This window comes from Scyliorhinus canicula, chromosome 26 (assembly GCF_902713615.1).
Source record: "Scyliorhinus canicula chromosome 26, sScyCan1.1, whole genome shotgun sequence".
Lineage (NCBI taxonomy): Eukaryota > Metazoa > Chordata > Chondrichthyes > Carcharhiniformes > Scyliorhinidae > Scyliorhinus > Scyliorhinus canicula.
The window spans coordinates 11,802,405-11,874,493 of NC_052171.1; the positions used below are offsets into that span (position 1 = coordinate 11,802,405).

The 72,089-nt window shown below is 50.0% G+C and overlaps 1 protein-coding gene across 1 annotated transcript; it reads left to right on the top strand.

Annotated features, from left to right (window-relative positions):
* Positions 1-10,005: 10,005 nt before the first annotated feature.
* Positions 10,006-48,070, top strand: ckap2l (cytoskeleton associated protein 2-like). The gene is made up of 9 exons (XM_038785506.1): positions 10,006-10,130; positions 14,524-14,596; positions 20,571-20,637; positions 23,044-24,278; positions 27,970-28,174; positions 33,535-33,693; positions 35,830-35,902; positions 43,545-43,677; positions 47,724-48,070. The coding sequence occupies exons 1-9, from the start codon at positions 10,085-10,087 to the stop codon at positions 47,941-47,943; spliced, it is 2,211 nt and encodes a 736-aa protein (XP_038641434.1). The 5' UTR covers positions 10,006-10,084; the 3' UTR covers positions 47,944-48,070.
* Positions 48,071-72,089: the final 24,019 nt, after the last annotated feature.

Here is a 72,089-nt window from a genome sequence, read left to right on the forward strand (position 1 = left end):
GAGAGGATGGTGTAGCCACCTGGGGTTGGCCACTTCCCGATTCCAAAATGGACGCCCGCAAAGAATGCAGGGAAAACTGGTCAGGCACAGGGAAACAAACAGGTGCAAGGTTTCCTGTGTATTAAGGCTTGCAAAAACCCAGACAGAACCGAAACCAGCGACCATCTACATATTAATGAGCAATCCCCAGGAACAATTAGATACATTGAAGCGATCGGGACCAAGACAGACTCCCCGGCGCCAGCGGGAGCCAGGACAAAGGAAGGCCAACGGACGCATATGGCCCGCCCAGCGATCAGGGAACAGCACCAGTATTGGAAAAATCGATCCAAGCGATTGGGACATGGTCCAATCAATTGGGACCAGGCCCGGGGTCCGCCCAAAAGGGTGCAAAGCCCCTGGGGGCTATAAAACAGAGCCCCCAAATTCAATTCGTCCTTCTTGGCAGGGTCTCTCAGCAGCTCGAAACAACTCTTGACCGTGACTCTCAACAAGGAGAGGCCTGCCCCGCAGCTGCACCAACCAAGTAAGTCTCCAGTCAACGCACGCTACGAGATAGGCGCTCCGAGCTACTATTCCATACCAGCTTGAAGCCTGCAGACTCAGAACCGGACAAACGCCATTGTTCCCCTGACTTGGTGGGGCCATTTCCAAAGCTAAGTATCGGCCTTTTAGTGTTAGAGATAGTCTAGTAAGTAGAGTTTTATGCATGAGTAGTGATTGACTGTGTGTATAATAAATGTGTTTTGGTTCGAAACTTACTAACTGGTGTATTGAGTTATTGATCAGCACTTGGCCTTGAACCTCGTGGTGGTATCAGACAGATACCTGGCGACTTTAGAGCAAAGGTTATTAAACAAAGCAATTAAGCAAAAGCACAATTAGCAACAATGGTGAAGTTGTGGAACTCGCTGCCCTATAGTGCGGTGGAGTCCGAGTCGTTAAATGGTTTCAATGAGGAGATAGATATATTTCTGATGGAAAAAGGGTTAAAGGGATATGGGGAAGAGGTGGGGAGGTGGATTTGAAACCAGGAAGAGATCAGCCCTGATCTGATTGAATGGTGGAGCAGGCTCGAGGGGCATAGAATCATAGAATTTCACAGTGCAGAAGGAGGCCATTCAGCCCATCGAGTCTGCACTGGCCCTTGAAAAGAGCACCCTACTTAAGCCCCATGCCTCCACCCTATCCCGGTGACCCAGTAACTCCACCTAACCATTTTTGACACTAAGGGTAATTTAGCACGGCCAATCCACCCAACAAACACGTCTTTCGGGACTTGTGGGAGGAAACCGGAGCACCTGGAGGAAACCCATGCAGACACGGGGGGAGAACGTGCAGACTCCGCACAGACAGTGACCCAAGCCGGGAATCGAACCTGGGACCCTGGAGCTGTGAAGCAACTGTGCTAACCACTGTGCTACCACGTTGCCCATATTACCGACTTCTGCTCCTAATTCCTATGATCCTATCTCTTAACTTTTCCCACATTCTGAGACAGTTCATTGACTTGAAAAGTTAGCGTTTTTTTTACCGAACGAGGGAGGGTTGGACGAGCTGGATTCCTCCTGTGCACATTGTAGTGTGCAGCGCCATCTGGTGCCCACAGCCTGACAGCACAAGAACGTTGGACAGAAAACTTTCTTACGTGACTCATTGAGAGGGGCCAGGATTCTCCGACCCGGAGCCGTCTTCCCCATTCTCCGGCGCCGATGTTCGGGCACCCGCGGGATCGCCGTTCGTGGGCCGAATCTCCGGGCCCCGATGGGCCGAGTGGCCGACGTGTTCAGCCGAGTCCCGCCGGCGTTGATTACTCACCTCCCACACGGCGGGACCTGGAAGGCGAGTGTGCGGGGGCCGTCCTGGAGGGGAGGGGGGGTCTGACCCCGGGGGGGGGGGGCTCCCCACGGTGGCCTTGCCCGCGATCGGGGCTTACCGATCGGCATGCGGGCTTGTCCTTTTGGGGCCTACTTTACTCCCCGCCGGGCCCGTGTAGGGTGCCGCCATATTGCCCGGGGGCCGGCGCTGAACCCCCTCCGCATGCGCAGAAATACGTCTGCCGTTCTGCGCATGCGCGAACTCGCGAGGGCCGTTCTGCTCCGGCTGGAGCTGTGGGGACCACTCCGGCGCCAACCTAGCCCCCAAGGAAGGCCGGAGTGGGTTGGCGCCGTTTTTCACGCCGACGTGGGGTCATAGCCCCGTTATTAGAGAATCCCGCCCAGAATGTGGGTGTTGCTTGGCTAGGTCAGAATTCATTGTCCAGCCCTGATTGGCCCTCGAGGAGGTGGTGGGTGAGCCGCCTTCTTGAGCCGCTGCAGTCCGTGTGGTGTAGGTACTCTCACTGTGCTGTTAGGGAGGGAGTTCCAGCATTGGAATCCCTACAGTGCAAGAGAAGGCCATTCAGCCATCGCGTCTGCAGCGACCCTCCGAAAGAGCCCCCAGCCTATCCCCACAAACCCCACCCAACCTTTTTGGACACTAAGGGGTAATTTATCACGGCCAATCCACCTAACCTGCACATCTTTGGACACTAAGGGCAATTTAGCATGGCCAATCCACCTAACCTGCCCATCTTTGGACTGTGGGCGGAAACCGGAGCACCCGGAGGAAACCCACGCAGACACGGGGAGAACGTGCAACAAGAGCCCCAATTCATATAAAAATCCCGGCCTGGGTGCAGGTCAGGGAGGAAGCGTGGAGTGGAGGAGTTTTCATATTGCAATAAACCTTCTTCGTTCATTTCTACCTATCGACGATATCCTGCAGATTCAAGATCCCCACAGACAGTCATCCAAGGCCGGCATTGAACCCGGGTCCTTGGCGCTGTGAAGCAGCAGTGCTAACCACTATACCACTGAGCCATGATGAAGAGTGTTTGTAACTTAAGGACAGCTGACCACTGCCGACTGAGAGCTGCTTCATTGGCTTCCATTGGCGTATTCAGTGGACATGTTCCAACCGTCAGCCATGTCTGACATCCCTGTGCACTCTGACCTTTAGACCGCCCCTATGAGAGCGTCAGTCTTTCCCGGGCAGCCTTGTGGAGGGTCTCTGGGGATGACATCACTGAACCCTGGTTGAATGGCAGAAAGGATGACTGGATTTTATTCCATGTCAGCAGAATAATCAAAATGGCGGAAGGTTACTCAAAATGGAGGAGAACGGATGTCTGGTAACCACACGGCCTTGCGTCTCTTGTTCTGTTATCTTGTAAAGATCGGCGATGAAATGTAAGCTGACCCCTGCAAGGGAGCATGGGAGCCCTGCGGTGCATGATGTGGATATGATTGGCTGGAGCAGCCATTTTGAATGAAGCAGTTTGAATGATGGGCAAAGGAACGAGACTCAGACCATGCAGAGAGGTGAGTGCATCTTCTCTGGGACCGATCTTGGAGCATGCGGATTCAGGAACCCCTGACCTGCAGTGAGTGAATGGTGGCCAGGGTGCCTATAAGGCATGACACCCTGACCTTCAACCCCATGAGGTAACGGCGGGGACAGCGACTTCCTGGTTTCCCGCTGATGCACTATCAATGACCACAGAAGCGAGGTTGTAATCCAACTTAAGGCTTTAATAGACCCTGGGCGCGATTCTCCGCCCCCCACACCGGATGGAAGAATAGCGGGAGGGCCTCCCGACATTTTTCACGCCCTCCCGCTATTCTCCCCCCCGCCCCCACGCCCGACCCACGCCACGAATCGCCACTCGCCGTTTTTTGCGGCTCGCCTGCTCGCTGCTGTCGTGAAACGGGCACCAGATCGGTGCCCACCGATCGCGGGCCGTGCGTCCGTAACGGACGCACTCTTTTCCCTCCGCTGCCCCGCAAGATCAAGCCGCCACATCTTGCAGGGTGGCTGAAAAGACGGCAACTGCGCATGCGCGGGTTGGAGTTGTCCAATCTGCGCATGCGCAGCCGACGTCATCGGCGCCGGCATGACGCTTGATGTGCGGCCTTGACGACCGTCATCAAGGCCGCGCCGCCGTGACGCACGGGGCCGCGCTCCTAGCCCCGCCCGGGGGGGGAGAATAGGCCCCGGAAGTGGGCGTGAAGGCTGCCGTGGGTCACGGCCTGTCCCACGGCAGCCTTTACGATTCTCCGCATTTGCGGAGAATCTGGCCACTAGATGTTTCCCCCAGCAGCTCAGGTACAGACAGGAAGCTGCAGGGGCTACACGGGCTCTTATACCCCGCCTTACTGGGCGGAGCTATCTTCCAGCCTTGACCAATAGGTAACATGCATTACCCACCAATGGACCAATAGGCAACGTGCCATATCCACCAATGGTGTCTCGGCATTATTAGGTACCGTAATACCTCTAGTCATACTACCACACCCGCCTCCCTCTCTCGCAATGAGATTCGCCATGCGATGCATGGATGGATATGGAATGAGTTGAACCGAAAATCGCACGTATTTACCTGAACCCAACCCTCAGGGAATCAGTCGCTGACCCGTGCCTACCACTGACTTCAGAGTGGAAAATTCCTATCAGGCAACACTGCGGCTCTAATGGTGCTGGAGGGTTGGGTCTTATTCGTCAGGTTGGTGTCATTTTGTACATGAATTATTGATTTCATTAATTATTTAATTGCTCTAAATTAATCAGTGTTTAGTCAGACTAATCTCTCTGTGAGGGATATCAAATGTTTCCGATAACTGGGTGTACAGCGGTGGTGGATTGTTTATTGAGATATTTGATATTCTGGTGGACCTCTTTTGCCAGTTGGGTCTCATTTACACGTTAAGTCTTGATTTAATTATTTAAGTCACCTGAATTGATTGAGTTTAAGAGCCGTGAGGTTATGCTGCAACTGTACAAGACCTTGGTTAGACCACATTTGGAGTATTGTGTGCAGTTCTGGCCAACTCATTATAGGAAGGATGTGGAAGCATTGGAAAGGGTGCAAAGGAGATTTACCAGGATGCTGCCTGGTTTGGAGAGTAGGTCTTATGAGGAAAGGTTGAGGGAGCTAGGGCTTTTCTCTTTGGAGCGGAGGAGGATGAGAGGTGACTTAATCGAGGTTTATAAGATGATGAGGGGGATAGATAGAGTGGACGTTCAGAGACTATTTCCTCGGGTGGATGTAGCTGTTACAAGGGGGCATAACTGTAAGATTCAGGGTGGGAGATATAGGAGGGATGTCCGAGGTAGGTTCTTTACTCAGTGGTTGGGGCGTGGAACGCACTCCCAGCTATGGTAGTGGAGTCAGACACTTTAGGAACTTTCAAGCGGTTATTGGATAGGCATATGGAGTGCACTAGAATGATTGGGAGTAGGTTGATTTGATCTTAGTTTCAGACTAGTTCGGCACAACATCGTGGGCCGAGGGGCCTGTACTGTGCTGTACAGTTCTATGTTCTATGTTCTAAATTAGTAAATGGAGTGAGACTGCAGCTCAAAGGGATTTGGGGGTCCTCGCGTTCAAATGGTGGCCGCACGGTAGCACAGTGGCTACCACTGTTGCTTCACAGCGCTAGGGTCGCAGGTTCGAAATCCCGGTTTGCGTCACTGTCTGCGCGGAGTCTGCGCGTTCTCCCCGTATCTGCGTGGGTTTCCTCCGGGTGCTCCGGTTTCCTCCCACAAGTCCCCGAAAGACTTGTGAGGTGAATTGGACATTGTGAATTCTCCCTCTGTGTACCCGAACAGGCGCCGGAGTGTGGCGACGAGGGGATTTTCACAGTAACTTCATTGCAGTGTTAATGTAAGCCTACTTGTGACAATAAAAAGATTATCATTATTAAGATTATTAAAAGGTTAGCATGCAAGTTCAGTAGGTAATTGGGAAGGCTGATACAATGTTGGCCTTTATTTCAACAGGGTGAACATGGGGTTGACGTATGAAGAGATTGAGTCGGCTCGGATTGTATTTGCTGGGGGGGGGGGCGGGGGGAGGGATCTCATAGAAACCTATCAAATTCTAACAGGACTGGACCAGGTAGATGCAGGAAGGGCGTTCCTGACGGTGGGTGTGTCCAGAACCAAGGGTTCACACAGTCTGAGGATGCGGGGTCGGCCATTTTGGACAGAGTTGAGGAGGAATTTCTTCACCCAGAGAATGGTCGGCCTGTGGAATTCGTCACCACAGGAAGTAGTTGAGGCCAAAGCATTATGGGTAGCCAGTCCTGTTTTTTGGCATGGCATTGAGAGAGACAGGTCTTTAATCAATAAGGCAATCGAGGGCTATGGGGAAAAGGCGGGAAAATGGAGTTGAAGATTATCCGATCAGATTAGTCATAGTCTCATTGCGTGACGGAGCAGACTCGATGGGCCGAATAGCTCATCACCATGCGAGATATCAAATATGTTTTGCCAGAAATGTATACAATGGTGCTTGACTGCTTTATGACATGTTTGGTGTTATTCACAGTAAAATTGGAAAGTATAGATCCCTGAAAGTTGCTACCCAGATTGAGAGGGTTGTTAAGAAGGCGTACGGTGTGTCAGCCTTTATTGGTAGAGGGATTGAGTTTCGGAGCCATGAGGTCATGTTGCAGCTGTACAAAGCTCTGGTGCGGCCGCATTTGGAGTATTGCGTACAGTTCTGGTCACCGCATTATAGGAAGGATGTGGAAGCATTGGAACGGGTGCAGAGGAGATTTACCAGGATGTTGCCTGGTATGGAGGGAAGATCTTACGAGAAAAGGCTGAGGGACTCGAGGCTGTTTTTGTTACAAAGAAGGTTAAGAGGTGACTTAATTGAGGCATACAAGATGATCAGAGGATTAGATAGGGTGGACAGTGAGAGCCTTTTTCCTCGGATGGTGATGTCCAGCACGAGGGGACATAGCTTTAAATTGAGGGGAGATAGATATAGGACAGATGTCAGAGGTAGGTTCTTTACTCAAAGAGTAGTAAGGGCGTGGAATGCCCTGCCTGCAACAGTAGTGGACTCGCCAACACTAAACGCGTTCAAATGGTCATTGGATAGGCATATGGACGATAAGGGAATAGTGTAGATGGGCTTTAGAGGGGTTTCACAGGTCGGCGCAACATCGAGGGCCGAAGGGCCTGTACTGCGCTGTAATGTTCTATGTTCTATTTGGTCGAATTTACAGTTTATTATTATCAAGAACAACAACATCTGACTTCATATAGCGGCCTTCATGTCGTTAACCAAGCCAAAGTGTTTCACAGGAATGTTACCATCAAATATTTCAACAGAATATAAGGGCAGACAAAGATACAACTGAAAAGACAACACCAGGTTAAAGTCCAACAAGTTTAATAATATAAATAATCGCTTATTGTCACAAGTAGGCTTCAATGAAGTTACTGTGAAAAGCCCCTCGTCGCCACATTCCGGCGCCTGTTCGGGGAGGCTGGTACGGGAATTGAACCCGCGCTGCTGGCCTTGTTCTGCTTCACAAGCCAGCTGTTTAACCCACTGTGCTAAACCAGTTTGTTTCAATCACTAGCTTTCGGAGCACTGCTCCTTCCTCGGGTGAATGAATCGGTAGGGTCCAGAAACATATATATAGACAAAGTCAATGATGCCAGATGATACTTTGAATGCGAGCATTTGCAGGTAATTAAGTCTTTACAGATCCAGAGATAGGGTAACCCCAGGTTAAAGAGGTGTGAATTGTCTCAAGCCAGGACAGTTGATAGGATTTCACAAGCCCAGGTGAGAAGGTGGGGGGGAGGGGGGGGGGTGTGAATGTAATGCGACATGAATCCAAGGTCCCGGTGGAGGCCGTACTCAAAAGGAGGAGTGGGAGAGGTTTACAGAGACCCTAGACAGTGGCAAGCACTGAGTGAAAGAGAGCAGAATTGGTTGATTTCTTGGAGAAATGATACTGGACTGGTTCCGGCAAAGGAGAGATGACTCAGAGAGTCGGGGAAGCTGGCATTTTTCTTCTCAGAGATTTGATGGAAGGACTGTCAGAGGATACAGCAGGATTTAGATCGTTTGGACACTTGGGCGGAGAGATGGCAAATAGAGTTTAATCCGGACAAATGTGAGGTAATGGATTTTGGAAGGTCTAATGCAGGTAGGGAATATACAGTGAATGGTAGAACCCGCAAGAGTATTGACAGTCAGAGAGATCTAGGTGTACAGGTCCACAGGTCACTGAAAGGGGCAATACAGATGGAGAAGGTAGTCAAGAAGGCATACGGCATGCTTACCTTCATTGGCCGGGGAATTAAGTATAAGAATTGGCAAGTCATGTTGCAGCTGTATAGAACCTTAGTTAGGCCACACTTGGGGTATAGTGTTCAATTTTGGTCGCCACACTACCAGAAGGATGTGGAGGCTTTAGAGCGTGGGTCCCAAAGGTCGACCAGCGTGGGTCCCAAAGGTCGGCCGGCGGGGGTCCCAAAGGTCGGCCGGCATGGGTCCCAAAGATCGGTCAGCGTGGGTCCCAAAGGTCGGCCAAGGAGCATCCCAAAGGTCGGCCGGCGTGGGTCCCAATGGTCGGCCGGCGTGGGTCCCAAAGGTCGGCCGGCGGGGGTCCCAAAGGTCGGCCGGCATGGGTCCCAAAGGTCGGCCGGCGGGGGTCCCAAAGGTCGGCCAAGGAGCATCCCAAAGGTCGGCCGGCGTGGGTCCCAAAGGTCGGCCGGCGTGCGTCCCAAAGGTCGGCTGGCGTGGGTCCCAAAGGTCGGCTGGCGTGGGTCCCAAAGGTCGGCCGGCGTGGGTCCCAAAGGTCGGCTGGCGTGGGTCCCAAAGGTCGGCCGGCGTGCGTCCCAAAGGTCGGCTGGCGTGGGTCCCAAAGGTCGGCCGGCGTGCGTCCCAAAGGTCGGCTGGCGTGGGTACGTGATCAATTGCCCTAGGGAAGGGGTGAGCGGCTGGGGTTAGGGCTGGGTAGGTGGGTGAGTGGACCTGGTTAGGGGGCTCTTTCGGAGGGTCGGTGCAGACTCGATGGGCCGAATGGCCTCCTTCAGCCCTGGAGGGATTCTGTCATTCTGATTCAATGTGGGACGGGGCAGGGTCACGGGAGAGAAGGGTGGGGCTAGAGGAGAGGGCGGGGCTAGGGGCAGGGCCACAGGAAGGGATGGGCCAGGGTAGAGAGGGGTGGGGCCAGAGGAGAGGGCAGGGCCAGGGAAAAGGGGGCGGAGCCACAGGAGGGGCTGGGGCCAGGGGAGAGGGCGGAGCTAGGGGGCGGGGCCACATGAGGGGGTGGGCCAGGGTAGAAAGGGGTGGGGCTAGATGAGAGGGCAGGGCCAGGGAAGAGGGGCGGAGCCACAGGAGGGGGTGGGGCCAGGGGAGAGGGCGGAGCTAGGGGCGGGGCCACATGAGGGGGTGGGCCAGGGTAGAAAGGGGTGGGGCTAGATGAGAGGGCAGGGCCAGGGAAGAGGGGCGGAGCCACAGGAGGGGGTGGGGCCAGGGGAGAGGGCGGGGAGAGGAGGGCTAATCCAGGAGCGGGTATGATCTGGGCAGGGGGTGGAGCCACGAGTGGGGGGGACCGTCAAGGAGTGGGGGGGGGGAGAAAAGAGGGGTGGAGCCAGGGGAAGGGGCGGGGCCAGGAGAGGGGCCAGAAGAGAGGGCGGGGCCAGGGGAGAAGGCAGAGCCAGGAGGGGCGGAGCCAGCGCGATGTAGGCAAGGGGCGGGGCCAGGGGAGAGGGTGGAGCCAGGGGAGCAGGAAGAGCCAAAAGAGGGGCGGAGCCAGTGGAGCGGCCAGGGCAGAGGGCGGGGCCAGGAGAGCGGGCCCCGATCTGGGCAGGGGCGGAGCCAGTGGAAGGGGCGGGACCAGGGCAGAGGGCGGGACCAGTAGAGCGGGCGCGATCTGGGCAGGGGGCGGAGCCAGGGGAGAAGGCGGGGCCAGGGCAGAGGGCGGGCGCGATCTGGGCAGGGGGCGGAGCCAGTGGAAGGGGCGGGACCAGGGCAGAGGGCGGGCCCAGTAGAGCGGGCGCGATCTGGGCAGGGGGCGGAGCCAGTGGATGGGGCGGGACCAGAGCAGAGGGCGGGCCCAGGAGAGCGGGCGCGATCTGGGCAGGGGGCGGAGCCAGGAGTAGTGGGGAGGAAAGCAGACGACAGCCGCCGCCGCTGGGATTGGCGCATTTTGAACGGCGTCATGGGGCGGCGGCCAATGGGGCGCGGCGGCGGTTGGGTTTGAAGGTGGCGGTTGGAACCGGGCGGCAAATGGCGGCCGAGCGGCGGAGCAGCCGCGTCCGGCTGGAGGAGTCAGGTAGGCGGCGTGGGAGGGCCGGGCAAGCCCGGGGGGGCCGGCTGAAGGAGACAGGAGGCGGCCGGGCAAGCCGGGCGAGGAGAGGCGGCTGCATCAGCTCCCTCTGACGGCCTGGTCTTCAGCAATATATAGTAACCCTACCACACCCTATACAGCAATATATAGAATATATATCAGTGTAAACAGTGACCCTGTCACACCCTATACAGCAATATATAGAATATATATCAGAGTAAACAGTAACCCTGTCACACCCTATACAGCAATATATAGAATATATATCAGTGTAAACAGTAACCCTGTCACACCCTATGCAGCAATATATAGAATATATATCCGTGTAAACAGTGGCTGTGTCACACCCTATACAGCAATATATAGAATATATATCCGTGTAAACAGTGGCTGTGTCACACCCTATACAGCAATATATAGAATATATATCAGTGTAAACAGTGACCCTGTCACATCCTATACAGCAATATATAGAATATATATCAGTGTAAACAGTAACCCTGTCACACCCCATACAGCAATATATAGAATATATATCAGTGTAAACAGTAACCCTGTCGCACCCTATACAGCAATATATAGAATATATATCCGTGTAAACAGTGGCTGTGTCACACCCTATACAGCAATATATAGAATATATATCCGTGTAAACAGTGGCTGTGTCACACCCTATACAGCAATATATAGAATATATATCCGTGTAAACAGTGGCTGTGTCACACCCTATACAGCAATATATAGAATATATATCAGTGTAAACAGTGACCCTGTCACATCCTATACAGCAATATATAGAATATATATCAGTGTAAACAGTAACCCTGTCACCCTATACAGCAATATATAGAATATATATCAGTGTAAACAGTAATCCTGTCACACCCTATACAGCAATATATAGAATATATATCAGTGTAAACAGTAACCGTGTCACACCCTATACAGCAATATAGAATATATATCAGTGTAAACAGTAATCCTGTCACACCCTATACAGCAATATATAGAATATATATCAGTGTAAACAGTAACCCTGTCACACCCTATACAGCAATATATAGAATATATATCAGTGTAAACAGTAACCCTGTCACACCCTATACAGCAATATATAGAATATATATCAGTGTAAACAGTAACCGTGTCACACCCTATACAGCAATATATAGAATATATATCAGTGTAAACAGTAATCCTGTCACACCCTATACAGCAATATATAGAATATATATCAGTGTAAACAGTAACCCTGTCACACCCTATACAGCAATATATAGAATATATATCAGTGTAAACAGTAACCCTGTCACACCCTATACAGCAATATATAGAATATATATCAGTGTAAACAGTAACCCTGTCACACCCTACACAGCAATATATAGAATATATATCAGTGTAACAGTAACCCTGCCACATCCTATACAGCAATATATAGAATATATATCAGTGTAACAGTAACCCTGCCACATCCTATACAGCAATATATAGAATATATATCAGTGTAACAGTAACCCTGTCACACCCCATACAGCAATATATAGAATATATATCAGTGTAACAGTAACCCTGTCACACCCTATACAGCAATATATAGAATATATATCAGTGTAAACAGTAACCCTGTCACACCCTATACAGCAATATATAGAATATATATCGGTGTAAACAGTGACCCTGCCACATCCTATACAGCAATATATAGAATATATATCAGTGTAAACAGTAACCCTGTCACACCCCATACAGCAATATATAGAATATATATCAGTGTAAACAGTAACCCTGTCACCCTATACAGCAATATATAGAATATATATCAGTGTAAACAGTAACCGTGTCACACCCTCTACAGCAATATATAGAATATATATCAGTGTAAACAGTAACCCTGTCACCCTATACAGCAATATATAGAATATATATCAGTGTAAACAGTAACCGTGTCACACCCTATACAGCAATATATAGAATATATATCAGTGTAAACAGTAATCCTGTCACACCCTATACAGCAATATATAGAATATATATCAGTGTAAACAGTGACCCTGTCACACCCTATACAGCAATATATAGAATATATATCAGTGTAAACAGTGACCCTGTCACACCCTATACAGCAATATATAGAATATATATCCGTGTATACAGTAACCCTGTCACACCCTATACAGCAATATATAGAATATATATCAGTGTAACAGTAACCCTGTCACACCCCATACAGCAATATATAGAATATATATCAGTGTAAACAGTAACCCTGTCACACCCTATACAGCAATATATAGAATATATATCAGTGTAAACAGTGACCCTGTCACACCCTATACAGCAATATATAGAATATATATCAGTGTAACAGTAACCCTGTCACACCCCATACAGCAATATATAGAATATATATCAGTGTAAACAGTAACCCTGTCACACCCTATACAGCAATATATAGAATATATATCAGTGTAAACAGTGACCCTGTCACACCCTATACAGCAATATATAGAATATATATCAGTGTAAACAGTAACCCTGTCACACCCTATACAGCAATATATAGAATATATATCAGTGTAAACAGTAACCCTGTCACACCCCATACAGCAATATATAAAATATATATCAGTGTAACAGTAACCCTGTCACACCCTATACAGCAATATATAGAATATATATCAGTGTAAACAGTAACTGTGTCACACCCTATACAGCAATATATAGAATATATATCAGTGTAAACAGTAACCCTGTCACACCCCATACAGCAATATATAGAATATATATCAGTGTAAACAGTAACCCTGCGACACTCTATGGAGCAATATATAGAATATATATCAGTGTAAACAGTAACCATGTCACACGCCATGAAATGAAATGAAAATCGCTTATTGTCACGAGTAGGCTTCAATTAAGTTACTGTGAAAGCCCCTAGTCGCCACATTCCAGCGCCTGTTCGGGGAGACTGGTACGGGAATCGAACCGTGCTGCTGGCCTGCCTTGGTCTGCTTTCAAAGCCAGCTATTTAGCCCAGTGTGACACAGTTACTGTTTACACTGATATATATTCTATATATTGCTGTATAGGGTGTGACATGGTTACTGTTTGCAATGATATATATTCTATATATTGCTGAGAGGGGCTATTTAGCGCACTGGGCTAAATCGCTGGCTTTGAAAGCAGACCAAGGCAGGCCAGCAGCACGGTTCGATTCCCGTAACTGCCTCCCCAAACAGGCGCAGGAATGTGGCGACTAGGGGCTTTTCACAGTAACTTCATTGATGCCTACTCGTGACAATAAGCGATTTTCATTTCATGGGGTGTGAAATGGTTACTGTTTACACTGATATATATTCTATATATTGCTCTCTTGGGTGTGGCAGGGTCACTGTTTACACTGATATATATTCTATATATTGCTGAATGGGGTGACACGGTTACTGTTTACACTGATATACTATATATTGCTGTATAGGATGTGACATGGTCACTGTTTACACTGATATATATTCTATATATTGCTGTATAGGGTGTGACCCTATACATCAATATATAGTATACCAGGATGCTGCCTGGACTGGAGGGCATGTCTTATAAAGAATGGTTGAGGGAGCTCGGGCTTTTTTCACCTGGAGCGAAGAAGGAAAGAGGTGATTTGATAGAAGTGTACAAGGTGATGAGAGGCATGGATAGAGTGGATAGCCAGAGACTTTTCCCCAGGGGGGAAATGGCTGTCACGAGGGGACATAATTTTATGGTGATTGTAGGAAGGTATAGGGGAGATGTCAGAGGTCGGTTCTTTACACAGAGAGTGGTGGGTGTGTGAAATGCACTGCCAGTGGAGGTGGTGGAGTCAGAGTCATTCGGGACATTTAAGCGACTCTTGGACAGGCACGTGGACAGCAGTAAATTGAAGTGGTGGAGGTTAGGTTGATCTTAGATTAGGATAAATGGTCGACACAACATTGTGGGCCGAAGGGTCTGTACTGTGCTGTACCGTTCGATGTTCTATTGGCCTTTCCTTAGCTGTGTGGGAAATTATGGTTGTGACTTTATCCTGGGATTATTGCCACCTCTCTTGAATGTGACGTGACACGAGAGAAAATGCAGCAAAGCGAACTCAATTTCTGCTGCAGTTTCCGAGCGATTGGAATATTTTGAAATGTTGCCCGCCTCCACTTTGAGGAGAGGGAATCTCCAATTCGGGTGCAACCAAAACGTTGCCGTCTTAGACGATTTGCAATTTTGTTTTCTGTGAACTAGTCTGTCACTTTAACAGTGTCTCCAACTTGTCAAGTAACCTACTGTTGAACGTGAGTTTGGTGCAGTTTTCAGATTAATTCCAATGCTTTGTCATTTGTCTCTGAAACAGAATTCCGAAGGCAGCAACTAGAAGCCTATCTCTCCAGAAAGGGAAAATTGAAGGTTCCAGGCCCCAATGCCAGGTGTGTTTCACATTAGGTATAACAGCAGGCCTGTTACAATTTCAGTGATGGACTGTCTGTGGCCGCATCTCTCTTTGAATGAATGCTGAGAGTACAAGAAGCGATTGAAGTTACTGCTGTTATGGCTTGTCTGCATCTTCAGTCTGTGCTCATTGCTACATTAAATCGTGTACTGCAATCTGTGGAAGGAATTGATCATTAGGATGATCACTTATTGGTTGGAGTATTCATAAAATTGCAGAATACAATAAAGGACACTTGGCCCATCGTGATCACACCAGCCCAGCCTAGTCCCACTTTCAAGCATTTGCTCAATAGTTTATTTATGTAGACCTACTTATTGCCCAAACGGTCTGTATCCGTCCATTCCTTGCCCGTTCATGTGTCTATCAAGAAACATCTTAAACGTTGCTATTGTGCCTGCCTCTACTACGTCCACTGGCAATGCGTTCCAGGCACCCACCACCCTCTGCGTGAAAAACTCTTCCCCTTCCATCATGCTCTGCTCTTAAACCTGTGCCCCCCTTGTAATCACGTCTTCCACACTAGTAAAAAGCTTCTGACTATCCATCCCGTCTATACTTCTTGTAATTTTGTAGACCTCAATCAGGTCTTCCCCTCAGCCTCCGTGTTTCTAAACTTTCCTAGTTTATTCAGCCTCTCCTAATAGCTAGCACCCTCCAGACCAGGCAATATACTGGTAAACCTTCTTTGCACTATCTCCAAAACATCCACATTCTTCTAGTAGTGTGTCGGCCCAGTAATGGTGTGTCTATATTTCCAATCTTGTCACTGGGTTTATTTTGTGTATTTATACTATGTTACATTGAACCCCAGGTTTATTTTAGCGTACTCTTAATTCACTTTAAACTGCCTCTATGTTTCCGTTCGCCCCTCTTGCACTGTACTAACTAGTCACTCCAAATCTATGGAGTCTACCTGGTCAGGTTCCGGCTGAACACACCTTGCAATCCCTTCGTGTAGAGATCAAGGAATTTAACCTGTATCTGTGCACTTGGGAACAGAAAAAACGAATTGCATTGACAAGTTGCTGTCTGTCTTTGGGCAGCTTCCTCGATTCTGTACCACATCCATCGATGTAGAAATCCTCTTTATAATCCTCTGACAAATCCTCAATTTTGAAGCATTTGTAGACTCCGGGACTGAATGCTAATCCAGCTCGTGGTGTTTCTTTTTGTGAAACAGATTTGTGGAAAGGGCTCTACAATTACCAGGCATTGTTTAAAATTCCCGCTTGACATAGCGTCAATATCCTTCGAAAATATCCTTAAACACAGCTTAGCCCAATTTAGGATAACACTTCTGATCATAAGTAAGATTGACATTCCCAGATCAAACCCCAAAACGGGGAAAACCTCAAACATGGCAAGGGAACTCGGTCACTTTATGGAGCAGATGGGAGCTGTGGACCCCTGGAGGTTTGCCCACCCGGGGGAGAAAGAATTCTCCTTCTTCTCCCCAGTACACAACGTGTTCACCAGAATTGACTTCTTTGTGGTGGGGAAAACGGTGCTTCCAGGGATAGACAAATTGGAATACTCCGCAATTGTGATATCAGACCACGCCCCACACTACATGGACGTGCGGCTGGAGACGGGAAGGGCCCAGCGCCCCACATGGAGGCTGGACGGTGCCTTACTAGCTGACAAGGCCTTCAGCGAAAGGATAGCGCGGGCCATAGCGGAGTACACGGAGAACAACCAAAACGGGGAGGTATCATCCTCCGCGTTCTGGGAAGTGCTTAAGGCCGTACTAAGAGGGGAAATCATTGCCTTCAAAGAGATAGGGAGGAAAGGGTGGCTGGGCAGAAGCTGGTCGACTCCATACTGGAGGTAGACCGTAAATACTCTGAGGCCCTGACCGTAGAGCTCCTGGCGGAGAGAAAAGAACTACAAAGGAACTTTGACCTGCTCTCCACCAGGAAAGCAGTGCACCAACTCCGCCAGGCGCGCGTGACCCTGTACGAACACGGAGACAAAGCCAGTCACCTGTTGGCACACCAGCTGAGAAAGTAGGCAGCCACCAGAGAAATTGCGCAAATCAGGGGTACCAGAGGCATGTTGGAAACAGAACCAGAGAGGATTAACAAAACCTTCAAGGCCTTCTACCAAGAGCTGTACACCTCAGAGCCCCCAACGGGGAAGGCTGGGATGAACCGGTTCCTTGATGGACTGGACGTACCAGTCGTGGGAGAGGGCAGGAAACGGGACCTGGAAGCACCACTAACACTGGGAGAGATCATGGACAGCATCAGCTCCATGCAGACGGGGAAGACGCCGGGACCGGACGGATTCCCGGCAGACTTCTACAAAAAAGTTGCGACAGTGCTGGCCCCGCACCTGCGGGAGATGTTCACAGACTCGCTAGCTAGGGGCACACTGCCGCCCATGTTAGCCCAGGCCTCAATCTCGCTGATACCTAAGAAAGACAAAGACCCAACGGAATGTGGGCCATACAGACCCATAGCTCTGCTGAACGCAGACGCCAAAATACTGGCCAACATCCTAGCCAAAAGGCTAGAAGACTGTGTACCTGAGGTGGTCACAGAGGACCAGACGGGCTTCGTCAAGGTAGACAGCTCACCTCGAACATCAGGCGCCTGCTGAACGTGATAATGACCCCCTCTGGGGAGAGAACACTGGGTGATCGTCTCCCTGGACGCAGAAAAGGCCTTCTACAGAGTCGAATGGAAATACCTCATAGAGGTACTGGAGCGGTTCGGGCTTGGAACAGGGTTCACCGCTTGGGTAAAGCTCCTATACAACGCTCCCATGGTGAGTGTACGGACCAACAATACCAACTCCCAATATTTCCAGCTGCACAGGGGCACCAGACAAGGATGCCCACTGTCTCCGCTGCTGTTCGCACTAGCAATTGAACCGCTAGCAATCGTGCTCAGGGCAGCAAAAAGTTGGAGGGGGATCCGAAGGGGAGGCAGAGAGCACAGAGTCTCAATATGCAGATGATCTGCTCCTCTACATCTCGGACCCACAAAGCAGCATGGACAGAATCATCGCGCTCCTGAAAGAGTTTGGAGCCTTCTCGGGCTACAAACTCAACATGAGCAAACGCAAGATCTTCCCAGTACAAAGGGGCTGCCGTTCAAACAAGCCCAACATAAATTCCGCTACCTGGGGATCCAAATAGCCCATGACTGGAAAGGGATCCACAAATGGAACCTCACCAGCCTGGCGGAGGAAGTAAAAAAGGACCTGCAAAGATGGAACACACTCCCACTCTCCCTCGCGGGGAGAGTCCAGACGATCAAAATGAACGTACTGCCCAGGTTCCTCTTCCTGTTTAGATCCATTCCGATCTACATCCCCAAGGCCTTTTTCAAAGCGCTGGACAAACATCATGGCGTTCGTATGGGGGGGTAACAATGCTAGGATCCCAAAGAAGGTCCTACAAAAAACAAAATCCAGGGGGGGGCTAGCTCTCCCGAATCTACAATTCTACCACTGGGCGGCAACAGCCGAGCGAGTAAGGGAATGGATCCAGGAACCAGAAGCCGAGTGGGTGCGTGCGGAGGAGGCCTCCTGCATGGGGACCTCCCTCCGGGCCCTCGCCACGGCAGCACTCCCATCCCCACCCAAAAAACACTCCAGCAGCCCAGTGGTGACAGCCACCCTCCAATCCTGGAACCAACTGCGGCAGCAATTTGGCCTGATCAAAATGTCGGACAAGGCTCCCATCTGCAACAACCATAGGTTCACACCAGCACTGACTGACGCCACCTTCAAAAGGTGGAGACAGGACGGGGGGACACTGACAATCAGGGACCTATACACGGACGACAGGATCGCAACACTGGATGAACTGACAGAGAAATTTCGGCTAGCTGGGGGGAACGAGCTGCGGTACCTCCAGCTCAAAAACTTCCTACGAAAGGAGACAAGGACGTACCCACAACCGCCACGCACTACTGGACGCAAGTATCCTAGAGAAAGGGAACTGTAGCGACTTGTATGACCGACTGGTAGAAAGGGACGACATCGTACTGGACGCAACAAGGAAATGGGAGGACGACCTGGGGATGGAGATAGGGTGGGGACTCTGGAGCGAAGCACTACATAGGGTCAACTCCACCTCCACGTGCGCAAGGCTCAGCCTGACGCAACTAAAAGTGGTACATAGAGCCCACTTAACAAGAAACCGTATGAGCAGGTTCTTCCCGGAGGTGGAGGACAGATGCGAACTGTGCCAAAGAGGCCCGGCCAACCACGCCCACATGTTCTGGTCTTGCCCCAGACTGGTGGAGTACTGGACAGCCTTCTTCGAGGCTATGTCCAAAGTGGTGGGGGTGAGGGTGGAGCCATGCCCGATAGTGGCGGTCTTCGGGGTTTCAGACCAGCCAGATCTATTCCTGGGGAGGAGGGCGGACGCCCTTGCCTTTGCCTCCCTGATCGCCCGCCGTAGAATCCTGTTTGGCTGGCGTTCAGCAGCACCGCCCAGAGCTGCAGACTGGCTGTCCGACCTCTTGGAATCTCTCCAAATGGAGAAAATCAAATTCGCCATCCGAGGGTCAGGCGACGGCTTCCACAGAACGTGGGATCCATTCATGCAATTGTTCCGGGACCTGTTTGTGGCCAACGTACAAGAAGAAGAATAGTCGGGTGGCCAAGAATCAGGGGAAAATGAATGGGTATCGGGGGAAGGTAGCCGGGGGGGGGCGCTACGGGTTCGTTATGGGGGTTTGATGGCTAGCTAAGGCCCAAAACCAAACTGTAAATAAATGCCAATAAACATGTGCCTCGGCCATATTGGGGAATGTAAAATATGTATGCCGGCTAAAGGGGGGAGGCCACAGTTAGTATTACGAAGATGTTTACCTGTAAATATATATTGTAATTTTTGCATGTTTTTTATTTTTTTTATTTGTTTGTTTATTTATTTTCTCTTCTCTCTCTCTAACAATTTGTGATTTGTTCAATATAAAACATGAAAACTGAATAAAAAACATTTATAAAAAAAAAAGATTGACATTCCCGAATTGGCTTTCTTTCCTCATTTTATAATAATTTGTATTAGTGTCACAAGTTGGCTTACATTAACGCTGCAATTAAGTTACTGTGAAATGCCCCACGTTGCCACATTCCGGCGCCTGTTCGGGTACACAGGGAGAATTCAGAATGTCCAAATCACCTAACAAGCATGTCTTTCGTGCCTTATGGGAGGAAACGGGAGTGAGAGTTTGGCTCAAGTTAGAATCAGAGCTTAATGGGAAATGGAATGAGAGTTTGGTCAAGTTAAAAATCAGAGCTTGATGGGAAATGGAATGTCAAGTTGTACAGCAATGTGAACGTGCCTTGTTGACTGAATTGTTCCTGTGAGAAGGCATTATCACGACCTTGACCGTCTGTGAGAATCTGAAGTGGGAATGCAACACAGCCGGGGGAAGATTCACTCCTTAGGATTTTTTGATAAAGAATTACTATGCTATGAAACTAACTGTATTACTAATGATGGGAAGAAAATAATTACATAAAGGAGGGGCGTAATGAGCTAATTGTATCACTAATGATTGAAAGTTTGATGGGTTTTATAAGAATATATAGTCAACTGTAACTAAGAGAAATTTGCTTTTTCACTTGCTGTAACTCAGTTACACTTGTGCTACAGCCCCGCGGTAAATAAACGGCTCTTTTAAGTTATCTGGTGTTCGACTGCTGATTACCTCTGGACTGCAAAAATTTAGTATTATCAGGAGCACCCGGAGGAAACCCACGCAGACACGGGGAGAATGTGCAAACTCCGCACAGCCAGTGACCCAGGCGGGAATCGAACACGGGTTGGTGCTGTGAAGCAACAGTGCCAACGACTGAGCTGCCGCGCCGCCCACTGTGTGTGTGTGTGTGTGCGTGTGTAATTGAAGTTGAGTTAACTAATTTGTAAACCTTGTGCCCTTTATTTTGAATCCGTTTGTGAGTGAAAAAATATTCTCTCTCTTCAGGTACTATTTAGGGGACAAGACCAATCGAAAAACACAGCCACCAACCGCTCCGTTCAAAGTTGGCGTGGTAAGTCTTCAGAATGTAATCCTCCACATCAAACTTATGGCAGAGATAAAAGATTGCCTTTGCATCAAGTTAGTAGCCTCCCTTCTGTGTAAGGAACGATACTGAGCGTTGGGACTATTCAATGATTAGCGGTGGGTAAATGTGCATTCTCTTCATTGTGAGAAAGATCTGCTTTCTGACCGTTTGCTCTGAATTTCTGTGCCAGATATGAATTGAGATCTCAACGCATGGTTTTGTTCTGTGGCTTTGCCTTCTCTGCCCATTGCAGGAGCTACCAAACTGTCAGGACAGTAAGAAGTCTTACAACACCAGGCTAAGGTCCAACAGGTTTGTTTGGAATGACTAGCTTTCGGAGCGTAGCTCCTCCACTCACCTGATGAATGAGCTGCGCTCCGAAAGCTAGTGACTCCAAACTAACCTGTTGGACTTTAACCTGGTGTTGTAAGACTTCTTACTGTGCTCACCCCAGTCCAACGCCAGCATCTCCACATCAAACTGTCAGGAGACATGGCTAGCTTAGTCAATCTTAAAAGTCCATGTGTCGTTTGTCGGAAAAGTGAGCATTCTCTGATTATTTTCCCTGGTTTCTACTTCTTATTGTGAATGTGGGGCACAGCAATTAGTCATTGAGTTAAACCCCTGGGGGGGGGGGGGGGTACTAAATGTAAATCCAGCTCCGATTAATGGGCAGTGACTCTTTTCTCAGGTTTTAATCAAACTCCCCCCAGAAAGTGCATCTGAACAAGTCATGAATCATAGAATTTACAGTGCAGAAGGAGGCCATTCGGCCCATCGAATCTGCACCGGCTCTAGGAAAGAGCACCCTACCCAAGGTCCACACCTTCACCCTATCCCCATAACTCAGTAACCCCACCCAACACTGAGGGCAATTTTGGACACTAAGGACAATTGATCATGGCCAGTCCACCTAACCTGCACATCTTTGGACTGTGGGAGGAAACCGGAGCACCCGGAAGAAACCCACGCAGACACGGGGAGAACGTGCAGACTCCGCACAGACAGTAACCCAAGCCTGGAATTGAACCTGGGACCCTGGAGCTGTGAAGCAATTGTGCTAACCACAATGCTACTTTGCTGCCCACTGAAGTCCTTGACATCAACAAACCTGCGGATTGAGATAGCGACCTTGGCGGTACTTGGCCAAGTTAAAACGGACAGGATCGGGGTAGTGTATTGAGATGGATAGAAAACTGACTGGCAGACAGGAAACAACGAGTAGAATAAATGTTTTATTTTCCAAATGGTAGGCAGTGACGAGTTAGACATGGCAGGGATCGGTGCTGGGGATCTCAGCTATTCAAGATATATATTAATGATTTAGATGAGGGAATTAAATGTAATAGCTCATTCAGACCACTATGCTACCGTGCTGTGTCTTTATTTCTCTGTTATTTTTCTCTTTTTGTGTCTTTCCTCTCCCCATCCTCTCGTCACGGCCACTTCAGTGTTTTTGCCCAACTGCTCGAATACAATTCAGTGGCTCAATTCAGTTTTATAATGCTCCAGTGAGGTACCTTGGGATGTTATTGCATTGAAAATGCTGTATCAATGCAGCAGTATTGTTCATGGTTTTTTTTTTAAAAGGACCGACATGAGGAAAACTGTAATTGACCTCAGAATGGAGGGGTGATGGATGGATTTTGAGAAGTGCTTTTGTTTTTAGAATAAAAAGTTTAAGTGGGGAATTTGAGTGCAGAACCTCTAAGGGTGGGGGGGGGGGGGGGGGAAGAGAGAAGGGGAGAGAGAGAGGGAGAGAGAGACTGCTGGAGCAGGTGGATTGGTGCTTGTCCGTGGAGGGATTCGCCAGTTCTGGTTTTAAATTGAACCTTGTTGCTCAAGCGATCTAGCAAGGACCGGAGTGAGGGAGAGCTGAGCTTACTGTGGGGAATGTACTGCAGATTGTCAAAATGTTGCTCACCAGCCTGGGTGGCGTGAGGAGAGAAAACGGGGTTGGAGCGATGAAGACTAAAGCTGACAGAGAGGCATTCGAGCCGATCTTAGGAAAGAGGGCAGGAGAAAGGTTTTGGATCTGCACGGATGTCAAAGTAGTGAACTATCTTGAGTGAATGTAGACAGTGTCTGTGAAAGCACAGGAGGATGTCATGTCAGAATAGTATCACGGTGACATGGAGGCATGTCTACGGAGAGATGCTTGGGCATTCTGTACGTGATGAGGAGGGAAAGGGGTTGAACAATCTCGAGGCATTAAAATATCTGGGAGATGGGCATTGGAAAAGATGCAAATGTTCCCCCCTCCCTTTTTCTATTAATTAATCAGAGCAATGAAGGTTAACCAAGTCTAATTCAAGGATAAGCTTTTGGCAATGAAATATCAACTTTACTCACTGAATCAATTTGTTTGAGCTTTTTTGAATTGTGTTTCAGGGAGGAGCGCTGAAAAGTGGTGGTCCCACAAAGCCGACCAAACTCCGATACACCAACCACTCCAGACCTGCGAACCATGTCACATCACTGGCTGTCACATCACTGGCTGCCAGCTCCAAGACTCAGCCCAACACTGAAACCTCCAAAGCCAAGGAAACTCTCTCCAAAACTGCTCCCGCGTTTCCCCAAGCAAAGGTCACGGCCCACACAAACACACCCACCCTATTCCCGGCTGTCTCGACGACAGGAGAAAATGAACCTCCTGCGCGGGCCGCTCATTCAGACCAATATGAAGGCAATTTAAACCCTGCCACGTTAGCATGTGCTGCAAATCTCCGTAAATCAGACTATCCAGAGCAGAGCAAGCAAACTGTGGATATGGCTCCAAATAGAGGACACTCTGTCAGTACAGCTTTAATCAAACCCTTTACAAATCAGGCAATTAAAACGCAAGACGGCAGATCAAAGAACACTGTTCCAGATAATCGGTTAAGGGCTATTGGTACAGGCAGAACAGCCAAAATGGGCCCTGGTGCAGCTAAATTGACAGGTATGGCAAAGCCAACTTCCAGTGTAGCTAAACCTGCCGGCACTGCCAAGGTGGCACACGGTGCTGGTAAACCTGTTGGCACTGCCAAGGTGGCACACGGTGCTGGTAAACCTGTTGGCACTGCCAAGGTGTCACACGGTGCTGGTAAACTTGTCAGCACTGCCAAGATGGCACACGGTGCTGGTAAACATGTTGGCACTGCCAAGGTGGCACACGGTGCTGGTAATAAACCTGTCAGCACTGCCAAGACGGCTCACGGTGCTGGTAAACCTGTCAGCACTGCAAAGGCGGCTTACGGTGCTGGTAAACCTGTCAGCACTGCCAAGGTGGCTCACGGTACTGGTAAACCCGTCGGAGTAAACCCGAAACAGTCCACAAACGGTGACATGGATCAGAACGATGGAGACAAGAGATTGAACTACTCGACCCAACGGCTGGCAAGTGACAAAACCAAGCCTGGTACTGGCTTACAGCCTCCGATTGCAATCCAGTCCACTGGAAAGAAGCCAGTGACAATCTGGCAACCCTTCACAAGATCTACTCAAAGAATACATGAGTGCTTGGTTTCCCGGAACACAAAGGGAAGTAAAGGAGGGGTACCGACCCCATCGGCACTCAGCACTGCCAAATGTCAGCGAGGCGAAAGCACTGTGCACCCGACAGGAAAAGGACAAGGTGAAAGGAGGTAAGAGCTTTTAACTGCCAAAAAGGGCTTTGATTCTATTTCAACCTGCAGCTTTGCTGCTTGCACTCAAATGGTCTCTCTCTCGCTCTCTCAAGAATGTGTTTACGAAAGGAGTTTTCTATCCACCTGACATGCCGAGGGGGGGGGGGAAGTGAGATCTGTGCTTGAATTTGTACCCCCTGCTTTGTCCGGGTCTCAATCACTTTGGCTGTGGCACAGAGGATTAGTGCATTCCTAGGCTGGGTGGCAAGTCTTGTCCTCTGTGCCTTTCTCCCCTTTATGAATGTCAGACAGGGCAATCAGCCAAGCTCCTAGAAGACGGAGCTTTATATTCCTACTCCGTGTGAACATCAATGTAGAATGAAAATCTCAGTGCTGCACAGGCTCCTAGTTAGTTTTTTAAATTGTTAGTTATTTTATGAATCATTCGAGGGATGTGGGTTTCGTTGGCTCGTCCAGCATTTGTTTTTGCCTAACTGCCCCTTGAGAAGGTGGTGGGTGAGCCGCCGCTGTTAGGGAGGGTGTTCAGGGGTTTTGACCCAGCGACAGTGAAGGAACAGCCGATATATTCCCAAGTCGGGGCGGTGAGTGACTTGGAGGGGAACCTCCAGGTGGTGGAGTTCTCGGGTATCTGCTGCCCTTGTCCTTCTAGATGGTAGAGGTTGTGGGTTTGGAAGGTGCTGCCTAAGGAGCCTTGGTGAGTTGCTGCAGTGCATCTTGTAGATGGTACACACGGCTGCCACTGTGCGTCGGTGGGGGAGGGAGTGAATGTTTGTCGCTGGGGTGCCGATCAAGCGGGGCTGCTTTGTCCTGGATGGTGTGGAGCTTCTCGAGTGTTGCTGGGAGCTGCACTCATCCAGGCAAGTGGAGAGTATTCCCTCACACTCCTGACTTGTGCCTTGTAGATGGTGGACAGACTTTGGGGGGAGTCAGGAGGTGAGTTACTCTCCGCAGGATTCCCAGCCTCTGACCTGCCCTGGTAGCCACAGTATTTATATGGCTGGGTCCAGTTCAGTTTCTGATCAATGGTAACTCCCAGGATGTTGAGAGATCATCATGCCATTGAATGTTAGGGGGAGATGGTCGTTACCTGCCACTGGTCTGGCATGAATGTTACTTGTCAGCCCCAAACCTGGATATTGTCCAGGTCTTGCTGCATTTGGACATGGACTGCTTCATTATCTGAGGAGTCGTGAATGGTGCTGAACATTGTGCAGTCATCAGCGAACATCTCCACTTCTGACCTTATGATGGAGGGAAGGTCATTGAAGCAGCTGATTAGGGAGAGAAGTAGGAGGAAAAAGAAAGGGGAAAAAAGTTGAAAAGACCCTCCCTTCTCTCAAGTATAAATAATACAATCAGCAGCAATCGTAGGACAGATATGGTTACACATAACATAATTCGGGTCAGTTATACAAAAGCAGAGAGCTGTAATTCCTCAAAATAATCTAGGAAAGGTCGGCAAGCTGTATAAAATCAATCCTAAAATGTGCTTTCTTTTCTCAAGTTCAGCATTCTGAATATGTTTACCGTTTCAATTAGTACAAGAGAGCGAGGCGGACTGCTTACAATTTATTAGAGTAATGCGTCTAGCCAATACTGTTGATCAGGGGAGTGCAGCATTTTCGTAGGAGGATGGCCATTTAGTTCCACTCCCAAGAGTGCTGTAATTGTAGAAGCATTTAACGTTCTCCTAAAACTCAGTCATGTTAAAACAAAAAATATCAAAATGACACCACTTTGGGACATGACCAAGGCACGACGGTACAGTGGTTAGCACTGCTGCCTCACAGCGTCAGCAACCCGGGTTCGATTCCCAGCTTGGGTCACTGTCTGTGCGGAGTCTGCACGTCCTCTGCGTGGGTTTCCTCCGGGTGCTCCGGTTTCCTCCCACAGTCCAAAGATGTGCAGGTTAGGCGGATTGGCTGATACAAGAAAAATGACCCTTAGTGTCCAGGGATGTACAGCTTAGGTGGGGTTACGGGGGTAGGGGAGGGGAGTGAGCCTAGGGTCAGTGCAGACTAGATGGGCCGAATGGCTGCCTGCTGCACTATAGACATTCCCATGATTCTGTTCTACGATACGAGCCTGAGAGGCTGGGCAATATGGCATCTGGATAAATCTTAGATATTTTAACTTTGGCTCAGTGGATATGGTATAAGAGTTTAAATTGTAACTGGCCATATCTTGCACAACTAGATGGGGAATGTACGCAAGAAGAACACGCAGTTATCTTACAAGACTGAATCATTATTCCTGTAGAATTTTCAAGATAGAAAGCGAAGGTGAAAAGATTAGAGAATATAATTTGAAAATGAACTCCCTAATGAAAGGTTTTAGTTCGATATAATATCAACGAACAACAAAGAAAAGTACAGCACAGTAACAGGCCCTTCGGCCCTCCAAGCCCATGCCAACCATGCTGCCCGTCTAAACTAAAATCTTCTACACTTCCTGGGTCCGTATCCCTCTATTCCCATCCTTTTCATGTATTTGTCAAGATGCCCCTTAAACGTCACTATCGTCCCTGCTTCCACCACCTCCTCCGGCAGCGAGTTCCAGGCACCCACTACCCTCTGTGTAAAAAAACAAGCCTCGTACACCTACTCTAAACCTTTCCCCTCGCACCTTAAACCTATGCCTCCTAGTAATTGACCCCTCTACCCTGGGGAAAAGCCTCTGACTATCCACTCCATCTATGCCCCTCATAATTTTGTAGACCTCTATCAGGTCGCCCCTCAACCTCCGTCGTTCCGTGAGAACAAATCGAGTTTATTCAACCGCTCCTCATAGCTAATGCCCTCCATACCAGGCAACATCCTGGTAAATCTCTTCTGCACCTTCCCTAAAGCCTCCACATCCTTCTGGTAGTGTGGCGACCAGAATTGAACACAATACTCCAAGTGTGGCCTAACTAATGTTCTATACAGCTGCAACATGACTTGCCAATTCTTATACTCAGTGCCCTGGCCAATGAATGCAAGCATGCCGTATGCCTTCTTGACTACCTTCTCCACCTGTGTTGCCCCTTTCAGTGACCTGTGGACCTGTACACCTAGATCTCTCTGACTTTCAATACTCTTGAGGGTTCTACCATTCACTGTATATTCTCTACCTGCATTAGACCTTCCAAAATGCATTACCTCACATTTGTCCGGATTAAACTCCATCTGCCATCTCTCCGCCCAAGTCTCCAAAAGATCTTAATCATGCTGTATCCTATGACAGTCCTCATTGCTATCCGCAATTCCACCAACCTTTGTGTCGTCTGCAAACTTACTAATCAGACCAGTTACATTTTCCTCCAAAACATTTATATATACTACGAACAGCAAAGGTCCCAGCACTGATCCCTGCGGAACACCACTAGTCACAGCCCTCCAATGAGAAAAGCACCCTTCCATTGCTACTGTCTGCCTTCTATGACCTAGCCAGTTCTGTATCCATCTTGCCAGCTCACCCCTGATCCCGTGTGACTTCACCTTTTGTACCAGTCTGCCATGAGGGACCTTGTCAAAGGCTTTACTGAAGTCCATATAGACAACATCCACTGCCTGACCTGCATCAATCATCTTTGTGACCTCTTTGAAAAATACGTTAGTGAGACACGACCTCCCCTTCACTCAATTGGTGATCTTTTTGGCATGCACAATCACTGATTTGTAATTGTGCTCTTCCTACTCTGCTTCAGGAAACGCCTTGACGTATGGTTGGCTTCCAAGGGGAAGACCTACAAGCGGCCTCCCATGCCCACCCCTCTGCAGAGATCGGCGCAGTCCGTTAAAAAGAACTTGGAGCTTTCTTTCTGGGAGGCGATCGAGGAGGAGGAGGTGGAGAAGAGCCTGACCAGCCGGGTGAACCACATGCTGGACGACTGCATGAGATTCGTGGAGAAGGTACGGCAGAGCCGCTGAGAATGTCGGCAATCATTCTACACTACTTCATGCCCCAAGATCTCTGTCAATCTCTCTAGTGGCAGCAGCGTACCGTATTACAGGTTCACAACCATTTTGCTTCTGAGGCTCCACGCCCACAGTTCCTATGTTGTTAAAAAATCCACAGACCCCTTGTAGCAATTAATATGAAACTTGTTGGTGCTGGGCAGCAGGTCAGAGCCTGGGCTAAGGGCAGGGGCAGAGGGGAGATTGAGGCTCAGATAGGCTGTATATAAGGGAGGTAGATTGAAGCTTGGCCGCAATGCAGATTGAGGCGCAGGGGAAATTCACGGTCCGTCTGACATGTTAAATCTGCGAGCCAACCTGTGTCTCCACCTGAGAGGCGAAGCTCAGTTAGAGTAAGGCCTCATTTAACCTTACCCCTTTAAGGTTAATGGGGCCTGTAATCCCGCTGAGCGTTGCGCTATTAATTCTGATGTCAATTTCTGCGAGATCTGATTGGCGCCACTTTGCTGGGTCTGTCCTGCTGTGGGACATGGCATGTCTGCTGACGGTGTTGTCTGAAACATTATCTGCAGAGTACAGTTCCATCAGTATGACTGCAAGGCTAGTCTGGGTGACCTCTCGTCCAATTTTGGCACAAGTTCCCAGGTGCTCAGAAGGAGGGCTTGGCGGTGCTGACGGGGCTGGGTATGGCCGTGCTGACAGGGCTGTGTATGGCCGTGCTGACGGGGCTGGGTATGGCGGTGCTGACGGGGCTGGGTACGGAGTGCTGACGGGGCTGGGTATGGCCGTGCTGACGGGGCTGGGTACGGCCGTGCTGACGGGGCTGGGTATGGCCGTGCTGACGGGGCTGGGTACGGCCGTGCTGACGGGGCTGGGTATGGCCGTGCTGACGGGGCTGGGTATGGCCGTGCTGACGGGGCTGGGTACGGAGTGCTGACGGGGCTGGGTACGGCCGTGCTGACGGGGCTGGGTACGGCCGTGCTGACGGGGCTCGGTATGGCCGTGCTGACGGGGCTGGGTACGGCCGTGCTGACGGGGCTGGGTACGGCCGTGCTGACGGGGCTGGGTACGGCCGTGCTGACGGGGCTGGGTACGGCCGTGCTGACGGGCCTGGGTACGGCCGTGCTGACGGGGCTGGGTACGGCCGTGCTGACGGGGCTGGGTACAGCCGTGCTGACGGGGCTGGGTACGGCCGTGCTGACGGGGCTGGGTGCGGCCGTGCTGACGGGGCTGGGTACGGAGTGCTGACGGGGCTGGGTATGGCCGTGCTGACGGGGCTGGGTACGGCCGTGCTGACGGGGCTGGGTACGGCCGTGCTGACGGGGCTGGGTATGGCCGTGCTGACGGGGCTGGGTATGGCCGTGCTGACGGGGCTGGGTATGGCCGTGCTGACGGGGCTGGGTACGGAGTGCTGACGGAGCTGGGTACGGCCGTGCTGACGGGGCTGGGTACGGCCGTGCTGACGGGGCTGGGTACGGCCGTGCTGACGGGGCTGGGTACGGCCGTGCTGACGGGGCTGGGTACGGCCGTGCTGACGGGGCTGGGTCCGGCCGTGCTGACGGGGCTGGGTACGGCCGTGCTGACGGGGCTGGGTACGGAGTGCTGACGGGGCTGGGTACGGCCGTGCTGACGGGGCTGGGTCCGGCCGTGCTGACGGGGCTGGGTACGGAGTGCTGACGGGGCTGGGTACGGCCGTGCTGACGGGGCTGGGTACGGCCGTGCTGACGGGGCTGGGTACGGCCGTGCTGACGGGGCTGGGTACGGCCGTGCTGACGGGGCTGGGTATGGAGTGCTGATGGGGCTGGGTATGGCCGTGCTGACGGGGCTGGGTACGGAGTGCTGACGGGGCTGGGTATGGCCGTGCTGACGGGGCTGGGTACGGCCGTGCTGACGGGGCTGGGTACGGAGTGCTGACGGGGCTGGGTATTGCCGTGCTGACGGGGCTGGGTACGGCCGTGCTGACGGGGCTGGGTATGGCCGTGCTGACGGGGCTGGGTATGGCCGTGCTGACGGGGCTGGGTACGGAGTGCTGACAGGGCTGGGTATGGCCGTGCTGACGGGGCTGGGTATGGCCGTGCTGACGGGGCTGGGTACGGAGTGCTGACGGGGCTGGGTACGGCCGTGCTGACGGGGCTGGGTACGGAGTGCTGACGGGGCTGGGTACGGCCGTGCTGACGGGGCTGGGTACGGCCGTGCTGACGGGGCTGGGTACGGCCGTGCTGACGGGGCTGGGTACGGCCGTGCTGACGGGGCTGGGTACGGCCGTGCTGACGGGGCTGGGTACGGCCGTGCTGACGGGGCTGGGTATGACGGGGCTGGGTACGGAGTGCTGACGGGGCTGGGTACGGAGTGCTGACGGGGCTGGGTATGGCCGTGCTGACTGGGCTGGGTATGGCCGTGCTGACGGGGCTGGGTACGGAGTGCTGACGGGGCTGGGTACGGCCGTGCTGACGGGGCTGGGTACGGAGTGCTGACGGGGCTGGGTACGGCCGTGCTGACGGGGCTGGGTATGGCCGTGCTGACTGGGCTGGGTATGGCCGTGCTGACGGGGCTGGGTACGGAGTGCTGACGGGGCTGGGTACGGCCGTGCTGACGGGGCTGGGTCCGGCCGTGCTGACGGGGCTGGGTCCGGCCGTGCTGACGGGGCTGGGTCCGGCCGTGCTGACGGGGCTGGGTATGGCCGTGCTGACGGGGCTGGGTATGGCCGTGCTGACGGGGCTGGGTATGGCTGTGCTGACGGGGCTGGGTCCGGCCGTGCTGACGGGGCTGGGTACGGCCGTGCTGACGGGGCTGGGTACGGCCGTGCTGACGGGGCTGGGTATTGCCGTGCTGACGGGGCTGGGTACGGCCGTGCTGACGGGGCTGGGTACGGCCGTGCTGACGGGGCTGGGTACGGCCGTGCTGACGGGGCTGGGTACGGCCGTGCTGACGGGGCTGGGTACGGCCGTGCTGACGGGGCTGGGTACGGCCGTGCTGACGGGGCTGGGTACGGAGTGCTGACGGGGCTGGGTACGGCCGTGCTGACGGGGCTGGGTATGGCCGTGCTGACGGGGCTGGGTACGGCCGTGCTGACGGGGCTGGGTATGGAGTGCTGACGGGGCTGGGTACGGCCGTGCTGACGGGGCTGGGTATGGAGTGCTGACGGGGCTGGGTATGGCCGTGCTGACGGGGCTGGGTACGGCCGTGCTGACGGGGCTGGGTATGGAGTGCTGACGGGGCTGGGTACGGCCGTGCTGACGGGGCTGGGTATGGAGTGCTGACGGGGCTGGGTACGGCCGTGCTGACGGGGCTGGGTATGGAGTGCTGACGGGGCTGGGTATGGAGTGCTGACGGGGCTGGGTACGGCCGTGCTGACGGGGCTGGGTACGGAGTGCTGACGGGGCTGGGTACGGCCGTGCTGACGGGGCTGGGTATGGAGTGCTGACGGGGCTGGGTATGGCCGTGCTGACGGGGCTGGGTACGGCCGTGCTGACGGGGCTGGGTACGGCCGTGCTGACGGGGCTGGGTACGGCCGTGCTGACGGGGCTGGGTACGGCCGTGCTGACGGGGCTGGGTACGGCCGTGCTGACTGGGCTGGGTACGGCCGTGCTGGCGGGGCTGGGTACGGCCGTGCTGACGGGGCTGGGTATGGCCGTGCTGACGGGGCTGGGTATGGCCGTGCTGACGGGGCTGGGTACGGCCGTGCTGACTGGGCTGGGTACGGCCGTGCTGACGGGGCTGTGTACGGCCGTGCTGACGGGGCTGGGTACGGAGTGCTGACGGGGCTGGGTATGGCCGTGCTGACGGGGCTGGGTACGGCCGTGCTGACGGGGCTGGGTATGGAGTGCTGACGGGGCTGGGTACGGCCGTGCTGACGGGGCTGGGTACGGCCGTGCTGACGGGGCTGGGTACGGCCGTGCTGACGGGGCTGGGTATGGCCGTGCTGACGGGGCTGGGTACGGCCGTGCTGACGTGGCTGGGTACGGCCATGCTGACGGGGCTGGGTACGGCCATGCTGACGGGGCTGGGTACGGCCGTGCTGACGGGGCTGGGTACAGCCGTGCTGACGGGGCTGGGTATGGAGTGCTGACGGGGCTGGGTACGGCCGTGCTGACGGGGCTGGGTTCGGCCGTGCTGACGGGGCTGGGTTCGGCCGTGCTGACCCAGCGACAGTGAAGGAACGGCCGATATATTTCCAAGTCGGGGCGGTGAGTGGCTTGGAGGGGAACCTCCTGGTGGTGGGGTTCCCAGGTATCTGCTGCCCTTGTCCTTCTAGATAGTAGAGGTCGTGGGTTTGGAAGATGCTGCCTCAGGAGCCTTGGTGAGTTGCTGCAGTGCATCTTGGAGATGGTACACACGGCTGCCACTGTGCGTCGGTGGTGGAGGGAGTGAATGTTTGTCGCTGGGGTGCCGATCAAGCGGGGCTGCTTTGTCCTGGATGGTGTGGAGCTTCTCGAGTGTTGCTGGGAGCTGCACTCATCCAGGCAAGTGGAGAGTATTCCCTCACACTCCTGACTTGTGCCTTGTAGATGGTGGACAGGTTTGGGGGGACCAGGAGGTGAGTTACTCGCTGTAGGATTAGTGGTTGAATGCAGCTCAGCAGCTTGTTCGGCCATTTCAGAGGGCACTTGAGAGTCAACCACATTGCTGTGGGTCTGGAGTCACATGTAGGCAGATTTCCTTCCCGAAAGGGCATTAGTGAACCAGATGGGTTTTTCCAACAACCAACAATGGTTTCATGGTCATCTTTAGACTTTTAATTCCAGATATTTTTATTGAATTTAAATTCCACCACCTGCCGTAGTGGGATTCGAACCCGGGTCCCCAGATCATTATCCTGGGTCGCTGGATGGCCAGTCCAGCGACAATACAACTACGTCACCGCCTCCCCCACTTGTGCATGTGAACTTTGGCTTTGTGCTCTCAATGAGGTAGAAGCTGTTGCTGAGTTAAGACACACCAGCAAACTGTGACCATTAACTCGCCGGGGAGTGCTGGAAACACTCAGCAAGCCAGCTAGAGTCTGTGGAGAGGGAAAACGAGAGCCAGAACGCTATAGCTTTCATCGCTACCATTAGTTTTCCTCTCTCCACAGATGGTGCCAGACCTGCTGAGTATTTCCAGCATTTTCTGGTCATTTCAAATTTCCACCATTTGTGGCAGTTCGTTTTTGTCCTTTCCCGATTAAACCCAGTGTTCTCCCAACGTTTAAACGTGGTTGTATTCAGCAGCTGGAAATTGGTTGGAGGGCAGATGTTCAACGGGCCGTCTACTGCTTGTTCCCCACGGATGACGGGTCTGTCCGTTTGCGGTCGTCCTTCCCTCGCATTGTGTTCAGCCGGGAACGTTTCATCCTTCGCTTTGTGTCCCCTCAGGGTGCCCCTCCTGAGCAGCTGGCTGCAGCGCTGCAGAATATCCCGGAAGGTGAGAGGTTTGCCAAGTACTGGATCATCCGAGCTCGCCTGCTGGAATTAACTGGCCCCATGGAGGCTGTCATTGCTCTGTTTGAGCAGGCTGTTCACAGTGGTGCAGAAGTAAGTTACAAAGAAAACTCACAGTTCTTTAAATTTAGCTTTACCCATCCACCTGATCACCTAGAAATTCCTGTGGCCTCCATCTTGAAACGATTCGAACGGGTGGGGGACTAAAATTCAGTTAGCGGTCTGGTATTTTTGGCACTTTAGCGTCGTTAGCCCTCTGACTCCAACCCATAACCTCTGGGTTTTGTGTGCGTGTACAGGGAGGGGTCCCTGCCCCCATTTGATAACTTTCCCGTCTTCTGTTGTTAAGACTGTAGAAACACTAAAGGTAAGCCTTGCTCAATGAAATGTTTTTGGCCGCAATCTTGGTTAACGACTGATCTCATCCTAAAAAAAATACATTTGTATTTGTGGAATGTTGTTACACATTTCCATTATGATTAGTTACTAGATTATTTTGACTTGTTAAATTATATCATTCATTTTCTGTTTATTTAGAGTACCCAATTAATTTTTTTCCAATTAAGGGGCAATTTAGCGCGGCCAATCCACCTAACCTGCGCATCTTTGGGTTGTGGGGGTGAGACCCACGCAGACACGGGGAGAATGTGCAAACTCCGCACGGAGAGGGACCCAGGGCCAGGATCGAACCCGGGTCCTCGGCACCGTGATGCAGCAGTGCTAACCACTGCGCCACCGTGCTGCCCATATAGTTAGTTTGTGAATTTCCGCTTCTATCTTAGCCCTGTGAGACCTCATCTGATAAAAAAAAAAGTTTTAAAAGTGATTAGCGCTTTCCTTTTCCTGGTTAGCGTGTCGTGAGAATGCTTTAATGCAATTGGCTGCTTGGACAGCTTGACGGCATGACCACAGCTCAAGGCTTGGGAACCCCTATTAAAACTATGGCACAGTGGAGAGGATTCGAGATCTCACCACAGCAGTCACCAAGCCTCTCAGCCTGTCTCCCTGCTTGGCTTCTGACTGCAAAGACTGGCCCATTAGACTGTGAGCACTGTTCACATGCAGTTTAATGTTCCTTAAGAAGAACAATACAGCACAGGAACGGGCCCTCCAAGCCTGCTTGGTTGGGAAATGCCACCCTGTTCTTTCACAAATGGAGCAGGCAGCTTTTCACTTGAAGCAGCAAGTTCCATTTTAATAATTTAAGGCTGCAAATAATTTTCTTCGGCCACACAGACATACCTGGTCAGATCCGGTCTGATCCACTCAACACCCCAACACCATCAATCAAGATTATATATTTTTGCCCAAACAGATCCGAGTGTGTAAGCCAATGTGATCAAACCTAAATATGGTGATGTGCGCACCACACTACTGCACAGATTTGAAGATCTCTGGTTTAATTCAGTCTGTAAACCGGCCAGTCTCAGTCGAGATGATCTCATGGGTTCAAAAGTTATCCTCAGTATCCTAGTGGAAAGTGAGCCAGGGCTCTTGATTCTCTAACGGCTGTGTAAGGCCAACCACGTGTCGGAGAGAATTTTGGTAACCGTGCTAATGGAACTGAAGCTCAGAAAGAGGTATCGCCTTCGGGAAAGGTGGCAGAGAAAAATACCTTGGTTTGCCTGAATATCTCCGTGGAATCCCTACAGTGCAGAAGGGGGGCCATTTGGCCCATTGAGTCTGCACTGCCCCTCCCAAAGAGAACCTATCCCCGTAACCTTGCGCACCTTTAGACTGTGGGAGGAAACCGGAGCACCCAGAGGAAACCCACGCAGACAGGGGAAGAACGTCTAAACTCCACACAATCACTCCAGGTTGGAATCAAACCCGAGCCGTAGCATTGCGAGGCAGCAGAGCTAACCACTGTGCCACCTGTTTGTCTGCTCTCGATCTCAATCTGTGCAGTGCAGGTTTTAAATTGGGGATCAGAAAGAGAATTGAGATGAATATACATTGTAAACTTTCATTGATGTAGTTCCACACGGCCGCCCTGTGTAGCCACTTAACAATTTCTTGTGATGTGTTGTACTGGGTGACGATATTATGAGGCAAATTTTCAATGTCTTGGGCCCGCAGTGGCGATGCAGAAAATCTGCTCCTGCATGTTGTGTAGAAAAAGCTGAATCGCTTCAGCGATGGCCAATGCCAATTCTTGTTTTATTGTCAAAATGCACAAGCCCTCGTGTACTTGTGGGTGCAATAACAAACTCTGGCTACCTTTTTCAGCCCGTTGAAGAGCTGCGATATGCACTTGTAGAAGCCATCATGAGGAATGCCAGCTCTCAACCCGCCTCCGCAGGTAAATTCACAGAGATGAACTGGAGCGTTGTTCAGCTGAGCTCCTTCGAGGTGAAACAATTAATCTCCGTTTGTAATACCTGCACCCTCAGAGAAAACTGTGCCCGTGATGGAGATGGCTCCGCTGAGGAGGAGGGTGGCTAGAGCCATTGCCACAGCTGGCTCAATGCGAAGGGGAGAAAAAGCAATCGTGATTGGAGGAGTTATACAGGCGGGGGAACAGTCCGGTGTTTCTGTGCCCACAGACGCGAGTGTCGGATGGCACATTGCCTCCCTGGCGTCAAGGCCCAGGATGCCACTTGAGCCCTTACAAAGCATTGAGGGAGGGGACTGCTGGTGAACAGGACTGTGATCCATACTTGTGCCAATACCATCCCAAATGTGTTTGTACATGCAGGTCTTCGAGACCTCCGCCAGAAATCGGAGGGTCATGCAGATGGGTGGCATGGGTTAGCATTGCTGCCACACAGCGCCAGGGACCAGGGTCCAATTCTGGCCCTGGGTGACTGTCTGTCGCACGGTCTCCCCGTGTCTGCGTGGGTTTCCTCCGGATTCCTCCCACAGTCCAATGATGTGCAGGTTGGGCAAGGTTACAGGGATAGGGTGGGGGAGTGGGCCCATGTAGGGTGCTCTTTTAGAGGGTTGGTGCAGACACAATGGGCACTGTAGGCATTGTATGGATCATTCTATGGTACAGGTAGCTGGAGCACGATGCTTGGGGCCTGCTAGAATTGAAAGGCAGTGAAAATGAGGGCAACAATATCGACAAAGTTCAGTGATTAATGGTATATATACTTCAATGCAAGGAGCCTATGGAGCTGAGGGCACAGGGAGAGAGAGATGGATGGTTGGAAGTATGTAATGTATTACTAAAACATGGCTTAAGGGCGGGCTCAATATTACAGCTTACAGGGCTTTCAAGCAGGATAGAATGGGGATAAAAAGGGACGGAGTCAGCAATATTGGTCAGAGAGAATCCCTCAGCTGTGAGGAATGCAGAAACGCAAAGCAGATCTTCAAACAAAGCAATAGAGGTGAACTGCGGAATTAAAATGGGGCACTTACACTGCTGGGACAAACTCTGAATACGGGAAGGTGCAGTAAATATGTAGTCAAGTTGTTGGGAATTACAGAAACACCAAGGCAGTAATAGAGGGGATTTCAACCCCTCCAATAACTGGGATAAAAATCAGAATCCAGGAATATGGGTGTACAATTCTTAACAAGTATTGAGGAGAACTGTTTTGAACCCGTAGAAAGACCAGTCCAACAACTGAAGGGGCAGTTCTGAACTTTGTTTTAGGGAATGAAGTTGGGCAGTGGAAAAGGGGAGCATTGTGGTGATGGTGATCATAATTCAATTTGATTTGGGGCCACTGTGGAAAATATGGTCCGTGTGTCAAAGTTTCAAATTGGGATAAACCTAGTTTTACTGAGCTGATGTGATTTGGAACAAGTGGGTTTGAAACAACTACTTTGACAGAAAATCAGGGTGGGGTCAGCAGAAGATATTACAGGGGTTCAGAACAAATCTATTCATGGAAAGAATAACGGTGGGACTCTGACATCCACGCGGAGTTAGATTGAAAGAGTAACTGATCGGCTAAGGCAAAAGAAAACGTGTCTTGACTTTGAAATATCGCGGCCATTTCTCTGCTGTTGCTGCCTCAAACTTTGCAACTCGCTTTCTAACAGCACTGTGGGTGTGCCTACACCAGCAGTTCAAGAAAGCAGCTCAGCGCCACCTTCTGAAGGGGCAATTAGGGATGGGCATTGAATGCCAGTGACGCCAACATCCCTGGAATTAAATTTTTTTTTTAAAGATGCAAAGAGCTCAACACCACAAAGGCGAGGGGCGCGATTCTCCGACCCATCGCCGGGTGGGAGAATCGCGGAGTGCCGGGCGAATCACGCCACGCCGCCCTGGCACCCCCACGCGATTCTCCCACCCCCACCAAAACTGTGTGTCGCGTTTTGAGACAGGCCGCCTGGAGAATCGCCGCTCCAGTCGAGCGGCGATTCTCCGGCCTGGATGGGCCGAGCGGCCTGCCGAATCTGACCGGTTCACGCTGGCGCCAACCGCACCTGGTCACTGCCGGCGTGAACATCGCGCGACCGCTGCGTGTGGGGCCTGTGGGGGGCGGAGGGACCAAGCACCAGGGACGTGCTCAGGAGGGGTCTGGCCCGCGATCGGTGCCCACCTATCGTCGGGCCAGCGTCTCTGAAAGACGCACTCTTTTCCCTCCGCCACCCCGCAAGATCAATCCGCCATGTCTTGCGGGGCAGCGGAGGGGAAGAAGACAACCGCGCATGCGCGGGTTGGCGCCGACCAACCTGCGCATGCACGGGTGACGTCATTTAGGCGCCGCTGGCCACGTCATTCAGGCCGCGCCGCTTTGATGCAAGCATCAAGGCCCGGCGCGCGAGATTAACGCGCCGCCGCTCCTCGTCCCCTGGGGGTGGGAGAATAGGGGGCGAGGAGCAGCCTCTGACACCGGAGTGAAACACTCCGGGTTTCACTCCGGCGTCGGCACTTTGCCTCCCTTTGGGAGAATTTCGGTCAGAATCCCAGAAAGTGCTGGATGATTCAAAAGGCAAATCGGGGAAATAAAGAGAGGGGTTGAGAAAATATTGGCAAGTAAAATCAGGGGAACCCCGAAAAAGATCCCAAGGAGCACGAGGATAAATAAGTAACGAGAGAGGCTGATTCGAGACAGAATAGTCAGTGAAGTTCAGAGGTGGAAGACATGGGGGTAGTTCTTGATAAGTGTAGGAGGGTGATGATGTAGACATTGTAGTTATGGAGGGGGTGCACACAGTGGGACGGGAAATATTAAGGTGTTCACGTCATTTGGAAAGTTGAGAGGTCACCAGGCTCCAGATGAAATCTACCCCAGGGTGTTGAGCGAGTTAGTGGGAGTAAATGGTAGGAGCTCGAATCATCCTTTCCCAATTCCCTCCAAGAGGATTTGTAACACTGCACCATTGTCTAAAAAGGAATATAGTTTTTACAGGTCGCCCTAACCTCCACAGATGGAAAATTAAACAAATTGGACAAGTATTCAGTCATTTGTTCATCAAGGACAGTCCGTCGGGATTTGTACAGCAAGGTCATGTCCCAATGATTCAGTTCGTGTTGTCAGGGTAGTTAAGTTAATATTATCTACATGCTTTTGAGCAAGGCTTTTGACGGAGGTCCAACGTGATGACACTGGCTCGCCTCAATACTGGGAAGCATAGAGACATACATATCTGCAGATCCATGAAGATAGCCAGAGAGGTAGAGAGACAATGTGGTTAAGAAGGCATTGGGGTACCCTCCTTCATTAACCAAGGCACAGAATTTCAACGCAAGGAAGTGATGTACAAAACACGAGGCCACAAATCAGCATTGCAAGGAAGGATTTAGTCGCATACGAGAGATTGACGACATTTCTTTTGTCTGTGGAAAGATTGGATAGGTGGGGGTTGTCTTGGGACAGATGACGCTGAGGGGAGATTTAATTGAGTGGGTTGAGAGAGTGGGTAGGGAGGCCCTATTACCATTATGGAGGCCAATAACCAGGAGCCACATTAATATAGAATTGGAGGGAAGTTTTTTTCAAAGAGTGTCATTATTCAAAACGTTTTTCAATTATAACAAATGGTTAAACAAGTGTACGCAATTTTAAAAGTATCTTCGCCGCCGCCCCCCCCCCCCCCAAACACTTGCTGGCAACAGCCAGCCAGCCCCTTAAAGAAAGTCATGAACGGCCCCACCTTGACTAAAACCCCTCCTTAGATCCCCTTATGTCGTACTTTATCTTTTCCAAAATGCAGGAATTCTGACAAATCCCCCAACCATGCTGAAGCCTGAGGCAACGCCGATGCCCTTCCATCTGAGCAAGACTCGCCTCTGGGCTATCAGAGAGGCGAAGGCCAAGACATCCACCTTCTCGCCCTCCTGCAGCCCCAGCAAGTCCGACACTCCGAAGGACACCACCATTGGCCACGACTTCGCTCTAACTCCCCAAATCTCCAACATTGTTTTGCAGTAAACCCAGAACTTAACCAACTTAGGGCAGGACCAAAGCATCTGAGTGGTTCGCTGGGCCCCTCGAGCAACACTCCCATCTGTCTTCTACACCTGGGAAGTAGCCGCCCGTACTGATATCCTCCCTGTCCCTATCTCATCAACAGACAGCACCGGTAACCAAGGAAACAAAGGGAATTCCTTTCATACAAGTTCCGTACCTGCAAATACCTACAAACCTTCCCTCCTGGGAGTTGGAACTTCTTCAACAACTCCTCCAGTCCCGCAAACCAACCCTCCACGAAGAAGTCCCTAAACCTCTTGGCCCCCCTCCCTTTCCCAGATCCAAATATCAAATCCATCCCAGCTGGTATGAACCTGTTTTTCCCACAGATGGCGCCAGTTGCGACACAAACCCTAAAGTGGTGTCTGAATTGATTCCATATTCTCAGAGAGACTATTACCATTGGGCTTGAGACGAATCTGGCCTGAGAACGAAAGAGGAGCAGTAACAAGTGCCCTCAAACTCAACATATACAAGAAGCCTCCTCCATCCAAGCCTGGGTCCTTAACCCACCCCCACACTTTCTCAATGTTTGCCACTCGGTAATGAAATGAAAATCGCTTATTGTCACGAGTAGGCTTCAAATGAAGTTACTGCGACCCCTAGTCGCCACATTCCGGCACCTGTTCGGGGAGGCTGTTACTGGAATCGAACCGTGCTGCTGGCCTGCTTGATCTGCTTTCAAAGCCAGCAATTTAGCGTTGTGCTAAACAGCCCCTATGCTACATCATAGAACATTACAGCGCAGTACAGGCCCTTCGGCCCTCGATGTTGCGCCGTCCTGTGAAACCCCTCTAAAGTCCCTCTACATTATTCCCTTATCGTCCATATGCCTATCCAATGACCATTTGAATGCGTTTAGTGTTGGCGAGTCCACTACTGTTGCAGGCAGGTCATTCCACGCCCTTACAACTCTCTGAGTAAAGAACCTACCTCTGACATCTCTCCTATATCTATCTCCCCTCAATTTAAAGCTATGTCCCCTCGTGCTGGACATCACCATCCGAGGAAAAAGGCTCGCTGTCCACCCTATCTAATCCTCTGATCTGAAAGAAAGCCTTTAGAACCCAAGGGATCTTACCCTCCCAAACAAAAGTCGAAATTAACTTGTTGACCCTACTAAAAAAAGATTTTTGGGGAAAAAGTCTGGGAGACATTGAAACACAAAGAAGGATGTTCATCTTCACCATCTGAACTTTTCTAACCAAAGACAACAGAGGCTATTGCACCTCTTCCAGACCGCCTTCACCATCTGTACCAGCCTGGCCAGGTTCAACTTCTCTAGCGAAGGCCGGTCATGAGCCGCCCGCATTCTCAGGTACCTAACACTAGTCCTGGCCAGACGAAAATGGTAGACTCCCCAGATCATCTCCCTTCCAGGGAGGGTTCACTGGTAAACCTCACTCTTGACAATGTTCAATCTATATCCTGAGAAGGCAGTAAACTTTCTAAGCACTTCAACTATCTTCCCCACGTTAGAGAGAGAATCCGCGATATACAGCAATAAATGGTCAGCATGCAGGGACACCCTATGCTTCCCCTCTATACCCTTTCACCCAGCTGACGACCCAAGTGCAATGGGCACAGCTCAATTGCCAGAGCGAATAGTGGACATCCCTGCCCTTGTACCCCTATACAACCGAAAGTACCACAAACTCAATGCATTGGTATGAACGCTCGCAGTGGGGCCCTGTTCAAAAGCTTAACACACACAATGAATTTAGGCCCACATCTAAACTGCCCCAATCTCAAAAAGGTACCTCCACTCCACCCGGTCGAATGCTTTGTGCGTGTCCATGGCAATGATTATCTCTGGATTGACCCCTGCCAAACGCAGCAGCACCAGACTCCGAAATTTCCTAATGTTGGCTGCCAACGGCCGGTCCTTAACAAAACCCGCCTGATCCTCCGAAATTACCCCCAGTAGGCACCCTTCCAAACAGGTTGCAGCACCTTAGCCATGTCGCAACTGTTTCTAAAATTCCACAGGTAGTCTGTCTGGGCCCAGTGCCTTCTCTGACTGCATTGAACCAATACACACAATTCACTCAGCCCCAATGGCACCTCCAGCTCCTGCCTTACCCTTCCCTCATACAAAATACTGTGGAATATCTCAAATACAACCAAAATGCTGGGAATATTCAATTGCATTTAGTTTGTTCATGAGAAGCCAGTGTTTATTGCCCGTCCCTAATTACCTGTCCGATGTTTCAGACCCACAACCTTGGTTGGAACTGCAGCCTGACATCTCTGAGTTAGTTAGTTGGCTGTGTGGCAGGGGAATTCTGACGGGCAAGCATCTCCATCCGGGAGCTTCCCGGCTCCGCTTCCTGATTGCTGTCTGTGCATTTTGTTGAAAAGTACCTGTGTTGAGGTGAGGACTGCTTCAGGCTGGCTTTGCGCACCTTCCTCTTGTGAAATAGCACGTCCCTTATCGTGCAGTTGAAGTCTGAATAATGGGCGTCAGTCCAACAGTTCTGGGACAGAAGCAGACGTTGCTTGTGAACATAGACACTCCAGACAAAATACTACTGTTTCCCAAAGAGAATCATCTCTTGTTTGGGGGTCAGTCTTGTGTCTCCTGTTGTAGTTGAATGTTTGATACTGTACCTATGTGGAGGTTACAGTGAGGAAACTGCTAGTGGAATTCAGTGCCTTGTCCTGGGCGTCGCTCTCGGAGAAGCGGCACTGAACCGGGTTTAGAGAAGCCTATTTTCTTCTATGTAAAGCTGTAAGGAAGGATCTGACTAAACTGAGCCATGCAGACAGTGTACAATAAAATATTTACTGGCAGGGAGATAGAGTCCTGCAGAAAAAGCTTCTTCCTCATGCCGCCTTTGCTTTTTGGAAAATCTGCTTCTGTCGGTTTCTGTCCCGATCCCTCCCTATCTCGAACAGTTCTATCCAATCACCTCCCAGCCTGTTCTTGAAGGAGAACAATCCCAGCTTCTCCAATCTATTCATGCACCTGAAGTTCCTTTCTGGGCGGTGGCACAGCGGTTAGCACTGCTGCCTCACAGTTCCAGGGTCCCAGGTTCAATTCCAGCCTCTGGTGACTCTCTGTGCCGAGTCTGCAAGTTCTCCCCCCCACCGGGTCTATGTGGGTTTCCTCCCACAGTCCAAAGCTGTGCAGATGAGGTGGATTGGCCGTGATAAATTGCCCTTGGATGGGGCGGGGAAGTAGGTCTAGGTTGCAGTGCTCTTTTGAAGAGTTGGTGCAGACCTGATGGGCCGAATGGCCTCCTTCTGCACTGTGGGATTCTATAGTTCACCTGAATCTTTTCTGCACCCTCCCCGATGCCTTCACATCCTTCCCAGAATTGGACAAAGCACTTTGTAAAAGTTCAGCATAGTTTCCTTTCCAAATCTATGACGAGTTATGAAGCTCAGTAATCCATTTGTTTTATTAAGCACTTTTCCAACCCAGCCTTCCCACCGTTGACCCTTAACAATATCTATGCGCCCTCTTTCAAATTGTACCTTTCAGTTTATACTGCTTGGCCTCACTTTTGCTGCCAAATTTTGATTGGCTTTTCCTCAACTTTGACTCCTCTTGTTCTGTGATAGAAACTGAAGATAATGAGACTGAAGATTGTGGCGAATTAGCCATTGCCACACCACATTCAACAGCAATGAAAACAAATGGGCATGATTCATCTGTCATCAAATACAGAGTTACCGCAACATCTCAAGTGCTCAGGTAAGGGATTGGATCCGTTTTGCTTTTAATTGAGTGGGGGTGTCAAACAATAATTACATTTAAATCTGCTGGAGTTCCTCGCAAGAGGGTGACGCACAAAGATTCCTTTAATTGATGGCAGGTTTCATCGTCTATTCTCTGATCGCAACAACCATCCATTATTAGAAGGCCAGGCAGCGAGAGTCTAGACTGGGTCCTGCTGACGAGTTGGGAATCTCTAACTCCCCGGGGAATGAGACATGGATTGAGGAAGCGAGAGTGGACAGTATTGTGGATCGCTGGGTGGGAAGGCCTTGGGTCTGTCCAGCTGACACACTGAGCCAGCTGCCTTTTGAAATGTATATGTTTCCTTCATGAAAGTATTCAGGCTTTTGAGTCAGCTGTTTCTTTTGTAATTCTGAACATAGTTCCCATTTCCGCCGCTGCTCCTTCACATTGTGATGGCGCCACATGGCCAACAGCTAACCTGCAAAGCATGATGGGAAAAGTAGCCAACCGTACACAGCGCAATTGTTTCTGCAAGCAAGTGTGATAAGATGCACTCAACATGAAATCACTGCAGTTGCTAAGAATATTAGAAGAGAGCAAGGCCAACAGATTTGTTCTGTTTTTTGCAAGCCAGGTGGGGAATTATCTTATGAGTCCCACCCAGGAACTGGGGCACCAATTGTTGCCCTCCAACTGACGTGGCGGACACAGAAACTCTTGCTGTTTCCCCACCTGAATCTGTATTACTGTTTAAAACACTTGGTAAACACTGAACTGCTCTTTATTCTGCTCGTCGAAGTACTGATTACTTGTTACAATGAACCACCAGACTCGCGGTTTGGATTCCGATATTTCAAGTTGCAAGATGAGGTTGCCAATCTCCCTGAAGTTGGACTGGTCTCCTGTCGTGGTCCTGGGGCTGTCCTTGTACTCTGCATGGTCCCACGGGTGTCTCTGCTGACGTTGCTAACTTCTCCATTTTTATCCAGTTTCTTACAGACTCAAGAATGTTCTTTTGCCACGTACACTGCTGACCTGTTACCCGTTTTCCTCCAGCACATCTGTTGGCCTTGCTCTCTTTATATCTTTATTTTAGCATTCTTAGCACCTACAGTGATTTCATGTTGAGTACATCTGATCATCTTTGCAGAAACAATGGTGTGTTAGGTTGGCTACTTTTCCCATCATGCTTTGTAGAAGGTTACCAGTTGGCCATACGGCGACAAGAGGTTTATATTAAAGAATGCACAGAAAATTCTCAAATCAGCAGCTATCAAAGAAAAATTTCAGATGCTGATTGGCCAGTGTATTTGCGGCATTTGCTGCTCTCTCAATCCTTGCGTTTATTTATCTCCGACCTTAAGACTGCTGCCTCCCTCCTCCAGAACTCCCTCAACTCCATCAGCTCTTCCACTGCTGGAACTCTCATCCATGCCTTTGGTACTTCCCGACCTGTATATTTCAGTGCGACCTGGCTATTTCAGCGCTCTCCTCTGTAAACGTAAGCTTATTCCAACTCCAGCTTCCCCATTCCACCACTCCGGATGATGCCCTCTACTGATGGGAGCAGGGCAGTGCACTGTTTTCATCCTTCTCTGTTTTGTGCACGTGCCATCCACCTAGAAGCCTGTTTGAGCTTTCGCAATTCCACTGTAGGTCCAAGTGGTTGAGGGCTATGTCAACGTGATGGGGATCTGAATTGTGATGCCTGTGGGGCTCCAGTCAGTTCAATGTCCTGACTGCCCGATAAGCCCAACAGTAGAAATCAATGAATTTTGTTTGAGAAAGTGAGTTGTGTGCTGCCCTTTCTAATTTTCTCCCTTTGCTGATATACGTTTACCAACGGACTCCTGATATTCTTCAGAGGCATCATTGGCCGGAGACTTTCTTAAAAATAAATTTAGAGTACCCGATTCATTTTTTTCCAATTAAGGGCCAATTTAGCGCGGCCAATCCACCTAACCTGAACATCTTTGGGTTGTGGGGGCCAAACCCACGCAGACACGGGGAGAATGTGCAAACTCCACACGGACCGTGACCCAGAGCCGGAATCGAACCCGGGACCTCGGCGCCGTGAGAGAGCAGGGCTAACCCACTGCGCCACTGTTGGCTGGAGACTTGATTGATCGTACGCATGGCGCGCTCCATATGCCAACTGGATCTATCATTGGAGCAGGAAAATATGTTTGGTGGATACGGAGTTGAGTTTCCACCATTCACATTTACTCACTTTCAAGGAGACATTAGTTAGTATCAGGATGGGACCGTTGGCTTTTTAAAAATTCCCTGCTCCTGCAATCATTGAGAGCTGAGGCTAACGGCAGCTCTAACAAATATTCTTGGAGCACAGACCAAGCACTCGAGTGTAAGTGTGCAGTTTTGTGTTTCACTAGCTGTTTGGCAGCTTTTGCGATTGTATGGTGTCTCCTGTTACTGACTAACCTAAATGGGAAGTTCTGTGTAAAGAATAGCCGTACTTCAACCTGATCAGACGTGGCCCCTCAGGCTATTTTGACACTGGTGTAGCCTTGACTTGTTGGCCGAATCTTTCCTGCGCCAGAGCAACGTGTGTTCACAAAGCATTCCAGACACAATCTATTACTGCCCTGTTTCAGCTAATCGATTCAGCCAAATGGTCTTTCACAATGAGCAGCTGGGGCTTTCTCCCGCTGTCCTAAGCAGAACATAAACAGGAGGAGGCCATGGGGGCCTAATCCACAACTCAACAGGATCATGCCTGACCTGGCTGTGGCCTTAACTCCACTTTCCTGCCTGTCCTCCATAATCCTCGACTTCCTTGTCAATCACAAACCTGTCTAACTGGGCCGCAATGACCCACCGCCTCCACTGCATGTTGGGGATGACTAACAACCCTCTGAGAGAAGAAATTCCTCCTCATCTCCATCTTCAATGTAAGAATCCTTCAGCTGAACCCCCTACTTCCAGATTGCCCCCACAAAGGGAATCTTGGCATCCACCCTGCCAAACCCCTTCACAATCTGATCAATTTCTATAAGGGCGCCTCTCACTCGTCCAAATTCCAATCAGTGTGGGCCCAACCACCTCAACATCTCATAAAGTAACCCCGTCACCTCAGGAATCAGCCGAATAAGCTTCTGTGAACTGTTTCCAATGGAAATGTTTCCTCCCAGGAGTAAAGAGACCAAAACTGTACACCAGTGGTGAGCAGCCCGGGGGAGGGGGGGGATGTGCGGCCCATTTGGGCTCTGCGTGCGGCCCATTTGGGCTCTGCGTGCGGCCCATTTGGGCTCTGCGTGCGGCCCATTTGGGCTCTGCGTGCGGCCCAGGAGACTGTTGCCCACGTCTGGATTCCAAATTCCGCTGATCTCTGTCACCATGGATTTTTTTCTTCCCATATGACTGAAGTGATTTGCACGTAAAGGAAAGGGAAAGTGTGGTGTGTGCTGATTCCTCACAACGTTGACTGTGAGCTGTGCATTCCCTCTGTGTTTAATCTGGAAACCTTGTTTTACCGTTTGAAGTTGATAGTTCTATTGATATACAAAGAATTAAGCTTTTACTCTGCAACTAGTTATGAAATATTTGGCGGGTATTGAATGTTTTCTCTTGAGATCACCATCAAGCCCAATTTCCATCTTGTAACTCGCAGAGATGATGGGGGCCCACTGACTAATCTAAGTTTCCTATCACTGCTGTACACAGTATTCCAGATGAGGTCTTGCCAATACCTTGTGCAGCTATAGCAAGACTTCCCTACTTTTGCACTCTATCCCCTGTTGCAGTATTGAACCCGGCCAATATTTATCCCTCCAACCAACATCACGAACAAAGATGATCCAATGCTTGTTGAATCTTGCTGTGTACACGCTCCTGAGGTTGTGAAAGCCGCACGTTCTTGTATTTCTCCTCTAGATTGGATGGAGTGCTTTCTATCAGGCTCCATTCTGAATGGATGACCTGTTGGGCAGTTGGGGGGTGTCTCGCTCCTGATCTACATGGATTCCAGGCTTTCCTGCCGCCCCAGATTTGAGAGGTTAAAATGGTGGACCTTTTCAAACTAATATCTTTCTTCACAGAGGCAAGGGCACTGTGGACAGAATGCGGTCGGTTGGGAAACAAGATGTGAAGTTCCTCACCCCGGTCCGCCGCTCCGTCCGCATTGAGCACGTGTCTGCTTCGCACCCGGAGATCCTGAGAGAGCATGACTGCTGTGTGACCTCACTGAATGAGCTTCTCGCTGTGGAGGAAGCTGCAACCTACGTGTACAGAGAAAACCGGGCTCTGCTGAACGAATGAAATGTGGCTCCCTAACGCACTTATGTACCTACTTCAGGCATTGCCTGAGTTCTTCTGTAAATAACCTTGTTATAATGATTGAAATGTATTAACAGTGTACATAATAAACAATTTTAGTCGCTTATAATGTTAAAAATGATCTAAATCTCTGGGCATAAACATGTCTCCTTGGGGACGTCATAATCTGTTTTTCAGCATCATTCCGGTAAGTTGGCAGGACTTTTATTTATTGTTGGAGCTTGCGCTTCCTCCCACCACGTGTACTCACAGTTCCAACAGCCAAATCCCCCTCCCTCCCAATGGAGTAAAGGAGCGCATTGGTCAACGGACACAGACTAAACAGCCTGTGCGCGTTGATTCAGTCAAATGCGCAGTTTGTGCAGGCCTGCGTATGCATTGTCTGGTTTTACTGGTACAAGCAGTCAGACAACATCGAGGAAAGGTGGCAAACGGGCAGATTTAGGTGCTATCAGTAAACTACAGGGGAGATGGGGCCCAGTGATCAGCATTGCTGCCTCACAGCACCGGGGGCCACGTATTCCCCGTGTCTGCTTGGGTTTCTTCCAGTCCACAGATGAGCAGGTTGGGTGGATTGACCACAATACATTGTCCCTTAGTGTCCAGAACTATAGGTTAGGTGGGGTTACGGGGGTAAGGCGGCCGGGGGAGGGGGGGGGGGGGGGGGGGGGGAAGAGAGTGAGCCACGGTAGGGTGCGTATAGACTCGCTGGGCCAAATGGCACCATAGGAATTCTGTGGTTCTAAGATAAGAGAACTGGCACCACAAGTTCAGGAGCAAGAATGGAAGGTCTTTGCTCAAGATGATCTAGTTGGCCTCACCTGAGGTGTGAGCACAATCTCACTGGGACAGGGGAGGAGAATGGTGTGCGCTTGTCACGAAGCACGTCGAGTGTGAGGAGCTTCGGTTCGTGGGGGGGTGTAGTTGTTTTAGTGTGAGGCAACCGAGAATAAATAGTCCTGCCGTTGTGTAATAATTATTGAAGGCTCTTTATTAAAATAAAGACAAATGCACACCGGACCAATCTACTCGTGCGATTGAGATGTATGAATTGTTAAACAGTTTCGACAGAACATACTCCTTGTTACACTGTATATCTACACTACCTGGACACTAAGACTAACCCTGTTCCCCAAACAGCATCCAAATTGAATAACCAGCTACAGGTACCACAATACAGGGATGATACTCAAACCTGGGAACAGTCTCTTTCCTGGTCCAGCAAAGATATTTTAAAACTGCTGTTACGAAGATTCTCTGCACAGCCTTGACTTAGAACTTGTTTGCTGTAAACATAGCCTCAGGCCTGGTGACTGGAAAACTGGCCTGTCCACTTTCTGAGACTGCCTGATGGTAACTGCCTCTGGTTTTTCCTAGTCTCGGCAATTATACCTTTGTTGTTCTTTGATTATGCCTTCTGTGTATGCAGCTTTATGGATGGTACCTAACTTCCTTGAATACAAATGTGAGGTAATGCATTTTGGTCGGTCTAGCATAGAGGGGAAATACACCGTAGATGGATAACCTCCAGGAATACAGAAAGTCAGAGATCTGGGCGTGCAGAAGGTGGCAACACAAGTGGACAAGGTAGTCAAGAAAGCAGACGGGATGCTTGCTTTCGTTGGACAAGTCATCAAGTATAAAAACTGACAAATCATGCTGTAGTTGTATAGAATCTTGGTATGGCCACACTTGAGGCAGGTGGGGACCTCGGAGTGGAGTACGGACAGGTTAAAGTCCGCGAACACCTCTGCCAGCTGATACCAACCTTTGCCAAAACCCTCAGCCCTTTTTTTGTGCCGTATCCCTCTATACCCATCCTATCCATGTGTTTGTCGAGATGCCTTTTGAACGCCGTTAATGTATCTGTTTCCACAACCTCCCCTGGCAACACGTTCCAGGCACTCACCACCCTCTGTGTAAAAAAACCTGCCTCCCACATCTCCTCTAAACTTTGCCTCACGGACCTTAAACCTATGCCCCCTGGTGACTGACCCCTCCACCCTGGGAAAGAGTGCCTGCCCATCCACTCTATCCATGCCCCTCATAGTCTTGTAGGCCTCTATCAGGTCGCCCCTCAACCTTCGTCTTTCTAATGAAAACGGTCCGAGTCTATTCAGCCTCTCCGCATAGCTAACACCCTCCAGACCAGGCAACATCCTGGTAAACCTCCTCTGCACCCTCTCTAAAGCCTCCACATCCTTCTGGTAGTGTGGCGACCAGAATTGTGCGCGATATTCTCAAGTGCGGCCTTACCAAGGTCCGATACAACAGACCACGATAATTGGAATTATGGGAAAGTTGGCCAATAACTTTTACAGAGGAATGGGAGGATGGAGATGGGGCAGTAGTTTGGAGACGAGGGCGAGTTTTCGAGGAAGGTGATGAGTGACTCCACCCCAATACCTCCGGTGGCCCAACATTCATCCTACATAAGGAGCTAAGTTGGTGGATCTGTTGGGTTGCTATACTTACCTTACTCTCCCTGGATCAGCTTAACTAGCAGCGCTCACAGTATGGACTACCAAAAACAAAATGGCCGATTGAACTTGGGGTTGCCCATGTCGGGAATCATGGAGTCGATGCCTATTGGGCAATCAACCAAGAAGGGAATGAAGCAGACTGGAATATTACTGAAAGTATGGTAAATCTTAATGTCCAATTTATTCAGTCCATCATCCGTAGCCACTCTTACTAACCTTTGGGAAGTAACTAATGTCCTTCCTGATCTCAATCTGTCACGCAAATACTCCTACAAGGAGGAATTTGTCAGGGCTGGAAGACTGGGAACAGACGAAGCCTGTGTGGAATATAAGGAAAGTAGGAAGGAACTTAAGCAAGGAGTCAGGAGAGCTAGAAGGGGGTCACGAAAAGTCATTGGCAAATAGGGTTAAGGAAAATCCCAAGGCTTTTTACACGTCCATAAAAAGCAAGAGGGTAGCCAGGGAAAGTGTTGGCCCACTGAAGGACGGGGGAGGGAATCTATGTGTGGAGCCAGAGGAAATGGGTGAGGTACTAAATTAATACTTTGCATCAGTATTCCCCAAAGAGAAGGAATTGGTGGATGTTGAGTCTGGAGAAGGGTGTGTAGATAGCCTGTGTCACATTGAGACCCAAAAAGAAGAGGTATTGGGTGTCTTGAAAAATATTAAGGTGGATAAGTCCCCAGGGCCTGATGGGATCTACCCCAGAATACTGAAGGAGGCAAGAGAGGAAATTGCTGAGGCCTTGACAGAAATCTTTGGATCCTCACTGTCTTCAGGTGATGTCCCGGAGGACTGGAGAATAGCCAATGTTGTTCCTTTGTTTAAGAAGGGTAGCAAGGATAATCCAGGGAACTACAGGCCAGTGAGCCTTACGTCAGTGGTAGGGAAATTACTGGAGAGAATTCTTCGAGACAGGATCTACTCCCATTTGGAAGCAAATGGACGTATTAGAGAGAGGCAGCACGGATTTGTGAAGGGAAGGTGAGGTCGTGTCTCACTAGATAAGAGCTTTTTGAGGCGGTCACAAAGATAATTGATGCAGGTAGGGCAGTGGATGTTGTCTACATGGACTTCAGTAAGGCCTTTGACAAGGTCCCTCATGGTAGACTGGTACAAAAGGTGAAGTCACACGGGATCAGAGGTGAGCTGGCAAGGTGGATACAGAACTGGTTAGGTCATAGAAGGCAGAGAGTAGCAATGGAAGGGTGCTTTTCTGATTGAAGGGCTGTGACTAGTGGTATTCCGCAGGGATCAGTGCTGGGACCTTTGCTGTTCGTAGTACATATAAATGATTTGGAGGAAAATGTAACTGGACTGATTAGTAAGTTTGCAGACGACACAAAGGTTGGTGGAATTGCGGATAGCAATGAGGACTGTCATAGGATACAGCAGGATTTAGATCGTTTGGAGACTTGGGAAATGGCAGATGGAGTTTAATCCGGACAAACGTGAGGTATTGCATTTTGGAAGGTCTAATGCAGGTAGGGAATATACAGTGAATGGTAGAACCCTCAAGAGTATTGAAAGTCAGAGAGATCTAGGTGTACAGGTCCACAGGTCACTGAAAGGGGCAACGCAAGTGGAGAAGGTAGTCAAGAAGGCATACGGCATGCTTGCCTTCATTGGCCGGGGCATTGAGTATAAAAATTGGCAAGTCATGTTAACAGCTGTATAGAACCTTAGTTAGGCCACACTTGGGAGTATTGTGTTCAATTCTGGTTGCCACGTTACCAGAAGGATGTGGAGGCTTTGTAGAGGGTGCAGAAGAGATTTACCAGGATGTTGCCTGGTATGGAGGGCATTAGCTATGAGGAGAGGTTGAATAAACTCGGTTTGTTCTCACTGGAACGACGGAGGTTGAGGGGCGACCTGATAGAGGTCTACAAAATTATGAGGATGGATAGTCAGAGACTTTTCTCCAGGGTACAGGGGTCAATTACTAGGGGGCATAGGTTTAAGGTGCGAGGGGCAAGGTTTAGAGGAGATGTATGAGGCAAGTTTTCACACAGAGGGTAGTGGGTGCCTGGAACTCGCTGCCGGAGGAGGTGGTGGAAGCAGGGACGATAGTGACATTTAAGGGGCATCTTGACAAATACATGAATAGGATGGGAATAGAGGGATACGGACCCCGGAAGTGTAGAAGATTTTAGTTTAGATGGGCAGCATGGTCGGCGCAGGCTTGGAGGGCCGAAAGGCCTGTTCCTGTGCTGTACTTTTCTTTTGTTCCTTGTAATGTTATGATTAACAGCTGATTGATCCCTTTGACTTCATCAAACTCCAACTTGTACACCGTAGCTTATCTTGCTTCAACTTTCTCCATTGAAAGTTAGAATTCTAAATAATTAATAACAATCTTAATGTCGCAAATAGGCTGACATTAACGCTGCAATGAAGTTCCTGTGAAAAGCCCCTAGTCGCCACATTCCGCCGCCTGTTCGGGTACACAGAGGGAGAATTCAGAATGTCCAATTCACCTAACAGCACGTCTTTCAGGACTTGTGGCATAGTCAATCCACCGGGTGCTCCGGTTTCCTCCTAGAACTCCTGAAAGACGTGCTGTTGGGTGAATTGGACATTCTGAATTCTCCCTCAGTGTATCCGAACAGGCGCCGGAACGTGGCGACGAGGGACTTTTCACAGTAACTTCAGTTCCGTGTTAATGTCAGCCGACTTGTGACAATAAAGATTATTATTACAGAATTTTGAAAGATTGCCACCATAGTGCAATCGACAGTGCATAGCTATTTCGACCGCTACTTCTTACAACACTCTGGGAGCTTCTGGTCCAGGAGGATTCACCAGCTGTCAGTTCCATTAATTTCTCCAGTACTACTTTTTACTAATGAGAGGGGAAACATATGTAAATGGCAAAACTCTTAGGAATACAGAAAGTCAGAGAGATCTGGGCGTGCACTGTCCACAGATCTTTGAAGGTGGCAGCACAAGTGGACAAGGTAGCCAAGAAAGCAGACGGAATGCTTGCCTTCATTGGACGGGGCATCGAGTATAAAAACTGGCAAGTCGTGCTGCAGTTGGATAGAACCTTGGGAAGGCCGCACTTGGAATATTGCGCGCAATTCTGGTCGCCACGCTACCAGAAGGATGTGGAGGCTTTGGAGAGGGTGCAGAGGAGGTTTACCAGGATGTTGCCTGGTCTGGAGGGTGTTAGCTATGCGGAGAGGCTGAATAGACTCTGACTGTTTTCATTAGAAAGACGGAGGTTGAGGGGCGACCTGATAGAGGTCTACAAGATTATGAGGGGCATGGATAGAGTGGATGGGCAGGCACTCTTTCCCAGGGTGGAGGGGTCAGTCACCAGGGGGCATAGGTTTAAGGTCCGTGGGGCAAAGTTTAGAGGAGATGTGCGAGGCAGGTTTTTTACGCAGAGGGTGGTGAGTGCCTGGAACGCGTTGCCAGGGGAGGGTGTGGAAGCAGATACATTAACGGCGTTCAAAAGGCATCTTGACAAACCCATGGATAGGATGGGTATAGAGAGATACGGCACAAGGAAGGGCTGAGGGCTTTGGTCAAGGTTGGTATCATGACTGGTACAGGCTTGGAGGGCCGAAGGGCCTGTTCCTGTGCTGTACTGTTTGTTCTTTGTAATTCATTTCAGTTCCTGATTCCCACTCGTGCCTTGATTCTCTATTAAACCTGGGAGGTTTGATTGGCATCTACCTCCTTGACGACAGATGCAAAGTATCATTGGCTCTCTCTGCCCTTTCCCTATTCCCAATTATACATAATCCTCTTTGGTTGGTCCAACATTATTGCCTTGGCCTATTTTATTTTCTTACAAGTGCAGCACGGTAGCATGGTGGTTAGCATAAATGCTTCACAGCTCCAGGGTCCCAGGTTCGGTTCCCGGCTGGGTCACTGTCTGTGCGGAGTCTGCACGTCCTCCTCGTGTGTGCGTGGGTTTCCTCCGGGTGCTCCGGTTTCCTCCCACAGTCCAAAGATGTGCGGGTTAGGTGGATTGGGCGTGCTAAATTGCCCGTAGTGACCTTAAAAGTAAGGTTAAGGTGGGGGGTGGGGGGTGGGGGGTGGGGGGGGGGGGGGGGTTTGTTGGGTTACGGGTATAGGGTGGATACGTGGGTTTGAGTAGGGTGATCATTGCTCGGCACAACATCGAGGGCCGAAGGGCCTGTTCTGTGCTGTACTGTTCTATGTTCTAAGTCACTCAGAATAGTTGGTGCACTGCAAACCAGATGCTGTGACATAAACACGATGCTCTTTCGAGCGGTTGAGAAATGACTAGGAAAGAGCTTCCGAGTGCACCCTCCCACAGAGTTCATGGTCCAGCCTGGCCAAGTTAACTGAACTGGGATGCGAATACTTCGGTGGTTGCTTTTGACCGGCGCGGAAGTGATGGGCTGAAGGGCCATATCTGTGCTGCAGACCTCGATTCGATGAACCGTCACCTGAACAACCTAACGGGAGAACAACCTGCGTCTGCGGAGACTCGATATTCCCTTTCTGTGCCTGGATGAGTAGATAAAGCATCGGTTGAGCCCCACACCTAAAAGTTACCAGACGAGAAATTGGGAAATGCTTTTTCGTGGAACGAAAAGCATTCGCCGCTATCGTGAATCATAGTTCAAAATCTATGACTGACAACTTTTTTGCCATTTCCATGAAATGGTAGCATGCTATTAAAATGAATGTCTTTTTTTGCAATCACTCTGCCATTTCGTTTTTAAAGCTAAGGCACACAGCAACAAAGAACAGGATGTTCTCTCCAGTTGATACATGTTGGAGTGCCGCGACTCAGACAAAGTGATAACAAAACAAGAGGGAGGGAAAGAAAAGAGGGTCAACTCCGGAGTCAGCCCGCTAGAGATGAAGTGCTAAAGTTTGAAAGCCGCTTTGTGCGAAAGATTGGTTTCTTTGCTGAACCCAAAACCCCCAAAAAATTGGGAAATGGAGGGGTAGTTTACGAAGGGCAGCACGGTAGCACAATGGTTAGCACTGTTGCTTCACAGCTCCAGGGTCCCTGGCTCGATTCCCGGCTCGGGTCACTGTCTGCGCGGAGTCTCCTCGTGTCTGCGTGGGTTTCCTCCGGGTGCTCCGGTTTCCTCCCACAGGTCCCCGAAAGACGTGCTTGTTGGGAGAATTGGACATTCTGAATTCTCCCTCTGTGTACCCGAACAGGCGCCGGAGTGTGGCGACTAGGGGATTTTCACAGTATCTTCATTACAGCGTTAATGTCAGCCGACTTGTGACAATAAAGATTATTATTATATTATATAGGTCAGGAAAACAGTTGCTTTGGGTTTCCAATCTTTGAGCAATTAGGTGCTTACTGTTAATATGCTGAAGTATAAGATTGTTCTGTGTCGTGTTTCATTATCTTACTCCGATTTTTAAAAATAATTTAGAGTACCCAATTCTTTTCTTCCAATTAAGGGGCAATTTAGTGTGTTCAATCCACCTACCCTGCACATCTTTGGGTTGTGGGGGTGAAACCCACGCAGACACAGGGAGAACGTGCAAACTCCACACGGACAGTGACCCAGAGCCGGGATCGGACCTGGGGCCTCGGCGCCCTGAGGCAGCAGTGCTAACCACTGCGCCACCGTGCTGCCCCCATCTCTTTCTCCTACATTGATTAAAAACTTGGATTCTTGTTTAATGAAGGAGAATTTTGAGCACTTGCTTTTCGGAATCTCGCTGATGTGTGTGAGAGGGGTGTTCCAAGCTGAAACACTGGTTTCACGTGGCATATTGTTGTTTTGGAGTGAGAATCGTTTGCTCCATACCCACAGCTATGTGGTTGACCCTGAACAAGCGATACCCAGGAACAAATAAATAAAAGGGTTCATCAGGGGTCAAGAGTTCCCAACATCCGAACGTTTCTTAACAAGAGAAAGAACAGGCTCGCTTTCGATTATCATCAATTCATAGAATCCCTACAGTGCAGAGGGAGGCCATTCGACCCTTTGAGTCTGTACCGACCCTCTGAAAGAGCAGCCCATCCAGACACACGCCTCCACCCTATACCTGTAATCACACACAACCTAACCTTTTGGACACTAAGGGAGAATTGTTCACGTTCAAACCACCTAACTTGAAAATCTTTAGACTGCGGAAGGAAACCGGAGCACCGGATTATTATTTAAATGATAAAATATTAAAACATGCTGCTGTGCAGAGAGACCTGGGTGTGCTAGTGCATGAGTCGCAAAAAGTTGGTTTACAGGTGCAACAGGTGACTAAGAAGGCAAATGGAATTTTGTCCTAATTGTATGCGGTGTTAGTGAGGCCACATCTGGAGTATTGTGTTCAGTTTTGGTCTCCTTACTTGAGAAAGGACGTACTGGCGCTGGAGGGTGTGCAGAGGAGATTCACTAGGTTAATCCCAGACCTGAAGGTGTTGGATTACGAGGAGAGGTTGAGTAGACTGGGACTGTACTCGTTGGTATTTAGAAGGATGAGGGGGGGATCTTATAGGAACATATAAAATAATGAAGGGAATAGATAGGATAGATGCAGGCAGGTTGTTTCCACTGGTGGGTGACAGCAGAACTAGGGGGCATAGCCTCAAAATAAGGGGAAGTAGATTTAGGACTGAGTTTAGGAGGAACTTCTTCACCCAAAGGGTTGTGAATCTATGGAATTCCTTGCCCAGTGAAGCAGTTGAGGCTCCTTCATTAAATGTTTTTAAGATAAAGATAGATAGTTTTTTGAAGAATAAAGGGATTAAGGGTTATGGTGTTCGGGCCGGAAAGTGGAGCTGAGTCCACAAAAGATCAGCCATGATCTCATTGAATGGCGGAGCAGGCTCGAGGGGCCAGGTGGATTACTCCTGCTCCTAGTTCTTATGTTCTTATGAAACCCACGCAGACATGGGGAGAACGTGCAGACTCCGCACAGACAGTGACCCAAGCCGGGAATCGAACCCCGGGTCCCTGGCGCTGTGAGGCAGCAGTGCTAACCACTGTGCTACCGTGTGTCCCGCCAAATATCCCTGAGGGTTTTCCAGATAGACTGCATAAGGTTTTTTTGTAAAGTCAATAGAAACAGCCCCATTTGCACATTGTTCCAGCGTAACTGATCTCCCTCTGTCTGGTCAGACACATCGGGGTCCATGGAACTGGGGCTGGTTTAGCACTGGGCTAAACAGCTGGATAGTAATGCAGAACAAGGCAATGATGTGGAGATGCCAGCATTGCTCACCCCAGAACAAGGCCAGCAGCGCGGGTTCAATTCCCGTACCAGCCTCCCCGAACAGGCGCCGGAATGTGGCGACTAGGGGCTTTTCACAGTAACTTCATTGAAACCTACTTGTGACAATAAGCGATTATTATCAAATCTATAATAATGTGTAGTTAATGTGCAGGTTCAGTCGGCAGTTAAGAAGGCAAATGCAATATTAGCATTCATGCCAAGAGGGCTAGAATACAAGAGGAGGGATGTACTTCTGAGGCTGTATAAGGCTCTGGTCAGACCCCATTTGGAGTATTGTGAGCAGTTTTGGGCCCCGTATCTAAGGAAGGACGTGCTGGCCTTGGAAAGTGTCCAGAGGAGGTTCACAAGAATGATCCCTGGAATGAAGAGCTTGTCGTATGAGGAACGGTCGAGGAGTCTGGGTCTGTACTCGGAGTTTAGAAGGATGAAAGGGGATCTTATTGAATCTTATAAGATACTGCGAGGCCTGGATAGAGTGGACGTGGAGAGGATGTTTCCACTTGTAGGAAAAACTAGAACCAGAGGACACCATCTCAGACTGAAGGGACGATCCTTTGAAACAGAGATGAGGAGGAATTTCTTCAGCCAGAGGGTGGTGAATCTGTGGAACTCTTTGCTGACACTCACTGAGTGTCTTTAAGACAGAGATAGATAGGTTCTTGATTAATAAGGGAGTCAGGGGTTATGGGGAGAAGGCAGGAGAATAGGGATGAGAAAAATATCAGCCATGATTGAATGGCGGAGCATACTCGATGGGCCCTATGTCTTATGAACATAGAACATACAGTGCAGAAAGAGACCATTCAGCCCATCGAGTCAGCACCGACCCATTTAAGCCCTCACCCATCCTATCCCCCGTAACCCAATAACCCCCCCTAACCTCTTTTGGACACTGAGGGGCAATTGATCATGGCCAATTCACCTAACCTGCACGTCTGGACTGTGGGAGGAAACCGGAGCACCCGGAGGAAACCCACGCACACAGGGGGAGGACGGAGACACTCCACACAGACAGTGACCCAGCCGGGAATCGAACCTGGGACCCTGGCGCTGTGAATCCACAGTGCTAGCCACTTATGCTACTGTGCTGGTGTTATGGTCTATACAAATTTAGGTCCCCTTTTTATTAAAAAAAAACTGCTGTGGCGGTTGAAGTGTCTTTCACCACTGAATACCACCAGCAATTAGTGTGGGATTTCTGAAGGTGTGGTGGTGTGATTTGCATAGCTGTCTGCCATTGGGGCAGAACACCGGCTCACCATTGGCCCTGGTCGGTCATGTGCCTCTCGGCCGATTGGTTGAGACCAGTCATGTGACAGCTCTCCGATTGGTCGGGAGACTGAATTAACCACGCCTCCTTACCGAGGTATAAATAGTCGAAACGCCCGGCGGTCATCCATTTTATTGTAGACAACCGCAGACAAGAACTGAAGTGCATAAATTGGGAACATAGGCTGTCAGGGAAGGACACAAGTGAAATGTGGAACTTGTTCAAGGAACAGGTACTGCGTGTCTTTGATATGTATGTCCCTGTCAGGCAGGGAAGAGATGGTCGAGTGAAGGAACCATGGTTGACAAGAGAGGTTGAATGTCTTGTTAAGAGGAAGAAGGATACTTACGTAAGGCTGAGGAAACAAGGTTCAGACAGGGCACTGGAGGGATACATGACAGCCAGGAGGGAACTGAAGAAAGGGATTAGGAGAGCTCAGAGAGGGCACGAAAAATCTTTGGCAGGTAGAATCAAGGAGAACCCTTTTATACATATGTGAGAAATATGAGAATGACTAGAGCGAGGGTGGGTCCGATCAAGGACAGTAGCGGGAGATTGTGTGTTGAGTCAGAAGAGATAGGAACGGTCTTGAACGAGTACTTTTCTTCAGTATTTACAAACGAGAGGGGCCATATTGTTGGCGAGGACAGTGTGAAACAGACTGATAAGCTCGAGGAGATACTTGTCAGGAAGGAAGATGTGTTGCGCATTTTGAAAAACTTGAGGATAGACAAGTCCCCCGGGCCTGATGGGATATTTCCAAGGATTCTATGGGAAGCAAGAGATAAAATTGCAGAGCCGTTGGCAATGATCTTTTCGTCCTCACTGTCAACAGGGGTGGTACCAGGGGATTGGAGAGTGGCAAATGTCGTGCCCCTGTTCAAAAAAGAGAATAGGGATAACCCTGGGAATTACAGGCCAGTTAGTCTTACTTCGGTGGTAGGCAAAGTAATGGAAAGGGTACTGAGGTATAGGATTTCTGAGCATCTGGAAAAACACTGCTTGATTAGGGATAGTCAGCACGGATTTGTGAGGGGTAGGTCTTGCCTTACAAGTCTTATTGAATTCTTTGAGGAAGTGACCAAGCACGTAGATGAAGGTAAACCAGTGGATGTGGTGTACATGGATTTTAGTAAGGCATTTGATAAGGTTCCCCATGGTAGTCTTGTGCAGAAAGTAAGGAAGCATGGGATAGTGGGGAATTTGGCCAGTTGGATAACGAACTGGCTAACCGATAGAAGTTAGAGAGTGGTGGTGAATGGCAAATATTCAGCCTGGAGCCCAGTTACCAGTGGCGTACCGTAGGGATCAGTTCTGGGTCTTCTGCTGTTTGTGATTTTCATTAATGACTTGGATGAGGGAGTTGAAGGGTGGGTCAGTAAATTTGCAGACGATATGAAGATTGATGGAGTTGTGGATAGTGAGGAGGGCTGTTGTCGGCTGCAAAGAGACATAGATAGGATGCAGAGCTGGGCTGAGAAGTGGCAGATGGAGTTTAACCCTGAAAAGTGTGAGGTTGTCTATTTTGGAAGGACGAATATGAATGCGGAATACAGGGTTAACGGTAGGGTTCTTGGCAATGTGGAGGAGCAGAGAGATCTTGGGGTCTATGTTCATAGATCTTTGAAAGTTGCTACTCAAGTGGATAGAGCTGTGAAGAAGGCCTATGGTGTGCTAGCGTTCATTAGCAGAGGGATTGAATTTAAGAGCCATGAGGTGATGATGCAGCTGTGCAAAATCTTGGTACGGCCACATTTGGAGTACTGTGTGCAGTTCTGGTCGCCTCATTTTAGGAAGGATGTGGAAGCTTTGGAAAAGGTGCAAAGAAGATTTACCAGGATGTTGCCTGGAATGGAGAGTAGGTCTTAAGAGGAAAGGTTGAGGGTGCTAGGCCTTTTCTCATTAGAACGGAGAAGGATGAGGTGAGACTTGATAGAGGTTTACAAGATGATCAGGGACAGATAGAGTAGACAGTCAGAGACATTTTCCCCGGGTGGAACAAACCATTACAAGGGGACATAAATTTAGGGTGAATGGTGGAAGATATAGGGGGGATGTCAGAGGTAGGTTCTTTACCCAGAGAATAGTGGGGGCATGGAATGCACTGCCTGTGGAAGTAGTTGAGTCGGAAACGTTAGGGACCTTCATGCGGCTATTGGATAGGTACATGGATTAGGGTAGAATAATGGGCTGTAGATTAATTTGTTCTTAATCTAGGACAAAAGTTCGGCACAACATCGTGGGCCGAAGGGCCTGTTCTGTGCTGTATTTTTCTATGAGGCTGTCTGAATACCAAGGCGACTCTTTTATTTATTTCGATCGAAGGACCTCACAGTACAGAAGGAGGCCATTTGTGCCCCTTTGGAAGAGCAACCCTAGCAGTCCATTGCCCTGATCGTTCTCCCCCCTCACGAGATGTCTCAAAGTACTTTGCAGGCCATTGAAGTAGTCTTGAAGTCTAGTCACTGTGGTGCTGTACAAGCTCCCGAAAATAGCAATGTGGTAATGAGCAGTGATTTTTTTTCCCCTCAATGATTGAGGGATAAATATGATACCAGGGATAAATCCTCTGGTCTTCAAAATAGCCATGATGTGGCGATGCCGGCGTTGGACTGGGGTGAGCACAGTAAGAAGTCTTACAGCACCATGTTAAAGTCAGAAGTGCTGCATTTTAGATGGACAATCAGCTTGGGTAGATCTAACATATACCATGGCACCATTTTGAAATCTTACAACACCAGGTTAAAGTCTAACAGGTTTGCTTCGAATCGCTAGCTTTCGGAGCACAGCTCCTTCCTCAGGTGAATGAAGAGGTAGGTTCCAGAAACATCTACAGACAAAGTCAATGATGCAAGGCAATACTTTGAACGCGAGTCCCTGTGCTAAACCAGCCCCTGATGTTAGCTAAGTATAGAATCATAGAAGTATAAAAGGGGAATATTCATCCCTATGGTTTAAAGTGTAGCCACCGAAGCTGGCCACTTCCAGACATAAAATGGAACATTGAGTTGCATGCAGGGAAAATTGGACAATGTCAGAGAGGCAAGCAGGTTGCAGAACCTCTCTGTGGATTCTGTCTGTGAAGAAACCAGACAGCATAGAAACTAGCAAGTTTGCATACTAATTAAGCAATTCCCGGTGATTCCCGGGCACAATGGACACAGCAATTAGCTGCAGTAGAAACATTCTATAGCAGGTCAGGCTTCTCGGCGCCAACGGAGCCTGAAACAAAAGGACACAAACAAGTTAGAAAGAACCGCCCCGCGATCGAGGAACAGCCCCGTTATTGGGGAAATTCAAATCAATCGATTGGGAAGAGACATAATCGATTGCAAGTTTATAGAGGGTCTGCCCAGATGGGCACGAACGCCAAAACAGTATAAGGCAGAGACCCTCGACCCCACTTTCTCTCTTAGCCAGGCGGTCTTAGCCGGCCCTCCCAGCAGAACACCTTTGCAGCAACTCTCCAGGAACTTGGACGTGAGAAGGAGAGGCCTGGCCAATTGCTACACCGACAAGTAAGTGTCATACAACGCCCGCTACGAGAATAGACACTCCTGACCCCTTTAGTCCACACCAACTGGAAGCCTGCGGATCCAGTACAGAGCAAGAGGCCATTGTTCCCTGATCCGGCAGTTCCCTTATTCCAGATAAGTATTGGCCTAGTAGTGGTAGGAATAGTTTAGTCTTAGTATTATATGCATGAGTAGTAAATAACTGTGTAATAATAAATGTGTCTTGTTTGAACTTACTAACTGGTGTATTGATTTGAACTTGAACCTCGTGGCGGTATCATAAGGATACCTGGCGACTCGAGAGCTAAGGAATAAAACAGAGCCAATTGAGTGTTAAGCACACTCACCCAGAACGAGCAACAAAAATATTAAGTTGTCAACAAAAAAACTATTGTTTAGCCCATAGTTCTTTTTGTCATTTGTTGCAGCAAAGACTTCAACACAAACCTTTGGTCATTTTTCAGATATCAAATCTATTCCAAAACGATCGATCTCTTGAGCGATTGTAACGATGATCTACCCCAGCCAGAAACAGGGGTACAGCTCTGGCTTAAAGTAATGCAGCAAGCCACTGCATCTGTACCGGCCTCCCCGAACAGGCGCCGGAATGTGGCGACGAGGGGCTTTTCACAGTAACTTCATTTGAAGCCGACTTGTGACAGTAAGCCATTTTCATTTCCATTACATTTGACTGGCTCAAAGGGCTGCTCCTCCAATTTTCTATGTTTCTCTGGAAAAAGAACGACCTCCAGATCACAAACCGAGATCTGGCCATAAGCAACTCAAAAGTATAAGCCCCAGTCCTCCTTTACCTATTCAATTATCATGCCTTCATTATCCTCGAACACATCGCCCGAAAACTTAGGCCCCCCGAAAACTTAGGCCTCCCTTTCACCTGATCTGATAACTAAGATGCTTTTTGCTGAGAATTAGTTCAGAAATACCACGGCTCCTCCTCCGCACCCGTTCCATTATCGCCCTCCAAACGTGGAGATTGTATTCTAACCGAGGGCTAACCAAGGACAAATAGTCACTTGCCCTATTAATGAACCGCAACATCCCATTTGCTCGCTCGCTTCACAGCGTTGCTGGTGAAGCTCCAGGGACCGATACAGGAGGACGCCCAGATCACTTCTATGTTTAAATGTCATTGCTTTCAATGCCTAACAAACAGTGTACTCGAATCGTTTCTTTTCTTTTGAGGGGAGGGTGGTGAGGTTGCAAAACAGGAAGCACTGGCTCGACTGTCTATTTTACAGCTTCACTTTCCACTGGTCGAAGTTCATAGAATTGACAGTGCAGAAGGAGGCCATTTGGCCCATCGAGTCTGCACCGACCCGCTTAAGCCCTCACTTCCACCCTATCCCCGTAACCCAATAACCCCTTATGGATTCATAGAATTTACAGTGCCGAAGGAGGCCATTCGGCCCATCGAGTCAGGGGGGTATTGTTTAAGTTAATTTGCTTATTGTTAATTTATTTTGTTGTTTATTGGGTTGGGGGGGGGGGTGGGGGGGGTTCATTACATGCGTTGTTACGGGTTCCGGGGGGTGTTTATTATTGTTATTATTATTATTGTTCTGTTGCGATATATTTTTCAAAAAATTCCAATAAAAATTATTTTTTTTAAAAAGAGGTCAGAATTGGGGCAGCAGGGTAGCATGGTGGTTAGCATAAATGCTTCACAGCTCCAGGGTCCCAGGTTCGATTCCCGGCTGGGTCACTGTCTGTGTGGAGTCTGCACGTCCTCCCCCTGTGTGCGTGGGTTTCCTCCGGGTGCTCCGGTTTCCTCCCACAGTCCAAAGATATGCGGGTTAGGTGGATTGGCCATGCTAAATTGCCCGTAGTGTCCTAATAAAAAGTAAGGTTAAGGGGGGGGGGGGTTGTTGGGTTACGGGTATAGTGTGGATACGTGGGTTTGAGTGGGGTGATCATGGCTCGGCACAACACTGAGGGCCGAAGGGCCTGTTCTGTGCTGTACTGTTCTATGTTCTATGTTCTATAATTAGCAGAGCTCGGATATCTCAGAAGGTTTTAAAGCTGGAGATGATTCCAGAGATAGGGAGAGGTGGCGAGTCGTTGGAGAAATTGAAGGTATCTTAAAATTAAGACTGTCAGGCTGGGGGACAATATAGGCCAGCGTGAGGGGACTAAGACCTCAAGTTGTACGTTTTTAGAAAAGATATATAGATATCCTCATGACTTGTCTGCTGGGACAAAGGACCCCGTAACATTGTTTCAAGTTTGAAAAGTCGAGTCATTTATCAATCATCCAGAGGAGGGATACATATCCCTTGTCAAAGACAATGTGGAGAGGTTGGATTCATACGACGTGGACCTCTAGCTTGTGGAGCAAGTTGTACAGTCTTGTTGGACTGCCAGTTTACCATCGAATTACCAGGGTCACAGAAAAGGAGCTGTGCCCAGATTGAATATCTGGTCCCTTCTACACTGTTTCAGTTGGAACTTCTGTACCATCGCGTGTGAAGTCAGCACCACTAGAAAAGTGAATTATCCAGCATTGGTTTTCGACCTCCCGACCTCCGTGAAGGAATGGTCTCTGCACTGTAAATCTTTCTTTTCTCTATCCCTCGTCATAGAATTTAAAGAGCAGAAGGAGGCCATTCGGCCCATCGATGCTGCACCAGCTCTTGGAAGGAACACCCTAACACCCTACCCAAGGTCAACACCTCCACCCTATCCCCATAACCCAGTAACCCCACCCAACACTAAGGGACACTAAGGGCAATTTATCATGGCCAATCCACCTAACCTGCACATCTTTGCACATCTCTAGTTTCCTGTTTAATGCCACTCCCAACATCACCACTGCAGTTTGGGGGTCTACATACAACCTTGCTAAGGTTTATTGCCCCTTGGTATTTCTCACCTCTACCCATACGGATTCCACATTGTCGGAGCTAATATCCTTCCTCAAGATTGTGGTAATCTCCTCTTTAGTAATGCAACTCCACCGCCCTTTCCTCCTTGTCTGTCCTTCCTAAAGACTGACCACCCGGAATGTTCAATTCCCATCCCTGGTCACCCTGCAGCCATGTCTCCATAATCCTGATGATATCATAGATTCCCTGCAGTGCAGAAGGAGGCCATTCGGCCCATCAAGTCTGCACCGACTCTCTGAAAGAGCATCCCACCTTTAGGACACTTCAGGGACAATTTATTGTGGCCAGTCCATCTAACCCGCCCATCTTTGGACTGTGGGAGGAAACCGGAGCACCCGGAGGAAACCCACGCACACACGGGGAGAACGTGCAGACTCCGCACAATGACCCAATACTCGAAGGAAGAAATAATCGAAGCTGCATTCAGCCTGGAATTCTCTGTCCGTTGGGATTATCTGTTCCCGCTGGCTTCGCACTCCCGCCCGTGCGTTCCCCGGCTACGTGGGGTGGCTTTGATGGGAAGTCCTATTGACAGGCAGTGGGGAGTAGAACATCCCGTTGCCAGCGAACAGCGCGCCACCGAGATACTCACGGTTGGCGGATCGGAGAATGCTGCCCTCAATTTTTGCACCGTTCTAATCCTCTGCTACGGATTGGAATTGTTACTGGGTTAGTGAATGTTGTGTTCGAGAAGCCATCCTCGATGTATGAACTCAGATTGAAACATTGCCTACCTCCACCCTTGTCTTATCTGCTCTGCTTCTGATTTCCTTTGTTACCTCAAGGATTGACTTATCCAATGCTCATCTGGCGAGCCTTCCATTTTCCATCCTCCATTAACTCCGCTGACCATCTCTTAACTTGGTCATCCACCAGCCCTGTTTTGCTGACTGTTACGGACAGAAGGGGGCTAATTTAAACAGCACTCATTTCTCCTCTCGTCACCAACTTATAAACAGAAGGGTTATTGATTTGCTTCCTCCTTTATAAATAATGCCGTATTTCCCAAACCGTTTCGGTGCGTCCCAATGACCCATTAACAACCCCACAGCAAACATGTGATAGGATCACAGATAGAGATAGTAACTAGAGATAGTCTCCTTCCCCAACTGGCGTGGTAGCCCACAAAGCCGGAAGAGCCTCTTTACTCTGCTAAAACAAACAACAACTGCTGTCTGTCTGATATTTATCGATTTATAGGGAAGCCTGTAACCTAATATCAAAAATGGCTTCGTTTTTGTTCATTTGCACACACTCAAAATACGGGAGGAGGGTCACAATGTTGCCGGCTTTGCATTCATAAGTAAAAGACTTGGAGCAGCACGGTAGCACAGTGGTTAGCACAATTGCTTCACAGCTGCAGGGTCCCGGGTTCGATTCCCAGCTTGGGTCACTGTCTGTGCGGGAGTCTGCACAGCCTCCCCGTGTGTGCGTGGGTTTCCTCCGGGTGCTCCGGTTTCCTCCCACTGTCCAAAGATGTACAGGTTAGGTGGATTGGCCGTGATAAATTGCCCTTAGTGTTCAAAATTGCCCTTAGTGCAACCTAGGAGCCGGTGCAGACTCAATGGGCCGAATGGCCTCCTTCTGCACTGTAAATTCTGTGATCTACGTGATAAGGAACATCTGTAATTATGGGTGACTGTAATCTGCATATAGATTGGGCAAATCAAATTAGTCACAATACCATTCCGGAGGAATTCCTAGGGTGTATACGGAAATGGTTTTCGGGATCAACTAGCGAGCAGGCCATCCTAGATTGTGTATTGTGCAATGAAGTCATTGCCAATCTTGTCTTTTGAGACCCCTTGAAAGAGCGACCACAATATAATAGAACTTTCCATCCACGTGGCGAGCGACATCGTTGATTCTGCGACTAGAGCACTTGGAAATAAAGTGGCAGGGTTGGCGTGGATTGATGAAAGGGAAATCATGCTTGCCCAATCTACTGGAATTCTTCGAGGATGTAACTAGTAGAGTTGATGAAGGGGAGCCAGTGGATGTGGTATATTTAGACTTTCAGAAGGCCTTTCACAAAGTCTCGCATAAGAGGTTAGCGTGTAAAATTAAAGCACATGGGATTAGGGTAACTGTATTGAGATGGATAGAAAACTGGTTGGCAGACAGGAAACAAAGTAGGAATAAATGGGACGTCTTCCAATTGGCAGGCAGTGACCAGTGTGGTAACGCAGAGATGTGTGTTGGACCCCAACTGTTAACATATATTAATGATTTAGATGAAGGAACAAAATGTCATATCTGCAAATTTGCAGATGACACCAAATTGGGTGGGAGGGTGAGCTGTGAGGAGGATGCAGAGATAGTTCAGTGTGGTTTGGACAAGTTGAGTGAGTGGGCAAGTCAATGGCAGATACAGTTTAATTTGGTTAAATGCGAGTTATCCACTTTGGTGGCAAAAATAAGAAGGCAGCTATTATCTGAATGGCCATAAATTAGGGAGAGGGGAATGTGCAACGAGACCTGGGTGTCCTTGTACACCAGTCGCTGACGGTAAGCATGCAGGTGCAGCAGGCGGTAAAGAATGGTCTTGATTAATAAAGGGGATCAGGGGTTATGGGGAGAAGGCAGGGGAATGAGGGGCTGGTTTAGCTCACATGGCTAAATCGCTGGCTTTTAAAGCAGACCAAGCAGGCCAGCAGCACGGTTCGATTCCAGCCTCCCCGGACAGGCGCCGGAATGTGGTGACTAGGGGCTTTTCACAGTAACTTCATTGAAGCCTACTCGTGACAATAAGCCATTTTCATTTCATTTCATTTTCATGAGAAAAATATCAGCCATGATTGAATGGCGGAGCAGATTCGATGGGCCGAGTGGCCTAATTCTGCTCCTGTGTCTTATGGTCTAATGCTGACCTTCATTGCGAGAGGTTTCGAGTATAGAAGCAGGGATGTGTTGCTGCAATTGTACAGGGCCTTGGTGAGGCCACAGCTGGAGTACTGTGTGCAGTTTTGGCCTCCTTCTCTGAGGAAGGATGTTCTTGCTCTCGAGGGAGTGCAGCGAAGGTTTACCAGACTGATTCCGGGGATGGTGGGACTGATGTCGCAGGAGAGATTGAGTCAATTAAATTTGTTACCACAGGAAGTAATTGAGATCAAGAAACTTCTTTCAAGAAGCAGTTTGATCTAGCTCATGGGGGCGAAAGGAATGTAGGAATATGGGGTGGGCAGGTAAAGGCGAGATTAGACTATTAAATTGGATGATCGGCGATGACCATAATGAACGAAGGGCTTCCTACTCCTATTTTCTATGACTCTCATTGTAACTTAGAATGGTTTCCCTCGAGACATTCATTGCATGTACACGGGTTAAGAAACACCCCCCCCTCGCTCGCGACAATGCAGAATCTCGTTGACAAAGGGCGGGAAGATAGAATCGCGCCTCTGAGAAACTGTGGGACCGCAGAATGGAGCCCATTGCCGAAAATTGGACTCAGTCTCCGGGAACAAATGGCCTTCGCCTGCGTGTTTAGCATTCCAGTGGCCAAGATGGAAACGCTGTGAGTAATTGTTTGTCTGGTAGAGGTCATGTTTCTCTGTCCAATGTAAAACCGCAAGGTTGGGGGAATTCACAAAACGTCAACGAGAAATCAAATGATGAGCTTGAGGTTTGAAGGCCAATGGAGCGCTGACTGAGAGGGATGAGATGTCACACTGTGACAAAGAATGGGTTGACCTAGGATGTGACACATGGTTTTAATGGATATTGCAACTTGACTTCAGTCCAATTGGCAGCGCAGTGCATAGTTCAGCAAAGGAGTCAGCGACAGGAATGTTTCAGCTGGGAGAACCAATTTTGCCTTTCAGCCGTCTTTTACCACAAAACCTGCGTCGATGAAACTCCCGGCTCTCGCGCCAAAAACGGCCAGAGAGTGGCGACGTGCAGCGGTCGCGTCGTACAACATGGCGACCGCGGCGCGTGGAACCGACCCGCCATCTGCCACACCACAGGCCACCCCCTGACCACCCTTCACCAGTAACCCCCCCCCCCCCTCCCCGGCTAGCGGCACGGATCCTGGCTGAGTCTGACGGCGCTGGACACACTCCACGGCCGCCACGCTGGGTTTCTGACAGCTGAGATCACACGCGTCCCGCGCCGTCGGGAACGCGGCCCATCGAAGGCGGAGCATCATGGGAGGGCCGGCCGATGGCACGCCATGCGCTGACGCCATTTCCGAGGGAACGAGCATGGCTGACCAGCTTCAAACCGCCGCCGATCGCCGAGTATGATATCGGCATCGGGCTGCGGAGAATCCCACCCAGGGTTATTTTTAAACAACAAAATACGTAGCAGGCTACATTCATCCGGTGGCAATGGGCGGGATTCTCTGATCCTGAGGCTAAGTGTTGACGCCATCGGTAATCCCGCCGCGTTTCTCGACGGCGTCAACACAGCCCCAGGATCAGCAATTCTGGACCCATAGGGGGCCAGCAGGGCGCTGGAGTGGTTCGCGCCGCTCCAGCTGCTGATCCGGCTGCGGAATGGGCGCCGGGGGATGCGCGTGCGCGGTGCCTCCCTTGTCCGACCCAACATGGCGCAGGAGTACAGGTGCCGCCGCGGAAGAAAGGAGACCGGGAGACAGAGAGGCCGGCCCGCCGATCGGTGGGTCCCGATCACGGGCCAGGCACATCGGAGGCCACCCCCGCCCCCCCCCTCCCCCCCGTGGTCGGACCCTTCCCCCCCCAAACAGGCCGCCACCCGACCCTTCAACGCTGAGTTCCCGCCGGCTGAGAGCAGGTTAGAACGGCGCCGGCAGGACTCGGCGTTTCCACGACGACCGCTCGGCCTGGCCCAAGAATACGGCGGGCCGGCTGTATAGATCGGCCCGCTAGCAGCGCTGCGCCAACCACGCCGGCGCCAATGTCACCAATTCTCCGCAGAGGCAGGCGTCGGGGCAGCGTGGCGCGATTTGCGCCGGTCATGGGGATTCTGCGGCCTGGCCCAGGGCTGAGAGAATCCCGCCCAGTCTCTTTGGGCTTTAAGCACAAAATTCATCCTGACACCTCAGAGCGGTGCTGAGGGGAGTCTGCACGATGGGCCGTGTTATTTTCTGGGTGAGATAGTAAACCAGTGAAGGGAAATCGAGGCCAGTGAATAGGCCGCGTGAATGGCCCTCCGTCATCTCAGTAGGCCGAAAGATTGAAATCAGTCTCACTCACTCACCACGGCTCCATTCGTGAGCAAGAAACACATTTAATACAGGCCGAGTATTTCATGCTCAGTTGTAAAAAATGCTTGATCGTTTGTCCATTGGGAAAACTCTCATCTGCTTCAAATGGCAAAGGTTTCGAATGACTCAGTCAGTGGTGGCCAAGCAGCAAAGATTCACTTCATTCCGGCAAATGTGATAAATCACAAAATGAAGCAACTCCGACTTGGACAAACACGTTCCGGTTTCAGCACAGGGGGCCGGCATTCTCCGCTGCGAGCGAGGACGGGGAATTTGCCTCTCAGGTCTGCAGAGGGTCTGGAAATCCCGCTGCCTTAACGGACGGCCAATCCCGTCCAAAGCCCTTCATCTCTCCAATTTGAATTCAACATCCCATTACCATCGGCCATCTTTAAATTCCCTTTCATCGTACACGGGTACGAATAAGGGGGCGTGGACCCACAGAACAAAGCGCGATGTGAGAAAAACACTCTTTCACCCAGCGAGTGGTTTGGGTCTGGAATGCACTGTCTGCAAGCGTGGTGGAGGCAGCTTCAATCGAGGCGTTCCAGAGGATGTTGGGTGATTATTTGAACAGAAGCAATCTGCAGTGGGAGGGGGAGGAGGTAGGGGAATGGCACTAAATCACTGCTCGTTTGGAGAGCTAGTTCACAATGGGCTGAATGGCCTCCTTTTGCGGCGTAATCATTCTGTGTCAGTCCGTTTCAGGATTCAATACGATCTTGGCTAATCTGATTGTACCCACAATCCCACAGTCCCTCCTATCCCCTGATAACCTTTCACCCCTCGTTAGTCAAGAATATCCATCTCTGCCTGAAAAATATTCCAAGACTCCGCCTCCCCTGTCTTTTGAGGAAGAAAATTCCAGAGACCCACACCCCCTCTGAGAAAAAAAACATTTCTCCTCACCTCGGTCTTAAGCGAGTGACCCATTATTTTTAAGCAGTGATTTCCCCCCGAACTCTAGATTCTGGACGAGACACGGGAAAAATGGGAGGACTCTGGAACGAAGCACTGAACTGGGCCAACTCCACCTCCTCCTGCGCAAGGCCTCATGCTGCTTAAAGTGGTGCCCAGAGCCCACCTGACCAGAACCCGAGTGAGTAGGCTCTTCCGGGAGGTGGAGGATTAATGTGAACGGTGCCAAGGAGGCCCGGCCAACCACATCCATACGGGCCTACCCCATACTTCTCGGGTTCTGGACAGCCTGCTCCAAGGTCGAGAAGGCATACAGCATGCTTGCCTTCATCGGACGGGGTATTGAGTACAAGAGTCGGCAGGTCATGTTGCAGTTGTATAGGACTTTGGTTAGGCCACATTTGGAATACTGCGTGCAGTTCTGGTCACCACATTACCAGAAGGATGTGGATGCTTCGGAGAGGGTGCAGAGGAGGTTCACCAGGATGTTGTCTGGTATGGAGGGTGCTAGCTAGGAAGAAAGGTTGAGTAGATTAGGATTGTTTTCGTTGGAAAGACGGAGGTTGAGGGGGGACCTGATTGAGGTCTACAAAATTATGAGAGGTATGGACAGGGTGGATAGCAACAAGCTTTTTCCAAGAGTAGGGGTGTCAATTGTGAGCA

Coding starts and splice junctions, on each gene's coding strand:
- ckap2l (XM_038785506.1), top strand. CDS start 10,085: ATGGCGGCCGAGCGGCGGAGCAGCCGCGTCCGGCTGGAGGAGTCAG. Junction 10,131..14,523: donor CGTCCGGCTGGAGGAGTCAG/GTAGGCGGCGTG, acceptor TCTCTGAAACAG/AATTCCGAAGGCAGCAACTA. Junction 20,638..23,043: donor CTCCGTTCAAAGTTGGCGTG/GTAAGTCTTCAG, acceptor ATTGTGTTTCAG/GGAGGAGCGCTGAAAAGTGG.